The sequence below is a fragment of the Vigna angularis genome, chromosome 7 (assembly GCF_016808095.1).
Source record: "Vigna angularis cultivar LongXiaoDou No.4 chromosome 7, ASM1680809v1, whole genome shotgun sequence".
Lineage (NCBI taxonomy): Eukaryota > Viridiplantae > Streptophyta > Magnoliopsida > Fabales > Fabaceae > Vigna > Vigna angularis.
In genome coordinates this window covers 29,191,801-29,252,748 of record NC_068976.1, presented here as the reverse complement: position 1 = coordinate 29,252,748, position 60,948 = coordinate 29,191,801, and the positions used below count along the sequence as shown (strand labels likewise).

General features: G+C 29.6%; 2 protein-coding genes and 3 long non-coding RNA genes across 6 annotated transcripts; 3 read left to right on the top strand and 2 right to left on the bottom strand.

Annotated features, from left to right (window-relative positions):
• The first annotated feature begins 5,859 nt into the window (after nucleotides 1–5,859).
• Nucleotides 5,860–6,933, top strand: LOC128197931 (uncharacterized). The gene is made up of 2 exons (XR_008250674.1): nucleotides 5,860–6,069; nucleotides 6,443–6,933. It is a non-coding gene; the product is annotated as an uncharacterized LOC128197931 (long non-coding RNA).
• A 4,561-nt stretch (nucleotides 6,934–11,494) lies between these two features.
• LOC108337949 (uncharacterized) lies at nucleotides 11,495–14,250 on the bottom strand. Its single transcript, XR_001832977.2, has 3 exons — nucleotides 14,066–14,250; nucleotides 13,846–13,919; nucleotides 11,495–11,772 (listed from the first exon to the last, which is right to left on the bottom strand). It is a non-coding gene; the product is annotated as an uncharacterized LOC108337949 (long non-coding RNA).
• A 6,076-nt stretch (nucleotides 14,251–20,326) lies between these two features.
• LOC108337511 (laccase-3) lies at nucleotides 20,327–22,927 on the bottom strand. Its single transcript, XM_017574057.2, has 6 exons — nucleotides 22,765–22,927; nucleotides 22,506–22,657; nucleotides 22,096–22,340; nucleotides 21,819–21,947; nucleotides 20,768–21,724; nucleotides 20,327–20,610 (listed from the first exon to the last, which is right to left on the bottom strand). Exons 1-6 carry the CDS (start codon nucleotides 22,876–22,878, stop codon nucleotides 20,480–20,482), a joined length of 1,728 nt encoding a protein of 575 aa, XP_017429546.1. The 5' UTR covers nucleotides 22,879–22,927; the 3' UTR covers nucleotides 20,327–20,479.
• A 7,374-nt stretch (nucleotides 22,928–30,301) lies between these two features.
• LOC128197952 (uncharacterized) lies at nucleotides 30,302–32,613 on the top strand. The gene is made up of 3 exons (XR_008250709.1): nucleotides 30,302–30,439; nucleotides 30,587–30,664; nucleotides 32,399–32,613. It is a non-coding gene; the product is annotated as an uncharacterized LOC128197952 (long non-coding RNA).
• Nucleotides 32,614–43,815: 11,202 nt separating this feature from the next.
• LOC108338189 (sorting nexin 2B) lies at nucleotides 43,816–51,341 on the top strand. 2 transcript variants are annotated; one of them, XM_017574937.2, is made up of 5 exons: nucleotides 43,816–45,183; nucleotides 45,420–45,629; nucleotides 45,770–46,030; nucleotides 50,242–50,328; nucleotides 51,078–51,341. In XM_017574937.2, the coding sequence occupies exons 1-5, from the start codon at nucleotides 44,131–44,133 to the stop codon at nucleotides 51,156–51,158; spliced, it is 1,692 nt and encodes a 563-aa protein (XP_017430426.1). In that variant the 5' UTR covers nucleotides 43,816–44,130; the 3' UTR covers nucleotides 51,159–51,341. The 2 variants fall into 2 exon arrangements, with proteins under 2 accessions (XP_017430426.1, XP_017430425.1); XM_017574936.2 differs by having other exon boundaries at nucleotides 45,767–46,030.
• The last annotated feature ends 9,607 nt before the right edge of the window (nucleotides 51,342–60,948 follow it).

Here is a 60,948-nt window from a genome sequence, read left to right as displayed (position 1 = left end):
AAAATTAATGGACTAGATTCACACATGTTAAAGAAAACTTGTTTATGAATTAAAATAACTTATCTATAACCTATAAACTACATTAAAATAATATTAATATATTATATCATAATTGTTTTCCTAAATAAACATACAAATACATTAATATTTTTTATGGAAGGATAATTAATATTTTTTTATTAAAAATCATGTATTGATTAGTGTATTATATGACCATTCGGTCAACATTAGACCAAACGGTCCAAACAATCACGCATGTCATAAGAATAACCACATTTGTTATTTTAAGACCAAATGATTGTGACTTAGAGATCGAATGATCATCCAAAAAATAATTATATCTAACACTTATTAACTTACGACAAAGCATGATTATTATCAATTGAGTCACAATATTAGGTCGTTACTAATCTGAAACTCATTCTGAAATATTTAAATACATATTTAAAGTAAAAAGGTAGAAAATAACTTTTAATACTTATTAATTGCTAAAACAATCAAATTTGTATTGAATTTAGTATTGAAATATCTTTTGAAAATAATCTTCAAATTTGACCAAACAAACATAATCTTCCAGTTTGATTGAACAAACCATCAGGACAAACATTAAACTAAAGACAAAGAACTAAATATAAATATTAGAACATTCAAAACACTCGTTATAAATAATATATAACTTATAAATAAAATGTAAAATTAGTTATAAATAATAACTCTAAACATATGTAATCAAAGAAGTAAGATAAATTTAACGCGATGAGTATAATTAATTAAAAATAAGAGAAATAAAAAACATATTCATTAAATAACATATATTTATATTCTCCATTTAAAACAATATATTATACCACACAAATATAATAGCATATTACACTAAATTTATTACCAATAAATATAAATAATCTATCACCATAAATAATCTAAACTTTCCCCAATTAAGATAATTTAATCATCATTTCAAATTACAATTTGAAACAAAAGAAAACAATAAAAGAAATATAAAATTAGAAAATATTAAGTCAGAATGTCTCATTAGTACTAGGAACATGTGTTGATGCCGAAGAATCTTTAAAAGTATTTGAAAAATGATAAAATGAGTAGAATAAGATGAACATTATTTACTATTTAGTGCTCTGCTAGTCCCTACAAATCCATCGCTTTATCGCTAAACTCAGCCGAAATACCAACAATACAATTTCTTTTGTTGGGAAGTTTGTTGCACTACAAAACGAAATATTCGAAAAATGTTCTTAATTATGTTTCAGCTATTGACAGCAAAGTGGATCATCGCTCGTGGACCGATTTATTAGCTTACCAAAATTTGTCTCCGTCAAATTGAAGGATTAAAAAAAAAAGAATAGATAGACTTGTTTGTTATTTACAAATTAAAATATAAATTCATTTAAAAGAAAAATTTATTTATATTATGTTATTTAAAAATATAAAAATATAATAATATTATAATTTAAGTTATTATTAATTTCAAATTGAGTTTTAATTATTAGTTATAATAGAATAATTAAACATATAATTGTATTAATTCTTTTATTTGATTAGAGATATTAATTCAATTGAAAAGTTAGAAAATATTTTTTATAATTAAATATGTTATATGTATAGATAAATTTTATAAATTAAAAAATTAAAAAAATTTATAGATTAGTTCCACAATCTGTCAATCCATCTATTGATAAGACATGTCAATATTTTAAATCTATTTTAGTAGGCAAGACAATATGTTTCATCTCATTTTTGTGAGTCAATAATGAACTGGGTGAAGAACGGATTTATGAGTCAACCTGTTTTTTTATCCCTAAATTTATTCAATAAAATAATTTTTTATCCATAAAGACTAAGAATTCTCATAATTACAAATAGAAATTTACCAATAGAAATAAATTCATCGATAAAACCAAATTTTCCAAAGAATTGTATAATTTTAGTTAATGATAAAAATATCCATCGATAATGAATATGATGGTAACATCCATTGATAGATTATAATTTGTATTATTGACAATTTTTGTTGGTAATTTATAATTCTTATTATCAACATATTTGTTCTTCGATAAAGTTTGTTAATAAAATAACGCTAAATTTCTCGTTTTGGATTTTCACCAATTTGTATAAACTTTATTAGTAGAATTTATCGATAATTTATAATTCTTATTATTGAGTAATTTTTCTATTGATAAAAAGAGTATCATATTTCTTATATATTTTGATAATTTATTTTATAAATTAAGTGGAGATGAATGAAAAGAAGAAGGATAAGAGAAGAAAAAGAAAGAGGACTGGCACAATGACAGTGCAACAACGAAACAGTGATGGAGGTCACGACTATAATAATGATGGTCGTGGAGAAAGAACGAGACGAAGAGGAGGAGAGGAGAGAAAGAAGGTGATGAGATGAAAAAGAAGAAAACGAAAAAGAAATAGAATAAAAAGATAAAAATAAAAGAAAAAATAAAGAATAGAAAAAAGAAAAAGACTAAAATACAATATTTATCGACAAATTTTAACAAAATTAAAATCCGTCAATTATTATAAACGGATAATTATTGACAAATATTTTAAAAAAGGAAATTTTATAAAGATAAAACTTTTTAAATAATGAATCTTTTTGGTAGAAAATTTTATTTATACCGTTAATATTTTTGAAATAAAATAATTGAGTATCATTATTTAAAACACTTTATCGCATTTAACACTCGAATTTCTTTAGTCTTACCATGACTGGCACCAATGTACGATTTAATGCTTAAAATGATTGTGATTTTATCGAGAAATTAATATACAAGGAAAACATAGTTTGGTTGGAAGTAGAGAAATGAATGTTTATTTTGTAGGAAAGGAGCATTGGGGGAAGGGTTAAGGAAGATATTTTCAATTTTTTTTTTCAGGAATGAGAGTGCAATGGAGTATAACTTTTCTGTCTATATAGAATAGATAACAAAAAATATATCTCTTTTACTGTAAGAATGGAATTAGGTGACAAAAAGAATATGCAGGGACGAGAGACAATGCTGACAACCACCAAAAAAATGCCATTATGATTATGCTAGCACAACATGATATTGGGAGCATAATTCTATTTCTATGAGAAAGTAACCTTAAGATTACTATATAGTGACAGGATGTGAAAAATTGTTTTTTTTACTAATGTACATATCATCCTATAACATCTTTGTAATTATAAATTGTTGTTATACTAGAGTGCATATAGACTAACCTATTAATCTTCTTCAACACGACCCATAAAACATATAAATCTTATGTAAAGGTATCTTGTAATTTTATTTTGTAAAAAGATTAGAGTGTTCAATTTATCAAAATAAAGAATCTAAGAAAAAAATTCTATTTATTTGATCGAAATCATGATGATCTCTGGAAAAATTTATGATAACAAGAGTTATAAGAAAATTAAAAATATCTAATGAAAAGAAAACAATAATAATTTATTTTTCCCATATCACCTAGGTGTTATCCTATTGCAAATACTTTACATACAATTGTAGGGTTTTGTTTTATCCCTACTTTCGTGATCCTATGAACTGTTAATGCGCCTTGTCAGTTTTAATTGGACCCCTCAAAATTTGTCCACTAAAGATTTTGTATCATCTAATTGCTTTCAAGGTCCCTTCGCCCTCTCCAAAGTTTATTTTCAAGAAATTTCAATGGGATTTCTTCTGCCATCGTCCTATCATTCTTCTTCTGGATGAGCTCACACTAATAACAAAATCCCTACTTTTTCATCAAAACCATCATAATATTTTTCTAATGTACTGTTTAAAATTTCTCCCTCTCAACTCTCATAGTGGTTGAAATATAATTGTCAATATTTCACGAGTCAACATTTCTCTCTCTTTATGAACAAGTTGAATGGGAATACGTTAGTAGATAAGAGAATCAAAGTAAAAATTCAAATATTTAAATGGAAGATAAATTAAGAAGAAATTATGAGAAGAGATATATGAATAAAAATAACACAATGGATTCAGTCATATTTTTTTTTTCTCTTTCATCAAACGTAATGAGTTAATTTTATCCATCCTCACGTTAACATGGTGTTTGAATTTTTTTTATGGAAAATAAAGGAGAGTTTTAGTTTACTAATTTAGTATTTATAAAATAAATTTAAATATTATCACAGTATTGAACTTATTTATTTTAAAAGATGTAGCTAAAAGAGTTGTGATCAATGATGTTTCTTGGTGGAAACTAAAACAAAATGAATTGATGTGTATAAAGCCATTTTTTGGGTGAAATTGAGTATAAAGCCGTGATGCTAGCTGTTATTCTTTTTTTATCACAAGAATTGATTAGTATTGGAGAAAAACCTTGGTCTCATAATCAATTATTACGTATAAAACCTTTAATATAAAATTATTTTCAATGCTTGGAATTTGGTTACAATAAAGAAAAGATTGCCGGCCCCCTTTGGCTTTTCAAAACACAATAATGGTTCAAGAAGAATACGATGACAGAAACTTATTCTAGCTATCCAAAATACTAAAATTTCAATCAATAATCTTTTAATTTGGATAAGATATTATTAATAAAACCGTTAAATAACTAAAAAAAAATCTAATAACTCAATTTGTTTTAAAATTATTTAATTACTTTTAGGAAATCTCTTTTATCACGTGAATCTCTACATAAATACTTTTTCCTCAAATTAATCATTATAATTACTTTTGTATCGTCTTTCATTTTAACCGGACATGTTAGTCTTATTTTCATTAGAAATATTTTCAATACAGATACTTATCTGAGTCAATCACTAACACTATATACTCATGAGTCTTTCGAGAAAAAATTCATTAAAAAAAATATTAATAAAACATGAATCCAATTTATATAAAAATTAACATAACGTTATTCAATTCAAATATTAAGTAATGATTTTGTGAACTGATTTTTGGTTAAGGTGAAACTTAAAAATACTTGGAGTCCCATATATTACCACATCATATATAATAACAGATAATTTATTAGAAGATAGTTTAACTTATTATTAACTTATTGTGATGTCAATTCTCAATAAATGTTTAACACATCAAATTTAGATGATAATTAAAAGATAGAAAGTTGTATATTTAGTTATTCTCCAATGAGAAAGGCATTGCCGCCATAATAACAGTTTGTGACGTTTGGTGACTATATATATGAACCCAGTAACATGAGTTAGAGCTATTCTGACTACAACTATGGAAATATACATATATGGTTGGAGGTGATTGGTATAGAAGAATGTTGTAAAACGAAAGACGTCTGATAATAATGGTGGCATTCAATTCCTTATGCAGGTTATGATTGCATAGCAGTACTGGAAGATGAAAAATGGAAACCATGTTGGTGACTGTTAATGGAGATTATTAACTTATGATGATTACTTTTGAAGCAGTGCCCGTCCCAAAAGTAAAGCCACAGGAAATGTTGGCCTAGTGAGGGTATTCCCTTGACCGTTGATGTAACTTCAAAAGGCCCACTTATCTATCTATTTTATATTATATCATATCATATCATATCCCTCACCACATTTATCAGAACTTATAACATTTCATTTTCTGTAAATTTCAAACTCTACCATTTTAAATCTTATATAAACTTTTACAATTATTATTATTATAGTATTTTATGAGAGAGAGGTGTTAGTGCTTCCACATGACCCATATACAAACATGTGATAGGCATTGATCCAATTTGATGAACTTAGATTGCAGCTATGGAACAGACTATGGCTCTTTACCTTTCTAGTGTAGCCATGATTCAGAAGCAAATTCAAAAGAACCCTAAAAGTGATGCCAATAAATAAAATTGCTGGAGTGTGTTAGTAACCAAATGAAAATATTAGAAAATATTTTGGAAAAATGTGAGTGGCAACCCTGATTGTAAGGTAACTTGCCGGCAAAGTTACCCCTGCTGAGAAATTTAAGGTTCTGTGTTGCGGCTCTCTCTCTCTCTCTCTCTCTCTGGGTTTCAACTTTCAAGTCCACGCCATATCCCTAATCTGCGTTACCCTATTTCACCTTTTCACTACAAATATCGTAGTCGGCAGCGTACAAGGTAAGAAAACCTACCATCTAATATAATAATCATTTTCACTCTCACCAAATCTTTCTTTCTTTCTTTTTCCAAACCATTTTTTCTAACTAAAACAGTACTGCACTAACATATCAATTGCTACCAGATTATATATATATATATATATATATACATGCCTCTTTCTTTTTGAAAAAAAGAAAATAATTTCCAATTAAGTTTTCATCTGAATTCTAAATATTTTATCCTATAAATACTCTCATAACCCCTTCCATCTCCTTCCCCACCAAAGTCTAGCTACCTTCTCTTGCCTCTCTCTTCCTTTCTCTCTTTCAAATTTGCTTTTTTTCTTTAGTCTTCAGCATCAACTATGTGTATGCATGTTCTTCTTCTGCAGGGTTTGGCTCATGGAACATGGTTGCAGAAAGTATGGGAGAATCTGTAAAGCTCAGGAGGGATAGCACCTTCACACTGATGATGCTGTTTATGTTCATAGCAGCATATATTTGGCGCTATCTATTCTGAGCTTCATAGCTTCTTCTTCATACTGTAACACCACACTGAATGTGTTTTCCCTTCCCTTCTTTCTTTTCATATATCAGTTTATTCTGAAGCAGAAATTTCATATGACGATCGATGGAGTCTTGTTCAACCTAAGTTCAGTCTGCAAGTTAGACATGTATATATGATCACTACTTGTTGTAAGCATGTTGACAATGGTTTTCGCACGATCTGTGTCTAGTTAAACATGTTTTCTTCTTCTGTTGTTTGAACTATATTATTAAGTTTTGTGATTTTTGATCTTTTGAAAGTAGTTATTGCTGATCCATTTCGATCATCTACAGGCTCAGTCACGGAAGATAATATGATGAATAAATTTTCATAACATCTCAGAGATTCTTGTTCATGGTGTGGTGGCTAAGAATTTGGTGTTTCAGCGTTCTGGATAAGTATATAAATAGTTCTATGGTTTTCATTCAACAAAATTTTCTTTTTTATTTCACAAGAAAAATAAGACTATTTTACAGTTTATAAGTTAAATAAAGTTTTGTAGAGTGTGAGGTTCTGGTCTCCCTATTGTTTTTTTATTTTTTAAATATGTATATTAATTTCAAACTCTATTGCCATGAGTCAGGCAAAATATATTTTTCTAAATTAATACTCATAATTTTTAACTCAATCATCGTAAATTACCTTTGTTTTACTTTGTTTATATTCTTGATTTTTCTCAACCTCTTTTACTTTCTCTGAATTAAAGTTCAATAGTTTTTTTAAAGAAAAATTTAGTAATTAAAATATCCTAAATATATTCTTATATTTAAAATATTCATGTATTATGAATTTTAATTATGTAAGAAACAAATATTTATGTTATACAATTCACGGTCTAAAACACTACTGTATGTATATTTGTCAATATACATCTTATTTATTTTTTAAAAAAAATTAAGCTACATTTTGTAAATATTTAGGAAATACAGATTGTCAAAATAGTGCTTGAAAATATTTATAATATATGGTAAAATACAAGTAGGAATATACATCAACGCCTTGAACTGTCTGATTTATCCATTTATCTATTATATTATTTCTCACTTTATTAATAATTAAAGCATTTTACATTATAATATATGAATTTCCAAATCAATAGGTGAGAAATTTCAACATCAATTATTAATTAATTAATTTATAAAAAGTGAATTTTGCCGTCAATTAGAGTGTAATAACTTCTACAGAACGTATAATATTTTATATAGTTTGGTTAAAAAAACTAAAATCTTGTTTGGATTTGAGTTTGAATAATAATGCATCCAATCTAGCAGTCGCATGCTTCTGGTTGAAAAGTAGTGCAATATTTCCTTTCTAGAGGATTTTCAAATACACCATATAATCAATTAAGAAATAATCAAACAACTAGTTTTGTTACTTTTGTGAATGTAACACACATTAATTAGTGAAGTTTCTATCAATTCTCAATTATTTATACACACAGCCTATTCTTTCAACCCCATCACTTCACTTATTGAGTAATTTTCTAGCTAGCCTCTGTTGTCTACAATGACCTACATAAAGTTGGTGAAGGGTACTTTGAAAAAATTGAAAGCTGTTACTGCACCTAAAACCTTGACCTATCTATTGAACAATTATGTATTGTTGTCAATATTTGTTTTCTAAGAGAAATTGAGGTCTTATGTTTGGCTTTCATAACAATGAAAATGGTATGTACGGTGAAAAGAGGGTATCAATCTTTCTCCTTCTGTGGACTGGTCTGGCCAAAAGCAAAGCCCTAGTCTTTCAATCACAGTGTTTGAACCAGAAACTAAACATTTTGAGTTTACAATAGAAGCTAATGAGTTAGCTAGGGTTTCCACAGTCATAGACTTCAACTTTTGCAGGCTTTGTCTTCTAAATGGTGTGATAGTTTCTGTGGATGTTATTGGCGTGTAACTTATCTTGTGGCTTTCTTCATTGCTGTAATATAATTCACGTATCTTCATAATCTCCACCATTAAATTCCCATGAAAAGCAAAGTTGGTGTAAAAGAAGAAGAAACAGACACTTTTTACCATTTTGCTCTTTCTGATTCCATAATCAAGATCATTCATATCCTTGCCTTAAAATGTGGAGTAATGCTTAATTTTGTATCATGTACACGTATAGAAAAAGAATTATGATAACCCCTATAAGCTTTGAATTAGTTAGTTTTTGATTATCAGATAGAGAAGAGAACACACAATGATACATATGTGATCATCTTTCTCCAATTAACAATTTGAATCATTGCAGAAGACTATATATAGATGGTGTGCAATTTGAGCATCAAAATTATGCAGTCTTTAATTCCATTTTCCACCATTCCTTTCGTTTTCTAACAGCACCGATTTCCTTTTCCTAGACCCTTTACTCGAGTATCTATTTCCCATTACATAATATTCAATGATATTATCTGGTTAACGATAATGTGTGGTTGGGATGCAAATTCAGGAGCTGTTCTAAAGATTTAGAAGTTTGAATCAACTTTAGGGTACAAGAGGTGTCCCGTTGTACGGGGACAAAGCAACAAAGTTTCCAGCATTAGATCTTGAGCTTATTGTTATTATAGCATATCTAGTATAGAATATAAATAGATTCACACACATATATTCATATATATCTTCAATGCACTATTTGGTAATGGGGCTAAGCAGGATTGTCCACTGTACAATCAATCTATGAGAAATTTTTTCTCTCTTAAATGTTGTTAGTGGAAAAGTTTGTCATTCTACCTTGAAGTGAAGCTTAGTGGAAGTGATGAAGCAGAAAATATATAAAATGAAGGAACATGTTGTATAATTATGTGTGAATGATGTTGTTTTTGGACAGAGAAATTGATTTTGAAAAAGAATAACGATACTTTCACAACATTTTTTTGACAATATTTTTTTGACAATATTATTTTAGTACCATCTACGTTTCATTATGTAATTGGTTAATATTATTGTTCATAATTATTATATTGATTATGAAGTAATTTTACACCAATAATAAAATAATACATAAATAATCTTAACGGTTGACAAAATATCATTATATTTGAAAAAGGGTTTGGAGGGGCAATGGAATGATATTGGTATCTTGTAAGAAGAAGCAGCATGGATTAATTTGCCAAATGCGGTGTCAGTGGGAGTGGTGGCGAGTGGCAGACCAAAATGATTATATTGGCAAGAATGATAATCATTTCGAAAATATTTTCTTCTCTTCATTTTTTTAGTTTATGTTCTTCCAAATAAACTTTCAAAAGATACTTTCTTTTCGTTTAAATATCCTTTTAATTTTTAAATTTCTAAACAAATTTATAATTTGTCTTTTTTTTTTAATTTAATTTTGTGAAATTATTTTAATGTGTTAAAAGAAAGTTTAAGTCGATGTTTTAACTATTTATATAATTTGATAGATTTAAGATTAAGATTTAAGATTTAGAATGAAAATTTTTAACACGTAAAAGAAAAAATTGAGACAATTAGACTAAAACAGTGATAGATCTTCAACACATACCCAATTTTTATATAAATATATTAAAAAAATACATTAAAATTTTAAAAAATATTTTAAATTATACCTTAATTTATATAAATAAATAAAAAAGTAAAAGAATGTAAAATTTTTTAATATATTAATTGACATCTTAAGTTCACATTTAAACTATTTATATTAATATTTATATAATTTAATATGTTCAAATTCAAATATCAATTTAACACAAAAATAATTTTGATACTGATGAATTAAAAGTAGTTATATATGTTAGGATAAAACAAATTTATATAAATATATACAAATTTTTTAAAATGATAAATATATAAAATATATTAAATTATATATTAATTTATGTAAATCTAAAAAAAATGAAGGATCAAGATCTCTTCATGTTACCATTAAGATTTGTCATTGATTAAAAAAATTATATTATTTATTTTTAAAAGTAAAAATAAAAATATATTAAAATTTGGGATAATGAATAATTGTAATTTGGTGTTGAAATTTAAATAATAAAAAAGGAGTGCAGAAGAAAATGTGATGAAAGCATAAACACTGTTGGTCTTGGCAACTTTGCTTTTGGACAAACAGAAATGCAAAATACTTGGTCAGATTTTCTTTCAGTAAAATGGAACTCACGTGTGTTCTTGATTTGATTAAAGAAAAAGAAAAGAGTAATCATTCTGAAACCAGTACATCAGAAATAGTTTATTGTATCTTTTTTTATTGGGATAAAATCCAAAGTGTTTTTATTGCTTTATACAGAGCCATCCCTGCAATGTTTCATTGTTAATGGACAAGATTTTGATGTTCAAAATTGCAGTTGAACATTTTTTATATTGAACAGAGAAAATTCACAAGTAACGAAAATAAAAAATAAATGTAGGAAGTTTTTTAATTACTTTAATATGTTTTATTATGTAGATGTAGATTATAGAAATCACTTTTAATGATATCTACGTCAAAATAGCATAAACTCCCTTAATATTAAACAAATATTTAACTAAATTACTTACTTAAACACATAAATTTAATGAGAATATGACCTCTTTTTTTATAAAATATAAGTTTTTTTTCAATAAAACTAGTCAAGACTCTATTTATTTTTAACTAAATTGAATACATTGTATTTCCACTCATTCAACTAAATATATCTTTATTTTTTTAAATAGTTAAAAAATGAATTTTAAATTTATTTTAACTCTATAAAATAAGATCCATTTTTAAAATAAAATTTACATGTTTATATAAACATTTTAAATTGATATAATATTATATTTTGTATTTCTTTATATGAAATTATGTATCATATGACAATGTTATTATTAAAATTAGAAATTCTCCTAAACGAACTGGTCGCTGTGACATCCCAAAATATATAACAAGATATATATGTAACATGTATCGATTATAATAATAGAAAGCAGTTAAGAGTACACCATAAATAGGATTAAGGAGTACAGTTATCTAAGTCTGGCTGAGAAGTTTTAAGACTTAAGTACAAGTTCATAATTCTCCAAAATACATGATTGAATAAAGATTCAATGAGACCTAAAGAGTGTTTCCAAAATACAGATTATGATAACATGAAGGCTAGAAGTCTTTCAAAATAAAGAGCTGTTTAAAATAAGAGCTAGTAGAAATCCTAAGTACTAGGGGCTGGGTCTTCCTCAACTTCCAAAGCTTGCTCCAAAGGTACATCATCACCTACTGCTCACATCCAAAGGATTGGATGATCATCGCAAGGGAAAAGCAAACACATGCAACACATACAAATGCAAGGGTGAGCTAGGTCTCAAACAATCATACAATTCATTTTCAATCAATCTAGCATTTCCCAGAATATCCATACCCACATAAACACCTTAGTCACCATAAACATAAGCATTTATTTCATAAAACTCATCAAGACAAGCATCCTATCATGTTAAGACTCTAGACACGTCCGGACATAGAATGTATGTAGAGCTGGGGCGGGTTGTGCACTTGTGATGGCCTCTACTGCTTTGCAAAGCCATTGCCAAGGGGTTCCACCCGACCATACACAAGGTTAGTCCGTTACCGCGGAATAGACCTCCAGTGATAGCGTCTACCCTAGGACCTCCCACTACTCCCACCACACGCGTCAATCCTCTCTAAGTGAGAATGAAAGACCGTTGGAGTGTTAGGGATAACCCCCCATATGGAAGCCTCTTACATTCATTCAATACACTAACTGATCCCACCGAGAGATCTAAATTTCCGATTCAATCCGACCATTTTAAATCTCATGATATTCCTTTTGGATCAACAATGTACATCATAAACCACTTATAACCATACACTTTCAACCAATTTGGATCACATGAAAATGCATTCATAAATTGTAACTGAAATATTTAAATAACATAGCTTACTGGAATGAGGGGAAACATAACAGAAAACATCACCACTTAAATGGACGAACACTATTTGGACGAACGCCAAAATCCCTTGGGTATTTGGACGAACATCATAAACCATTGGACGGACACTGTTTGAACGAGCGTTCAACGATCAAACCTCATGAAGACCGAACGTTCACGATCACTAACAAATATCAAGACCGAACGCCTAAGATTCAAACCTAAGAATACAAACTTAAGGCTGAACGCTCACAATCGCAACTAAACCAAGGCCGAACGCCACCAATATGAACTCTCGCTACTACCTATGGACGCTCGCTACTAATTCAACCTCTGACCGAACGCTAATTAAACCATCAACTGACCGAACACTACTAAACCAGCGAATGAACGAACGCTATTAACCAACACCTGAGCGATCGTTACTAAACCATAACTTGAGCGATCGTTATTTAAACCAATGACCGAACGCTATTAATATCATCCCCTAAAACCGAACGTTCTCCAGACAAGGACGAACGCTAAATGCCTAAGCCAAAGCATGATTATGACCGAACGCTACTACCAAGAACGAACGTTAACCAAACCAACATTTGACCGAACGCCACTCAGCACATGGCATGACCAATCGTCCAAATCCGTCATGGACGAACGGTCAGTTTTCGCATTCTGCAGAATTCTGCAGAATGGTAGCAGAACCTCCCTTGACCATTTCTAACCACTTTTCTCAACTTCTTAGACTCTTAATTCTCGTTTTAGACTTAATTAAACTTATCCAAATGATTCTAAGCATTTCTACTACCATTTTTAAGTGATTAAAGTTCACTTTCAGCTCCAAAACACTAACTTCAACAACTTAGGGACCCAAATTTGATTCTACTACTTGGAACATGTTTTCGACCACTTTTATGTTTCTAACAAGTCAAAATGGACTTGTCTAGGCTGCCCAAACAGTCCAGGAACACTGCAGCCCTCATTTACTCAAAATCCCTACCTCACTTCCTCTAAACTAGCCCAAATTGATCATAAAGACACTTGATTTCCTTTCTAACAGCACTACCACCGAATTTTCATGTCAACACAGATCCAACATACACAATTCCATCACTCCAAAGCATTCCAAACAGTTTATAGCCATCCATCACCAAATTCACATAATACACACTTCCATACAGTAAAGCAAGAGTAGAACTAGCTCCCCTTACATCAAAGGGTTCCAATTATAGCAATCAGTTCATCAAACACTCCACAAGCCATCAATCACAGTTTCATAATTTCAACACATAACACCCAATATTTCTTAATCGTAACAGAAAATTCCAAACAACATGCCAATCAAATTATCATACATATAGAGCATATAATATTAAATCAAATAAACATAACCAGCTCCCCTTACCTTAAAGTTGAGCAGTCTAGCACACAACACAACTTTCAACAGTATCCTACCCCGGGAAGAACTTAAGCAGTGCCCTACAACCATCACATTGGTGATGAGAACAACCCTTAGAGCTCAAACTTGACAAGAATTGAAAAAAGGACAGTTCTAATTGCACAAAAGCAGTAGAACCATAAGCCCTAAATTTCGAAAATAGCGGAGAAAAGAGGAAGCCACTTACCGGTTGAAGAACGTAAAATCAATCGGATGATTTTGAAGCTCTCTACGAGACGGTCGCTAGGGTACCACCTAACAGAACATGCAATGGCTAAATCAGTATGGAGGCTAGAGAGAAGGCAGAAACGAATTTGGAAAAAGGGGGTTTTAGAGAGAGAAAGGAGAGTTGGCAAATCAACTTTAGCCTTTTCTTTTTAGGAGAGCCCCCTTACCAAGGTCATGAGCCCAAATTGCTAAAGGTCTGACTGCCACAATTAAAGCCTAATAACCTGAGTTCAAATTTTTAGATCCTTACAGTCGCACTTTCAGAAATCCAGACAAAAATTTAACAATCATTCCAGCAAAATATTAAATAAATCCTTGTTTTAGTCTCTATAAAATAAAAATTAGCAACTGTTTTCGTTTCTTTTAGTTATGCAATATTCAGTGATATTATGAATCAGGAAAACACTATTCTGCTAAAAAATATTAAAATAAACTTATTTTAAAGTAGAATCAAGAGATACATGATAATTTTACTGACAACTTTTTATAATTTCAAGAATTAAATTGAAGACAAATAAAAGTTGTTAGCAAAAGTGGTTTCTACGCATGAGTCTCTCAAGAAAGATGTGGGTCCAATTATGTTCCTGGGTATATTCACTTAAAGATTAGGCTTTATCTGAAAAATAGATCAATAATGAAAAGGAGACTATATATCTTTATTATAAAGGATTGAATTTGAAAGTTATTCTTTGGATTTGAAAATATCTTGGGAATACATTGCCTTGGATTAAATTTGTCCACCAGTTCAGTTTTTAATTAAGAATTAAAATAAAATATTATTTAAAATATTATTTTTTATCATATTATTTACAAAATTTAAATATATAATAATATTGTAACAGCCAAAGAAAATAATTTATTTTCTGGTTGTAACAATATGTTTAACAAATAATAAATATTTTTAGGATATAACATCATTCTGATACCACTATAAGAAATAGATTTTAAGTCTAACTCAATCCCATAAAACGTGATATTATCTCTAATTGATATGAAACTTTCAACAGCATAAAAAAATATATAATATAGTTCTATCACAATATTTAACTTTTTCAAAATACATTAAAAGTACTATAATTCTTCAAAATATGAGGAATGTATTATATCACACTATAAAACTATTTACATAACTCTAAATGATATGCAAAACATAGCCCTCAACCTATTGACTAACATTACCACCACCTGTATTTCTATATGCTCATGTCACAAAAGCTATCATTACAAAAAAGAGAGAATAACAAATAAAACCATAATAAGCTAATAACTTATCATTTCATATATAATTATCACATAAAGAGCAATTATAATCAACCAAACAAATCACAAATTCAACTATCATAAAGCATGTTCCCAATCATTCACAAGGATATGGCTAGACTTGATTATTTGAATTTATACATTTGCTCGAACTCTATAAGTTTTGCTTTGTCATGTAAAATGAAATTGTTAAGATATATGTAAATATATTTTGTTATTGTATTTTAGATAAGCGTATATTTAGTTTATAATTAGTTTCATAAATATATGCCTTATATTATTTGTTACCTAATTAGTTTCCTAAGATTATTGTATTTATTCCAAGTTAGTACATGAGATTAATTGAAGAAAATATTCTTTTATGAGTAAAAATCAACATAGACCGAATAACATTAACATTAGGTAGACGGGGCACCAACTCCCACGTCTTACTTTTAATAAGAGCATCATATTCATCATCCATGATTATTTTCCAATTGGAAGCTGCAACTGAGTTACGAGGTAATGGAGACCGAGTAACTGAAGTGACTAAGCCATATTTATCAACATATTTCTCGTTTGGCTTAAAAATGTCCATTTGGCTTATTGTGACCATACGGGGTGGTTGAATTGGAATATGAGGGGAAAGTATTGTTTGGTCCGCTGGTGTGGAGATAGGAAAAAAGGATAGACTAAGGGAAGGAGAGGTGGTAACAGTGTCTGGGCTCACGTGATCTAGGCCAATAGGGGTAGGTTTGTGTTTCAGTAGTGGTAATGTTACGTTTTCAGTAGTGGTACCTGGTAGTCTATCTCATGATAAAGTAAGTTACTTATCCATAACTTCAAGACCAATTATAAGAACTTTTTTCCCTCTTCACCACCTAGACTCCTTCCTCTACATGATTTAATGAGTTTATTAGAGTCTAAGGATTGCTTCCAAAGAGTGTCCTTAGTCAATGCATAACACTAATAACAATAAAAGATGTGTGTACCTCTCCCTAAAGAACACAATATCATACAAACATGATTTTCACCCACTTCTCATAATTCCATTCATTTCCTTCACCTTATACTTATAACCACATCTCAATTTCACTATAATGCAATTTATTATCAATAATTATCCCAAATTAACACAAACATTTCAATTTTTCTCATAAAACCATCATGTAGAACCTATTACTAGTGTTAGATAGGGCATTGGAGCTCTCTAGAACTGAAATTCTAGAATGGCATCGAGTGATGCTTAATGGCGCCCAAGGATGGCTTCTAATGGAGCCACTACCAAAGGAATCATTCAATGGCCATAATGTGGCACCCAGCTATAGATATCTGGTGTGTAGTGTCATCTTAGAAAAATGGAGAAATTTGATATTTGGCTTGTGCAATTGGCTTAACTCAATTTTTTTCTATTTTTTTTCTTACCTAGTCTAGTTCATTCAAAAGATTTTTTAAAGATCAAATTGCTCAAACCAGATACCTATTTCTCACATTTCTTTCCCAATAAAAACCACTCACATAGTCTACATTTAAATTCAAATTTACCATTTCACAAATACATAAATGTAGACATATAAAATTCCTAAACAATCACAATTATTCTTTCATACAAAAATCAATTCAAATTCATAGCATAAATAAACTAAAATTAGCTTCCCTAACCTCAATTGTTATTCCTAAAGCTTCTCAACCCTTCTTCACAGCTTGCACCCACAACGATAAACCTATTTTATGAACACATATGATCAAATTAATGATGGAAGTACTATATTGGAATTACCCACACACAAAGAAATTATTTGAGTAAAATTGGACTACATGCAAACCCAACATTACCCCTAAAAACCAGAAAATACATATTTGACTCTAGAAAAATGAGTAGAAAGAAAACTTACTCAACTTGTGATCTTGATTGGGTACATGAATTCTATGGAGCAGCATGCTCTTATAAAAAAAATAAACTCTAAGTGAGATATAAAGAAAGGATGAAGAGATTTTGAAAAAATTGTTTCTAGAAAAATAATCAGTTAAACATTTAGCCTATTTATACTTTAGCCTCTTAATCAATAAAGCTTAGTTCTATTATCTTTTTATTTTAACTTCTATACTCAGACTTTATATTTTTTTTTGTTTCACAGTAATTTATTTTATTAAAATATTAATTAGTCAATTACTTACATATTAATTCTCATCTATTCATATTTGTTTATTAATAAATACTTTTAATTATTAATATTTTTTGAATTCAAAATAGAGAAAAAAGTATTAAAACCTCTATCCAATTTATTTAATTTTATAATTCATTTCATTCCACAAATTTTCAATTTTTTTCGTTGACACCATATATTCTTTTATCCATAAAAGGAAAATATAAATAAAAGAATATTCGAGGTACTTTAATGCACACTCGTATAGACTATATAAGGAAAGAAAAAAAGACAAGGACTAATGAAGTGATCTCTAATATTTTCGTCCTTAAGTTAGTGATGTTTCACTAAGGATATCCTATAAATTCTCTCTTCCAAACTACCACTATTAGTGTTTCCTGTATGGAATAATTGATTGACCATATTTGGTTATGCAATTTGATGTCACAAAACACATATGCCTCTATATAATTTTCTCTTCAACAACATAAATTTTTATATTCTAGATTTTTCAGTTTGGAATGTATATTTTACCTTCTATACTATACAACTTGTGTAATTGTTTTTTATATTTCAGTCAATATTTTATTTTAAAATATACAATCTAAAATAAAATATTAAATTTAAATTATGTAATCTAAAATAGAAATATATTTTAGATAATATAATGTAAAACATAAATGTATTTTGAATTATATAATCCGAAATACATATATAATAGGTCATATAATTTAAAATGTAATTTGTTTCATTTTGAATGTAAAATATACAATAAAAAGTATATAAAATTATATTTTGAATTCTAGAATTTAAAACGTAAAAATTCATGATGGAGGTTGAAATTATGAAAGTACAAAAAAGGAGATGCCTTAAACATATATCATCCTAAGGTTGAAACTAGTAGAAGTTTTAAGTATGACCGTTTCTTCCTACACCCGATAACTTTTTTCCTGCACCTATATAATTTGATTTTTCCATGTTATATTTTTTGGATTTTTAATTCAGAAGTAATTTGACTTTTAATTGTATAATTTAAAAATTAAAAATAATTTTCAAATTGTACATATCAAAATAAACTTTTTCTTGAAAAAAGAGATATGAATTATACAAATTAAAAATAAACAAATGACTTCTGAATTATATAATCTAAAAGTCAAATAACTTCTAGAATGTATAATTCAAAAGTTATTTCTTTTAGAAAAAAAAAACCTTCTAAATTACATAATTTGGAAGTCATGTTCTGCTTCCAATTCTACAATCTAAATTTTTTCTCTCTTTTTTTCTTTCTTTTGGTTTTTGTAATTCAAAAGTCGTTTTTTAGATTATGCAAGCCCGAAGTTATTTTTTACTTTTTATGGCATAAGTTAGAAATCTCCTGAAGTCAAAAAATAACTTATGAATTATGTAATCTAGAAAAAGGAAAATGAGAAAAAAAAAATTATGGAGATGTAAGAAGAAAGTTATATGGAAGTACAAGAAAATATACTTTTCAACATTCCTGAATATTTGCCCAACAAAGAGATTAGTCTTTGATTATATTACTATTATCCCATCTACATCTTTCGCTCAATTATTGCTTCCAACACCCCCACAATTACTAATTACATCCTTAAAATAAGATGAAAAGACTCAATCACTCTTTACCACTGCACCACACTACCATTGCCACTGTCTCCACCACACTACCATTATCATCATTGCTGCAAAGAAGAAGAAGAATGAGAAAACGCTGCAAGAGAAGAAGAGAGAAAATGTGAAAAATAAATAAATTAGAAAGCTCTTTCAAGAATGTATTTTATGTGTTCATATAAGCTTTTTTTTTTCGAAATACATTTCATAAGGATGTTCTGGAAAACAAATTCTGAAATACATTATATCTGTTCCAAAAAGTATATTCCAAAAATTTCATTTCAGAAAAAAAAAAACTCTGAAATACATTTCATCTCTTCTAAAACGTTCTATTTCAGAAATTGTATTTCCAAATGTTATATCGAAAATTCCCGAAAATTTTTTCCCGAAAGTTTCTAAAATATATAATCAAAAGTATGGTTATTTTAAAAAATTTAGTGGTGCACGAAGAAATTGTGAGGGTGAAGTAAAAGCCCCTTATTCATTCGGAGTTTTTTACAATTATTGTTGTATGTTATACTCATTCAATTTTATTATCTATGTGTGTCTATGGCAGCTTATAAAATTATGACTCTACTCTTAGTTAATAACTACATTCATAATACTTCCTTTTACTTAGTTATTTTCTAAAAGATAAATTATGATCTTTAACTTTCAAAAACATCTTCTAAAATCTATTCATTTCAGAAGAATAATATAACTTTTTAATAATAATTAAAACTTTAATAACAATATTTGGATATAAAAGATTTATGATATAATAATACCCATCATATAAATAGCTCGTGATTAATTCTCGAAATTTATATATTTTCTGAATAATACGTAAAGTAATTTAAATTGACAATTTGAACAATAGAATAAAATCATGTCAGATTAAGAATTTCATAGATATATTTAAAAGAACGTATAAGTAAAGATAACAACTATGTGCGTTTAGATATTACACTTTTAAAATAAAAATTCATCTTTATTTTTATACTCATTAAAAAATTGTGAAATTTGTATAGTTATTGAAAGCATTTGGAGGAGGGTATAATTAATACGCATTTTACAAGGGAACTTGATGCCAAATGTGGAAATGTTGTGCCATGAATGAATGAAATGTTGTAAAAGAAAAAGTGCAGGTTTTGATATAATAGTAATGACAAGAGATAACATGTTAAGCTATTTTTTGTTCTAAAAGTGGAAGCACTTGCACCCAATGAAGAAAAACACAAACATAGCTGCTCAATTCAGCATGGTCCAATTCTGGGCCTTGAAACACCACAGAACAAATACTGTCTAAAGAGACATGATGAAACAACAATGCATTAATTGAAGAACATAAAAATTGTCACTAATGATGTTTTCTTGATCTAACACTGAGGAAGGTCTGGTGGTGGAGGAATCACTGACTGCGATGGACCAACTCCATTTTCTACCAAAAGTGCAGTTGCCAGACCCCAATTCAGATGTGAGTCTATGTGACAATGCAAGAACCAAATTCCTGATTTGTAACAAGGAAAAAAAACGAATAACTTGTTAGTTTGCAGTTCACATTAGATGTCTGATAATGAAGGTTTGTATAGATATGTGTGTAAGTTTGTCCATAGTGCTGAAAGATTGAGAACGTTTATAGGAGTAGATATGTTGTTGTTAATTACCTGGATTATCAGCCACAAAACGAATGGCCACCCATCCTCCTGGTGGTGTTCCAATGGTGTTCCTCACAGGTGGGTCTACGAGGTTAAACCTTGCAGGATCTGTTGCTGGGTTGAAGTTGCCAAAGCCTGAACCAACTACAAAGAAGTGGAATCCATGAACATGCATAGGATGGTCCTCTGTTGTTACTATGCTTGTGTCCTGCAGAACAATTTGCAGATGTGAACCATACTTCACCTTGAAGAGCTTAGTTCCTCTTGCAGGGGTCCATAGCCCCCGCGGTACATTGCCGGTGTAGTTGAATTGCAGAGGAGGAACTGGAGGAAAGTCTGTGGTGAAAACACCAGGAATTCCTTGATAGTAGGCTTGCATAAGGGATGTGGTGGTTGGAAGAACAAAGGAATTGTTGTTTATGCTTGCTGTGAAGCGAGTTCCATTTGGTCCTTGGCACCTTGGACTATTAGGATTTGTGCAGTTGATTAACCCCAACCCAACAACGAAATATAGGCTAACATCAACTCTTGTAAAGACATTGATCTTGGAAAGGCCTCTGATCCCTGCTGTGTATGCAGTTGCAGTGGCTGTGTCATTGAAAGCTGGTAAAACTGGCAGTATTGGTCTTGGAACCTGTCCGTTTCCTTTGCCGCAGCTAGCAGATTTGTATTCGAGGATTGCAGTGGTGGTGGTGTTGTCAAATGCAGCATTCATGGCTGTTTGATATGCACGTGCAGCCATGTAGTATCTTCCAGGTGTTTGATCGGCAGTGACAAGGACATTGATTGTCTGGCCAGGACCTATCATCAGGACATTGGTGGTGAAAGGCTTGGTGTAAGCAGCATCAGTAGCAACCACAGTCATCCTGTGGTTGGCAATTGCGAAGAACAGTTCTTGATTGAGTGCACTGTTGATGATTCTCAAGAGAATTGTCTCACCAGCATCTACTGGTACACGTACAGTTTCTGCATTGCATATTTGTTATATATTTTAGCCATGTGTAAATCATAAGAGAATAGAAATCTGCATGGAAGCCATGGCTCTGTAATAATTCCAAACCTTGACTTGAACATCTGTAGAGATCTCCTGGTTGACCATTAATTGTGTATGCAACAGATACATTTGGAGGTGCTCCTGTGAATTGTGCCTGCCTTAAGAGAGCCATCGGATCCCTGTCAAACCATTCCCCTGTGCATTATCATGATACAATTGCCATTGTTTCAGAGAAATGAACATTTCAGCATCGTTTGCAGTGGAAGAAACGTTTTATTATGGTTCAGAGGTAAATTATAGAACAGAACTGAAAAGAATAAATGATGGTTTTAAATATAAGTACCAAGAAGGAGGGGAAATTCTTTCTTAGGCATGGAGAATGGATAAGGAGAACCCAATTTTGGATATATGATGAAAGCTCCATAGACGGTGGCTCTTAGGAAAGCAGTGTGAGCATGCCACCATAGTGTCCCCTCTTGATTTTGGATTGTAAAACGGTATGTGTAACTCCCCCCTGGTTGAATGGGACACTGAGTCACATAACTAGGACCATCTGCCCATGGATTTCTCAACATCCTTAACCCATGCCTGATGCAAAGCATACATAAGATTGTCAGCATGAAGCATTTCAATTTTCATGATTGTATCATTAGCATAATGGATTAAGAGGTTACTTCCAAAAGATAAATTGTTATGACAGAAGGGTAAAACAAAAAAATGTCTTATGTGGGGATGAATGATGATGCTATTTACCAATGGATGGAGATGTTATATGGTCCAGCATTTACTACTTTGATTGCAATAGAATCTCCATCTCTTGCTTCCACAGTTGGGCCAGGAAACTGCCCATTCACAGTGAGTACATTGTGGGTTCTGCACAGCCTCTTCACTGGCGCAGTTTGAATCTATTTCAATCAAACGTTGAAGTTAGTACAACTAAGAAATGGTGCATGACTTAAGTGAAAACTGAGCAAATACTGTGTGATCATTACATTGAATAGAAAACACTTACAACAAACTCATGGTAGTGATTCTCTGTAGCTGAAGCAAGGGAAGCAATGACAGAAAGTAGGCCAAGTAAGAACCAAGAGTAACATTGCTTGGCAGGGAGGTGGATAGTCTTCATTGGTGCCAAATAATTTGTCAAATGTAGTTACTTGAGTTGTGACATTTGGTCTAAGGTGCAGCTATTTATAGAATGATTAAACCTTTATTGTAACTTTGAAATAGAACTGTTTTGGCCTTTATTTAATGAGTTAACAGTGTACTAAATAATTTAGGATTGTTAGTCTAACCACAGAGGATTTGGTGCACCCACTAGCGCAATCAACTGTGGAACAAATGCTAGATTCTTCTGTGGTTTAGATATATCACTTATAATATACTGCATGGCACATTGTGTACTATAATACATCTGAAATAACATATCACCTTGTCAAGATAACTGCTAATCATTACCCAGCTCAAACTAAACTTGTCTGAGAACAATGAAAGGAATGAAATTTAATCAGAAAGAAGTAAAAGCTAAAATATTTTCCTTGTCTGAGAAGTTAGGAATGAGACCACAATCATGAATGTAACTAAAACTATGCTAAACTGTAATGTAGAGATTATATTAGCAGGATCATGTTTTCAAAGAAAGGAATACACTCTAAAATCAGTGATGCTTGAGAAATTCCAATTGGTAAATTGGTCCTTTTCATGCACTGTTAATAAAGCAGGTTAAATTCGTACCCAAAAGGAAAAGGTCTGTGAAATCAGATAGTCTGTTGAACAATTCAAACGTAAACATGGTCCACACAACCATGCATTTTCCTAAGTTTATTTGTGATGTTCTCACACTGAAACATATGAGTACCTTACATGACAGAAAAGAAAATAAAAAATACTGAGCAGTTAAGGTCGGGTTGAATTTTGGTTTGGTTCGGTAGTGCAAAGAGTAGTTGTTCAGTGTTTAGTTGACTACCAAAGTTATTAGCTGAAACAGTGTTTTTTCATTAGCTTTCTGAGCAATATGATAGTGGCATTCGTTAGTCCAAAGAAAAAAAGGATTTAACATGTTCACTCACTATTCATTATATAACCTGAACAGAAGTGTCAAATGGACTGAATGAAAGTAACTAAGGGAACATTAATTGTATAAACTGCATAATCATCAATCATAGTACAAATTTATATAATAAGAACACCACTTTTACACAAGCTGTGTAACAGTATTATATTAAATGAAGCAGGTTTGATACGTTTACTTTGGATATTTCATTAGCAAAGGGTACCTGCAATGTCGTTAGTGCATTGATTGGCCACCCTATTTTCATGTATTAGGTAGGCTGCCACCTGACTTTGGAACGATTCCATCAATTGTTAATTTGTTAAGTTGTAACCATAACCATTTTCGGAGTACCACGTGTTAATAAAACCATGTATTAGCTTTGTTTTTGTTGAATTGCAGCAACATAAGACTAATGTCAACTCCTGAATTTCAAAAGCTCAATCGATAAGGTTCTTGCAATTAATATTCATGTTCCTGTTGAATATAAGAGATAAGGACCAATCACAAGATTGGATGCTGCAAATCTGATGGCTTTTACTCCAAAGGGTCAAGTGGATAAATCAAACATCCATCAAAATGAAACGAACCTGGATCCTTTGAAAAGGAAGTGTGGGAGGAGCAGTTTGTCATATAAAATCCACATTCCTTGAATAAAGTTTCCAATATAGATTACTTTAACATATAAATTATATGATCTAGAATGTAATGCTACAACCCTTAACCAAATCTGAGTGCTGAAATGCAAAATTATTTTTTTTAAATCTAACACAATCCTACATAACTAAAGATTCACGTCTATTTATATTTTAAACTGGTGTTATTTTTAGTTAATGGAAATACATGTAATGTAGTGAGAAAGAAAATGGCATTGAACATGATAATTTGTATTAATCATGTAAATACAAGTAGTAATGTACAGTGAAGATTTTATAATTATAGTAATTAGACAAATATTTTTCTAAATAGAATGCTAATGAATAATTATTAAGTATAATTTGAGATCTCGGAATGATTTATTTTTTATTTGCTTGAAGTTTATGTTACGAGAGATAGTTGACTTAGAGTTTTGCAGGTGTTGGTAGAGAATGTGTTATTTATGTGAGGATAGTATTGGGTGTTTAAATAGTGAAGAACCTCCACATATCAGAATTCAAGTGGGTAAGACTAGTTGTAAAAAAAATAATTAAGGTAAGCAATCAACGCATAGAAATCGAGATTAACGCAAGCAAACCATAATCATTGACAAAAATCCAGACCTTGAACTCATTTAAACATGTAAACAAATAGGTAGACTCATGAGGTAACATTTTCTATTGGATGCTTACTTATTACACTTACACTTCGTTAGACTGACTAGTTTATGACTTAAGCATAATTGACTAATTTCACTATATATATATATATATATATATATATATAAGTAAACACTTCATTTTCTCCTCAATATCTATCTAATACTAATAAACTAACAATTTTATTTTAAATTATAAAATAATTTTGGATGAATCAAATAAAACAGTAAAAGAATTATTTTTTAAAATTTAATTAAATTTTAAGTTTTTCATAATTTTTTGTATTTTATTGAGTCTCTTTTTTTTTTATATCGAATACTCAAATTTATTTATATTTTTCAATTATATATTTACAGTTTAATTTTTTTATTAATTGAGTGATTTGAGTGTTATCTCATCCATTGAGTGATTTGAGTGTTATCTCATCCATAATCAAGTCATGTCATAGTTATTTTATCTGTCATCTTGTTTTCTCATCTTTTAAAAAAGTGTTCAAAAGGTGATGTTTTGTGTTTAATAATACAATAATGCATGTCATAAAAACCTCATTTTTTACACACGTGAAAATAAAAGAGGAATATGACCATACAAGATAATAATGATATCATCCACTAACAAAAAAATTAAACTACAAATATTCAATTGAAAAATATAAAAAATTTTAATATCCAAAAGACAAAGAAAATAATAAAAATTTAATTAAAAATATTTAAATTAATGAGAAAATTAAAACCTAATTAAGGTCTTATTCACTTGACGAAGTTTGGAGGAGATGATTTGAAGAAGAGTAATTGAATGGATTTGAGAGTAAATTTTTTATTGTTTATTTGAGTGGATTTGGACGTGAAAACATGAATTGGAATCGATTATAAAATCTTTGGATTCAAATACCTAAATTTAAACGTGGTATTTCCTCAAACTATGAGGGTAAAGATGAGATTTCAAAGAAAATAATCTCAAATCTTTGCCTCTTTGCGGGTGACTAAAAAAGTGCATAACGCACAAAATCCACTCAAATTATTCCTCTCAAATCAGTCCAAACGAACATAACGCGTCCTGCAAATTTGCACTCTTATTCTCTCGTGAATAGTAAAATCAACTAAAGCTAAAGTGAACATGGTGCATAATTTCTTTTGAAAAGCTAATTGATATGTTATTTAAGATATTATAATTATAATACACTTTTTTTAATTTGTAAAACATATACAAGTCTTTTACGATCGTTTTCTTTTGTTGAATGAATGGATACATCTAATAATATAGAGACGTTTGCCTTCATTTTCATGTGAAAAAGTTGTACACGAGAGTTATTTCAAGATTCATTCATATTCTTCATTTTTCATTCCTTCTCTTTCTATTTTTTTATTATCTCTCTCAATAAATAAATTTTAATGAACAAAAAATTCAAGTTCTAAAAATTTAAAAACTTAATGTTAAAAATTATTCAAATCACGACCTTTGTAATAATTTACTAGCTTTTAGGTTTTCATTATTATTCATTTTGACACTTATATTATCCTCCTAAGACGATGGAATTCAATTCTTAATTATCAAATCGTTTTCACAAATACTTTTCTTTTCGTTCTAACCACATTGAAATGTAAAATGTAGATTCTTTTACTTAGCAAGACTTTAAAACCTAAGTCAGTAAATAGGTTATAGCTCACAATTTAATTATTAGTTGGTAATGTTCACTCAATTTACAAAAATATATTCTTTAGTAATTATTGTCGGTTAATTTTTGTTAATAATTATTGATAATCAATATTCATAATTAAATATTAATGATAATAATTTTATTGACGAATTTTTAAAGTTGATAATTCATTCAAAAAATCATAATTACACGAATTTTTGCTGTTTCCAACAAAAGTGTGTCATCGGTAAATCTAATTTTTTGTAGTGTTGCTCTTTTGTATATATTTTAATTTATATATCAATTTATTATAGAAGTTGGGTACGTAGTGGTTACAATGCAATATAATATTTATTTTGTTTGTTATCTACTAAAAAGTTATCTTAACTAAACTTATAACTTTTAATTAAATAGTAAACACTTAATTAAGCAAATCATTAATGTTACACTTAGAATTTTAATTAGTTATTAAGTATAATTGTATTCTCATAAGAAAGTAATAATAGAGGAAGTGAATCATTGAAAAGTAAACATTTGTATATTGTTTGATTTCTTAGTGGGATCGAAGTTGCACACTAAATTTCAGTCAACTCTAAATAACCTCATTCAAGTTGTCTTGTAATCCAAGTCTACTTCTTTACTCATTTATATTGTGTGGGAGTTATCTATAAAACATAGCTTAAGTTAATTTAGTAGATGACTATTCAATAATTAGAATTAATTTTTGACGGTGCAATAAATGCATTCCAAGAGTTTTTAATTAACATCGGCCTAATCACAATTTAAGAATTGATAAATATATTTTATTTGTAAACATACTTAATTTGTGTTTAATCAATATTAAGGGATTTATCAATCGATCAATGAATTTTATCAATGATTGTCCAAAGTTTTAAAACTATTTATGAACAAAGATTGATCGCCTAGTCAACTGCAGACCAAACCGTTATATAATACATTGTCAATTACTATAAATTTATCAGTTAACTAAGAAAGTAAGTATAATTAATGGATGGTATCTCTTATAATTTGATAATTAGTTAGGTTTAAACGTTTTGACATTTTCTTAAATTGTGTTTATAGTTAGTATAACCTGAAAAACGAAGTTAGGAATGCAACAAAAATGCTCTTGTAGCTGGGAGGTATATATATTAAATAAGATTGTTGAATTTTTACTAATAAACTCCCAAAAGCTGAAAGAAAACATCATGGACGAGTATTTATCCTAATTTATTCTTTGCTATTACTATTAATAACCAAATTGTTTTACCATATAATTTATTATATTTAAAGGTAATTGTTTACTTTGTGCAGACAACATTCTCAGTAAAGTACTAATAGAAGAAAATTATAAATGATAAAATAAATTAAATTCTTCTTATATAAACATAATAAGTTATAACTAATTTATACTCAACTACTTTATAGAAATTCTCCTATTTAATTTCTTTAAATGCGTACTTTAACTACCACAAACAGCTTGTGAAAGAATGTTTTCTTAAGTTCATGTTGAAAATTTATCCAATAGGATTTTAATGCACTTCTAAAAGTATGTCAAGATATTTAATTAGCATTAAATTAGCTATTTATATATTTTGTTTTAAATTTGGTGGAGTAAGTAATCAGGTTAGACCATTTTTATAATTCTTGTAGTTCTACAATTCCAATTAAGTTATAGAGTTACAGAATATTGAAATTTGTAGACATTAATAGTACGTTTGAAAAAATGTAGTTATGTTTATAAAAAAATTAAATATTTTATGATAAAGTATTATGTTTGGAAAAAAATTCAAAATAAATATAAGTAATATAATTCAACAAGATTAATTAAATTATTTAAAATTATAAAACTTATATTTATGTAAAAGGTAAGAAATTGAAATATTTTGTATTTTCAATTTTTTTTAATTTGTTTCTTGACTTGTTTTGGTTGGAGTTTCTTTAGTTTGATAAACATTAAAATATTGTTGTGAATACTATTTTTGGATGTCAACTAATATTTTTTTTTATTAACGTTGATGAGATAATTTTTATTTACATTTTTAAGGTTTTTCTTTATTGTAATCCATTATTATTTCTCGCTTTCCAGGCCAATTTCTGATAGATTAATTTTTGAACAAAATGAATTACATTTTTTATTACTATTTATTTTGCTTATTTTTGTATTGTAATGATTTTTTTTATCTTGATGGTAATGTAATTATTTGTCAATAATTTATTAGAATTACTTTTTTGAATATCGAAAACTTGGTCAACATTAAACTGATATTTTTCTTTTCATGATAAATTTTTAAAGTCAGTAAAAAATACTCTAACAATAATATCGTAAAAATAACACTATTATAAAAGTCTAAATAATTATGACCAACATTAACTGAAAATAATATTAGGTGACATCAATCCTAATATTTTTGCCAATGTTATAATTGAAAAAATATTTTCAAAAGACCAAAAAAAATCAAGATTGAATAAAAAAATATCAGTTTGATTAGAGAAATTCAAATTTAATATATTTGAATGGTTGGTAAATTGTCTTGTCAAATTTTCTATCAAACGAAATGAAATTTTTTTTATTAATAAATGTTATGATATATTTCGTTGTCTCAGTTTCACAAAGATTACAAGCTAAGATTAATAACAGTTTAGATATATATATATATATATATATATATATATATATATATATATATATATATATATATATATATATATATATATATATATATATATATATATATTTTAACTTTTCAAGATATTTTCTAAATATAAAATCGTAATAAGATTTTTATCTTTCAAAATAAATAAAACTTAATATAATGAGTTAATTCTAATGACCGGATTTGAGATTAGAAAAATAAGAATAAAGTATCGTCATAAAAAAAAATTCTAATAACAATTTTCTTAAGAAATAATGTGAAAGAAAGTGTAATTACTTGGATAGTTCTAATGATATATTTAAAAGTCATAAATTAAATAACCCAATATACATAATCATTTGATTATGGTATACCCACAATAACGACTAATTCTAACTTTTTGTTATATGTAAGAATTAAACACATGTAGAGAACTTATGATACCATATTATATATTTTGTTTAACCAACCAAAACCACTAAATTTTAACCCAAAACCTCTAAATTGTGTTTGTGTTATAAGTGTATATTTGTCGCAAACTTTTCATCTAAAAGCTATGTATAAAATTAAGATAAAAGTAAGAGCTTAAAACATGTAAATGATTTGTTAAAACATCTAAAGTTAAATATTGTTTGATAATTACAAAAATTGAGTAACATTTAAGAACAGTTACCGTGTTCAATAAAAATGTAAATTTATAAAATTTATAGAATATTTTAACAACAACAAAGTATTAACATACAATTATATAATTTAAAAATAAAAAATATGAATTTTATTATTATTATTATTATTGTAAGAGCTTGAAAATGTAAGGCTATTGGGCCCAGCAGCCTGGCCCAAGAAGCTAAGGACACTAGGACCTTAGAAGAGGCCTTATTTTCCAGCTCTGAGTTCTTCATCCAGTTACTCTTTCTCTCTCTAAACTCAGCTCCATTTTCTTCTTCTTGCTCTGACTTCTCTCTACTTTTCCACCACTTCCCACCGTTGAAATTTCAAATAGGTAGTGTGCTTTCGTTCACGGAGTTGAGAGCTTCCCATTCATCCGTTTAAAATTCTGCTTTGGACGGGTAAGTTATCTTTCTCTGTTCCTCCCTTTCCTTTGAACCTAGGACATGCAATTTTCTAGTTGCATGAAATCAATGGATTTCCTCTCTAGATTCTCTACCCATTCTAACTCTAAGAGATGTCTCTGTACCCAATTTGACATTTTGTAGATCCTGTTGAACTTGCTTCTGTGCAAGAGTACTGTTTTGGGGTTTCCTCTAAAGAGTGTTGTGCTTGTAACCACTAAGGTAAGGGGAGCTAGTCATATATTGTTTGGACGGTATTATGTGTGTGTTTGAATAAATTGTGATTTATTTTACGGTTATGTTATGTTTTTGGTGATGAGCATGTTGGTTTGTATTATTGGATGTGTAACAGTAGCATAATCATGGTGTACTGAATGTTTTTGACTTGGATGAGTTGTTGGTTGTACTGGGTTTCGGGTTTGGGGTAAGAATTATGATAAAATAGTCAATATGGATAGTTACAGGTACTGTTTTAGATTACTGTGAAGGGAAGTGTAGTATTGGAATTGGGCAAATTGAGTCTAGAACCCCATAGGACAGTTTGTATAACTTAAATAAATTAACTGGGAATTTCTAAGAGTACTTTGTTGGTAGGATAGAGGAACCTTAAAAACCTGAGTTGGCACATCCCTGATCATAGAGCAACCCTAGTCTGATCCAGTCAGTTGTGACTAGTCATATGTGCTGGCGTCGAAGGTGAGTTTGATGCGTTCAGACATTAGGTCCTTCTCCAATGACCAATTGGGCAGTTTGGGCTAGCATAGGCGAGTCAATTAGAACTGGTCCGAGTCCTAAAACTAGAATAAAACATGTTAAAAATATCAGAATTGGATTTAGGTCCCTAAGTTGTTGAAATTGGTGTTTTAGAGTTAAAATTGAACTCTAATCACTTTAAAATGGTAGTAGGAATGTTTAGAATCATTTAGATAAGTTTAATTAAGGATAAAACAAGAATTAAGGGTGTTAGAAGTTAGTAAAAAGGTTAGAAATGGTCATGTTGGGTTCTGGTAGCAATTATGCAGAGTTATGCAGAACGATGCAGTTGACCGTTCGGTCTTAGTGGGTGGTATTGGTAGTGTTCGGTATTAGCGAGTGGTCTTGGTAGCGTTCGGTCTTAGTGGGTGGTATTGGTAGCGTTCGGTCTTTGTGGTGGTCTTGATAGCGTTTGGTCTTTCTTAGTGGTCGACCCCAAATAATGTTCAACCAAGGTTCTAAGTGTTCGGCCAAGGCCCTAAGCGTTCGGCCAAGGCCCTAAGCGTTCGGCCAAGGTTTTAGTGTTCGGCCAAGGTTCTAAGTGTTCGACCAAGGCCCTAAGCGTTCGGCCAAGGTTTTAGTGTTCGGCCAAGGCTCCAGGTGTTCGGCCAAGGCCTTAAGCGTTCGACCAAAGTTTTAGTGTTCGGCCAAGGCTCTAGGTGTTCATCCAAGACTCTAAGCGTTCGACCAAGGTTTAAGTGTTCGGCCAAGGCTTTAGGTGTTCGTCCCATACTCTAAGTGTTCGGCCAAGGTTCTAATGTTCGACCAAGGCTCTAGGTGTTCGGCCAAGGCTTACAGCGTTCGGTTCAAACTCATTTGCTCTTGTTTTGGTTGTAATTAAGTGTGCGGAATGATTGAAATGTATAGTATGATCGTGGGAATGTTGTTATACTGAAAGTATGTGAATGTATGAGACATGTTTGGTGGTTGAATGTAACAAGTATGGTGGATGGACGTAATCCACCACGAGCGCATAACCCGCCATAGCTCGGCAGTCATTCTAAGTCCGGACGAGTCAAGTCTAGTTTATGACATGTTCCTTTGTATGATTTAACTTGTTTGGCTTAAAGTATTTATTTGATTAATTGTTTACTCTAATATAGTATGCTTGCTTGTAAAACTAGCTCACCCTTGCTTGTGTGTTCGTGCTTTGTTTGGGTATGCTTTCTTTTGCAATGATCATCCAAAATTGGATGTGAGCAGATGAAGAGGAGGTGTCTATGGAGCAAGCGCTGGAAGACGGTGATGCTGCAGCTTAGTATGTCTAGGATCTTGATTAGTAGTATTATTCTGATGATAATTCACAGTGGTCCTTTATGTTTAAGAGACCAACTCTGATTTTATTTTGGATGACTGTAACCAATATAGTCTGTTATATGTCTCTAACTGTTTTCCAATATTATAACTGAATGACGTCTTTATTATATATGCATGTCGTATATTTCGGGGATGTCACAATTATTCTCATTATTTATTTAATTTGATTAGTTATTTTAAAATTGAATAAATAATATAATATTCATAAAATAAATTTAAATATTAGATAGGAGTGATAAAAATGTTAAGTTCTTTTCATTAAGTTGCTCAACTTTTTTGTTTTTCAAATTGGACTTACCTTAAATATCGGATCAACCAATAACAATAAAAATAAATAACATGTCAATAACATCACATTGCGTTGAATATCCTTTTGTTGAGTTGAGTTTTCAATTATATGTATAAAATATTTATATTAGTGCAGTTAATTTTTTTCTCCCTTAATCTAAGTAGTGAGGTCAATAAATAATGTTAATTTTCGTAGTTTGAAAAAAAAAACCTACGTAGCATATTAGTAAAATTATGATTTCTAATTCGATTAGAATTAAATTTTGATAGTAGATTCATAACATATGGGACATTCATATGGTGCATCATTGAGATCATCAATTTGAGGTATTTTGTTGGTTGGAGAAAGAAGCTTCATAAGGTTGATCTATTTACAAATATAAAAATAATCATTTATGTCTAATAGTAAAATAATCTGCATAAAAAAATATAATGGTAATTTTATAAATAAGTGGAGACAATTTATTTGAAACTCTTTATCGATAAATAAATAATTTACTTGACATACTATAGAGTTAGTTTGATGCAAATGACATTGTTCTTTAGTTGAACCTTGTAACACCGAGATCGTATCTTATATTGGTATAATAATATAAATGAAAATTCTTTTACCGATGAGAGGTTGTGAGGATCCGAGTATTATTTTCTTTGTCTTTTAACGAATAGAAGGATGTCTCACCCATAGGATTTTGGTTTGTGTTGAGTACAATACGCGGTGGGTAAGCCTTACCAAAGTTATTATTCATAAGTTATTAAGGAGAAGGAATATTACTAGATATTGTCCATTAGCTGCGTGTGAAGGACAATAATTGAAACGGGTTCAATAGCTACATGTGAAGGACTAATGTCCATTCATTAGCTGCGTGTGAATGACAAGAATTGAGATGAGTCCAATAACTGCATGTGAAGGACTAATATCTATTAGCTACGTGTGAAAGACTAGTATCCATTAGCTGCGTGTGAAGGACTAATATTCATTAGATGCGTGTGAAGGAAAAACATTAAGATAGGTCCAATAGTTGTGTGTGAAGAACTAGTGTCCATTAGCTATGTGTGAAGGACCAGAACCAAGATGGGTCCAATAGTTGTGTGTGAAGGACCAATGTCCAATAATTGTGTGTGAAGGACAAGAACCGATAACTCTGATAGTTGCGTGTGAAGGACGGGAACTGAGTCGTGTCCGAAACTGCATGTAGATTGATTCGATAATCATGGTTTTGCTTGGTAAGTATGGAAATTATGAATGTTTTGCATTTGAAAATGGAGTGACAAATGGGTTAGGTTGACCAATACAAATATAATCCGAGTAGATTATGAATAAGATAATGATGCTTTATTGACACTTAGTACTATTGAAAATAACTTGAATTGGATATTGAGTTGTGAATATGAATGTGACTTGTGATTTTTATTTGTGGTCAACTCACACCTACTTGTTTGTGTTGTGCGATGATCGTACAATATATATGTTGTACGGGAATAGATGAGATTTCAGGAGAGACTAGAGATGTTTAGTGCAAGGAGATGTTTTGAAAATTTATTTGGAATTTTGGAGATGTATTTGAATAATGTTACTTTTGTAATGTAATTTTAAACAATATTCAGGTTTGGATTTTGGGATAAACTGCTATGATTTAAGTTTAATGTATGTATGGTATTAGACGATAATTTATTAGATGAATGTATGTTTTGAAAAAAAAAAAATCAATGTGATACTCCTAGAATGAGTGTTACATGTACCTAATATAGTCCAAAGTAAATTGTCAATTTTATGTCATATATTATGTAGTATGATGTAAATTTATGTTTAGTATTTTTCATTTGACATAAATTTAGGTCCTACATGAACATGAACACCAAACTTAAAACAAACATAAAAAAAAATTAAAATAACAAACATAAAAGGTCATCACTGTATTATAAATTCTATTATTTTATTTCTTTTTTAAATTTGAAAACGTTATTATTTCGATGTATTAAGTGATTATAGACAACTTATTTGTCTATTTGATTTAACTTTTTTGTATTCATATATTATATTAAAACTTGATTGACTTACAACGTTTTATTAGATTTTTTTACATTAAAAATATTAATGTTCTTTTTAAGTATTGTTGCCATCTTTTATAATGGTTACTGTTATAAGTTTGAAAAAATTTATTTACATGACATACTTTGGTTCCTTTAGTTATTATGTTGTTGATTTCATGAACTTTTTCTAACCAATATAATAAACTTGATCTTTAGAAGGAAAACTGAAAGGAATATATTATTTGCTAATTAACTCTGATTTTAGTAAAGACTCCACTATTGTTATATTTGTGGGTTTTGAATCAACTATAAATAAGAAAATTCCACATTTAATAGAAAAATAAATTAATGTATGAATTCATTTTATATCTATAAAAAAAAGTCAAGTTAATCATCTAATTTTTTTAATTTCGATTTGGTCTATGTAAAATTGATGCAATTAAATTCTTTTCATTAGTATCCTACAAACTATTTTAGGGATAATATCACATGTTAATTTATTTATTTTTAATTTTATTTATTTTTAGAATTTTTTATGTGTGACTTCAAAGTTGTGCATGTGATATAGTGAATCACATTTTTTAATTTAGTTCCTATATTTATTTTTTTAATTCAATTTAATACTATTTTTTTTTGTTAAATGCAACAATTTTGTCTTTTCTTAAATTTGGATCTAATTTATATTTTTATGTAAATCAAATGATGCTATCTTTATTAAAGTTGACAATTTTAGTAAATATTTATAAAAATATTTTTATTCATTTAAATAAATTACTTTTAAACAAACTTTTATTAAAGTTAAATTAATCATTTTATCAATTTTAATTAAAATATGTAAGATAATATTTACCTTAATAGTAACAATTTTATTACTAGTAGTAATAAATTTCTTTGTGAATGGAAAATATAATAAGTTTATGTAAAAATAAAATGTGGAAAGCTAAATAAAAAATTTTGGTAGCTTAATTGGTAGGAAAAATCAAGTGAGAAATCTTGAGAAATAGAGAAGAAAGAGTTAGGAAGAAATTTTTAGTTGCAAGAAGAGTAGAGGTTCTGGAGGGTTTTCGGGGAAACGAATTCTGAGCAAGAGATTAAGTCTGGAATAGAGATAGGGGAGCTAACATTTCTAAGCTTTTATATTTTGATTTATTATTGTTTTATTACTATTCATGTCTTGAAATTCTGTGTGAATACTGTTAATGAAAAACATAGGTGCTTGTTATATATCTATCTATATTGAATTTCTGTGTTAATATTATATGTTGTTATTTTGAATCTGTAAATAAGAAATTTGTTAAAACTAGTTGAGGAATACTTTGGCTAAGGAAAGACTTGGTACTTAAGTTGTCCATTGTGACGCACCTCTCTTTCCTGGAAGTCTACTCGACAAGTTTTTAACTTAATTCTTGTTGAATAGATTATGTACTGTTAAATTATTGTGCAATATATCTCGTTGGAATGAAAATTTCTGATGAATTCATGTTATTGTGGTAGATATGGAATTATGAATTATAATTGTGATGGTAGGATAGAGGAATCTTAAAAACCGGAGTTGGTACATCCCTGATCATAGAGCAGCCCTAGTCAAATCCAGTAAGTTGTGACTAGTCATATGTACTGGCGTTTATGGTGAGTTTGATTCGTCAAACATTTGATTCTTCTCCGGTGACCATTTATGGTGATATTTTAGTATTGTTAATTTATTTTGTGATATATTCATTTTGTATGATTTCTGTGATGATTGGATTTTATTATATTGGATTTGAATTTATGCATCTGAACATGATATGAGTATTATGGGGAGATTTTGTAATGGTATAATGTGAGTTGAGGAATATGAGCATGGTATGAGTCTCGTGGAGAGATTCAGTAATGATATGGTATTTGTGTATATGTTGATGTTGAGGGTCCTGTAGTTGGAGGTTATCCTGATACTCTAATAATCATTCAGTCTCAAGTAGAGAAGGATGAATTATGTGGTGAGAGGGGCAGGAGGTCCTGGTCTATGTGCCGGTTTTGGCCATAGTGTTGAGGACTAACCTTGTGGATGGTATGGAGTATTTTGGAAGTGTATTTGTAAGAGGAAGTAGAAGGCATCACAAGTGCATAACCTCCCGTGACCGCTCATCAACATATCATCGGGATGAGTGTCTATTGGGTATTGTGGAATGAGTGTCTATTGGGTATTGTGGAATGAGTGTCTATTGAGTATTGTGGAACGAATGTCTATTAAGTATTGTGGGATGAGTGTTTATTAGGTATTGTGGGATGAGTATCTATTAGTAATTGTGGTATTGTGAGATGAGTATCTATGATGTGATTGTTGTATGATGGTATGAGGGTGTTTGACATAATTATTATATGAGGTTTGTTGAGTGTATCAAAGTAATGGATGAGTATCTATGATGCGATTGTTGTATGATGGTATGAGGGTGTCTGACATAATTATTATATGAGGTTTGTTGAGTGTATCAAAGTAATTATGCATGCTATATAAATGATTGGTTGCATGTTAGCTCACCCTACTTGTTTGTGTTTATGTATGTGCGATGATCGTATAATTCGTTATACGGGAGCAGATGGAGGAATATCGTCTGATTCGGTGCCAATGAAGAAAGAGATAGAAGAATAAATTAGAAGAATTCGAGTTATATTTATGAGTTTATAGTTGAAATCTGAGTTTAAAACATATATATAAAAATTGAATATCAAAAAAAAATTTATATACCCAAACTTTGCAAAATTTTCTATCGAATTTTTTACTACATAGAGACAATCAGTGAAAAAAGACGAAAAAAATCTAGTACTAAATTTTTACACTGATTGTGAAATTTCATTGCTTTGTTAGAAGAAGGATAGCTATACTGATTCGGTATACTCAAAAGACACCGTTGGTACAAAATGGACGATCTAACAAGGATTATATTTCAGTAAATTTCGCCTTATTGATCTTGTCTTTTATGGACTCGACCCCCCCTTTTTGACTGTACAAGAATATGTGGAGTTCAAGATGTCTGGAAGCACAGGAGAACGTTCTTTTGCTGATATTATTACCAGTATCCGATACTGGATTATTCATAGCATTACTATACCCTCCCTATTCATTGCAGGTTGGTTATTTTTCAGTACAGGTCTAGCTTATGATGTATTTGGAAGTCCCCGCCCAAACGAGTATTTTACAGAGAACTGACAAGGAATTCCATTAATAACTGGCCGTTTTGATCCTTTGGAACAACTTGATGAATTTAGTAGATCTTTTTAGGAGGCTCCAATGACGACTTGTTTGTGTTTGTGTATGTGCAATGATCGTATAATTCGTTATACGGGAGCAGATGGAGGAATGTCGTCTGATTCGGTGCCAATGAAGAAAGAGATAGAAGAATAAATTAGAAAAATTCGAGTTATATTTATGAGTTTATAGTTGAAATCTGAGTTTAAAACATATATATATATATATATATATATATATATATATATATATATATATATATATATATATATATATCAACTATGAATTATCAAGTGTGAGATTAAGGGATGTTACCTTAAATGTAATGCTATAATATATCAATTATGAATTATCAAGGGTGAGATTATGAGATTTTACAAAATAGTTCAAATATATAAAATGTATTAAATTTACTAATATAGATAACAATTACATATGTGTTTACTTATATAATTATTTATTAAACAAGTTTAGATAAAAAAAAATTATTTTAATTAATAAAAATATTTATAAAAATTTTAGAGTTAGTTTAAATATGATTCCAAAAATATTAAATAAAAATTTTAACTTAAAATTTATACAAAAAATAAATTTGTTTCAATTTAAAGAAAAACATCACTACTCCATTTTAAAAAGAATTAGAAATAAATTAAGTGAAGAAAATAAATATAAAAACTAAATTAAGATTTTATCATATAACAATTAATATATGACAACAAAATTTTTTAAAAATAGAAATAAAAAAATTTAAAAGATTTTAAAAAAAATTCAAAAAATTACAAATTGACACATAATCTTCAATACTGTTTTTACAGTATTAACATAAATAATTTAATTATATCAATTTTTTCATAAATTAAAACTAATGAAATTGAAATACCAACTCAATACTTTTAGACGAAATTTAAAATAAAAGAGTAATTAAACCTTATTTAAATAAAGTTGCTTGTGATTCATACAATATAAATGGTCAACGTGGTGTATTCTGTAATATAATCAATGTGAATTTTTGTTCAAGCACGAGGGTTGGATCACGATTAACTGACAAATAACAATGAATTATAAAGGAGATTGAGTAATACAAAGTTGATGTAATTAAATAGATAAAAATCTAAAAATTAATAAAGATATGTCACCATCATTTAATGAAACTCAACACTCAATAAAGTGAGAAAAGAAAAAAGAAAATAAAGATAAACAATGTTACCAGATTCATGGTGAGGAAAATAAGAGATATTTGCAAATGAATAATGAATCATCGAAGAAAATAGGTGTCTTTAGAGAAAATATCACAAAAAAAGAAAGAAAAAGAAATAGGATAGGAGCTACAAGAACAAGATAATCAGATAAGGAAAGTAAAAGAATTTAGTAAAGTGACAATCAAAGAAGTATGAAGAACATTTATTCAATCACTGTCAGGAGAGAACTGCATTGAATTGTTGTTTTATTGGATCATTCCGTAATGTCAATATTTTACAATATTTTAACAAAAAATATTGACAATTGACTAATTTATATTATATAAATAACCTTCATTTTATAAATCAATTTTATAAAATTAAAATTAAATTAAAATTTAAAACTTAATTTATTTTTTATAAAAATATTTAGATGAAATGACTAAATACACCGCGTTCTATAAGATTTTTAAAAAATTTTAACTCATTAAATCCATACTCTAAAATCATAGTTTAATTTTAATCTTTTATATCTTAATCTTTGTTTCGATAATCTAGTTTTCATACTCTTATTTGTAATTTGTCTTTATTTAAATTCTCACAATTTATATTTTCAGTTTTGAGATCTAAACAATTTTCAATGATTTTTTTTTTGCAAAATTAAAGAGTTTGAGTGTTGTTAATATTCTTATTAATTTATATACCAACTTTCGTGAATATAATTATTGGTGAATTTTTTTTTTTAAAAAACACAACATATTTCTTAATTAATATTCTACATTAATTATTAATCAATGTTACATTGCCATCAGGTAAAATATTCAAATAAATAATGTAAAAGTATGGTATTAGGATCAAAAGCCTATAAAAAGGAACCTCATCACATGTAACTAAATACACATTCAGATAAAATTAAACTTGCTTAATATTAAGAAATTGCATAACCAAACATACAGTTAAAATTATTTAAGAAAACAAAAATTACAAACTCTGATAACTATAGGATTAAATTTAAAACAAATATTTCACTACGAAGTTTATATTAAATTTACATGTTTTGAACATATAATTAATAGTATTTAAAAAAAAAATGAAATCTACTTCAGAATAAGTTTATAAAATTTTATGTAGCCTCCTCTTTTGTTTAAGAGATAGTTGTTTTCAACGAATTGGCCGATTCTATCATAAAATTAGCAACACAAAACTAACTCACTATGTTAAAAAAATCTTTTTATATTGTTAAAAAAAGACTTTTTATACCTATTTTTGAGTAGATATAGATGCAGGAGGTATAGAAAGTTTTCATCCTTTTACATTGATTATTTCTGTAACAGGTATAAAAGTTTTATATTTACACCTGATATACTGCTATCAAGTATAAAAAAGTTGTATCTCTTATTAAAAAAACTCACTTTTTTATATTTGTTGGTAACAGAACAGGTATAAAAGAAACTAACTTTTATACCTGATGATGTTATAACTGATGTGAAAAAATAAAACTTTTTATACTTAATGTGGCTTTAACCGGTGTAAATAGTGATGCTTTTTTAAATATTTGATTTGTATGTGTTACTATCCATATCCAGACCTGTAAAAAATTCAATCCCAAATTTACCTAATAATATTGTTTCTATTAACACATCAAAATGTAATATTTACCTAACAAAGTTCCTAAATATATTTACCTAATATACTTACTTAACATAGTTACACATAAAATAATTCCTAAACTCAAAATATAACATTGAAACATCTAATCATTTACAAATGGTTAAAAAAATACAGTCCACTGCTCCCGAACATCGTATATGACATGTTGCTCCATTGGAGACGTGTCATCAAATATCTACACAATGAATAGTTTGAGTCAAGTTATAATATTATTGGTTTAAGATCTTAGTTATAAAATGTTCACGTTACCAAATTCCATGAGTCAACGACATTTGCGGATATAATTTTCTGCATGTGCCTCATGACATAATATCTGCACTCAAAGCTTCCCGGTTGACGTGAGCACTACAAGTTAAATTTATAAAGTATCATAAAATTTATAATTGTATTTATAGTTTGAAATATTAACTACTTACAGTTGATGCAATGAAGTGCAACTTCTTTCTAGAGACAATATGTGTTTCCTATAACCTTGAATATGCCTCAACCACTCTATAACACTTTATAAAGTTAAATGTACATTAAAATAAGTCCTAAGGAACTTAGTAAAATTAGTTATGCATACACAACAAATAAATTATTAAAAAACTTACGATATTAGTGTACTTTTAATTACCAAAGTGCGAGATTTTTTGTGCAATGAATACAAGAGAACTACAAGAAACTGTTGAGGAAGAATTAGTAACAATGTCAATGACCCCTGCAGATTCAAACAATAATAGTGTTAAATAACATTTATATAAATAGAATTTTATTAATAAAAATTATATACTTACTGTTGCAAATAAGGTGCTAAGTACACTTATTTTTTTCCGTTTACAAAAGCCAGGTACTTTTGGACCTCTTCACCTTTATTCCCAACTCCTTAAATGGCAATAGGGTCAATAAAACCATAAATGTGATCATTCTTCCTACAATTAATTTAAGTGTTGTTAATTATTGGTGAAAAAATTAATTTTTTTTTGTATAAGAAAAAAGACAACATATTGTCTTAATTTTAGAATGTGACATATTTAAAAATGGTTATACTTTATAATTGATGTAGAGACATATATTCTACATTAATTATTAATCAATGTTACATTGCCATCAAGTAAAATATTTAAATAATTAATGTAAAGATATGGTGATGGAAGACCATCAAGGAATCACATTGGACCTCTTACTAGAGCCATGACAAGGAAGATTCAAGAAGAAGAAGGATCACCTAACATTTTACTTCTATGGAATGTTACTTATAAAAATCCTTCTTTTCTTAACTAAAGCACTTATACTTTGTTTTGTAGGGACTAATAAAGCTTGGAGACCATGATTGAGCCAAGAAGTTAAATCAATAAAGCAAAGCAAAGGAGCCAAAAGGGGAAGTGCTTGCGGAATGGAAATGCACAAACATTTTTCACCCGAGAGAAGACCAATCCACGTGACTTTGCTGACTTGGAATGAAGCATGCACCTTGCTGGCTGAGCTGGAATGAGGCATGGACCTTGCTAGATCAAAATGGACGTGTCTCCTATGCTAAATAATTTGAATTTAGGAGAGAATTAAATCAGAAATTAGGCTCCTCTTCACCTATAAATAAGAGGGCCTCTTCTTTGTATTTTCTCACTTTTGAGCTTAATGATATGCTGCAGAATTTGCTTTCCAATTTTTGTGCTCTTAAGTCACCTTTGATTTACTTCTTCTTTCCTCAAGCTTCCTTCCTCTGTAGGAAGACCCTCTGAGTTGTGAGGTTTCACCCATACACCTCTTCTCCATTAAAACACTTCAAACCACTACACTGTTTCATCAATCCGCTGCACCTTCAGTCAGTCACTGTTGGTTTCTTCTGGTCTGGAGCTTCTGCCTGCTTGTTTCCAGCTGGGACTAGTCTCCATCATAGGTGTTAGGATCAAAACCTATAAAAAAGAACCTCACAAGTAAATACACATTCAGGGAAAATTAAAATGGCTTAATACAGTTAAAATTCCTTAAGAAAACAAAATTACAAACTCTGATAACTATAGGATGAAAGTAAATTTAAAACAAACATTTCACTGCGAAGTTTATATTAAATTTACATGTCTTGAACCTACTTCAGAATAAGTTTATAAAATTTTCTGTAGCCTCATCTTTTGTTTAATAGATTGTTGTTTTCAACTACCGATTCTATCATAAAATTAGCAACACAAACTTTTCCCCACCCAAAATAAAGAGCAAACTATAACAACTTTTCAACCACAAAAAGAAAATTGAAATTTATTTCAAAATTTTTAGTTTTTTTTTAAAAACAACTTTTAGATTGCTCAATCATGATTCATGATGAATGATTCAAACTTAATTGAAAAATATTGACAATTTAAAGTATAAATCTGTTATATATTGTAAGCTTCAAATAACAAACAGAATTATAACAATTTAAATTATAATTTTTATTTAATTTCAATAAATAAATTTTATCATTATACAGCAAAAATATAAACAAACACGAGAAGTTCATCATCGGATTGCATTGTGTCATAGGTTCTGACATCAGATTAATTTATCTTTACAACTCACTCTTTCTCTTTGGATTTTTCTGCTATAACAACCTCTTTCCAGTTACTTGACTTACGTGTCATACATACATTGGTTGTCTTCACGTCGATACCCCTTGTTAAGAAAAAAAACATATAAAATTGTCAATATTAAATAAAATTAATAATTCTGTTTTGCTGCTTTAAATTTAACTGTAGATGGAAAGTATGTTAATGGAATGACGTTAACATACAAATACTTGAAAAATAATAAAATATCAAACTTTTTAGTGAAATTTTTTCGCTCAAATAATAACAACTTCAGATATAATTTACTAATCTATTATTAATTTAATATTTCCTAATTGAAAAACTATTTTAAACAGTAACGATAATATAATTTGTTGGTGGGTTTTTACGGAGTTCGGTGTGGGACGTAAAATATACCTGCCATCGATTTCAATTTTCAGGTACAGTTGTGACTCTCAATCTCAGTTTTGTCACTCTTATGGTCCCTGCATGGTCTTCTTCAACCTCACCATTCCAAATCATCACCTCCCAGCGCACATTAGCCAGCACCTCACACTCCCACACACTCTCTCTGACACTATCGAATCCCTAATGTCAATCTCAAATTCAACCTCTCTCTAATCTAAGCTCTTCACGCCTTCTTCATCGGGCTTGCTTCGTCGATTCACTGCAAGCTCCGCTGCGATTCTCATTACCACAATGATGGGCTCCGAGAACCACACCGTCGATGACCACCCTCTATCGGCGCCGCCAGACCAAATGGAAAACCTCGCACTACACGACCGCGACCACGACGCCGGAAAATCCACCTTCTCCTCTGCTTACCGCAGCGCCTTCACCACTTTCTCGGAATCGAACCACCACCCGCTCTCGCCACCTATTGTCTCCACCCCGGCAGACTCCGATCCCCTCCTCTCCCCGCCGCAGTACTTTTCAAACCCTAACTCCCCCGACCCTTCCTCTTACATCGACCCTCCTTCTTACGCCGAAGCAGTTTTCACGTCCTTTGATGGCGAAACAAATGGCGTCGACACTCCGTCGCCGTCACTCTCCCTCTCCGTCTCTCGATCTCCGTCTTCGAGCTCTGAGTATTTGAATATAACCGTTTCGAACCCAATCAAGGAGCAGGAAACCTCTAATTCGATTGTTCCGGGAAGCAACAGTTACGTGACTTATTTGATCACCACGACGACGAACATTCCCGAATTCGGCGCCTCAGGCGCCGAATTCGGTGTCCGGCGAAGGTTCCGTGACGTTGTCACCCTTTCGGATCGGTTGGCGGAGGCGTACCGCGGGTTTTTCATTCCGCCGCGGCCGGATAAGAGCGTGGTGGAGAGCCAGGTGATGCAGAAGCAGGAGTTCGTGGAACAGCGAAGGGTGGCGCTGGAGAAGTACCTGCGGCGGTTGGCGGCTCATCCGGTGATCAGGAAGAGCGACGAGTTGAGGGTGTTTTTGCAGGTACAGGGGAGGCTTCCACTGCCGTCGACGACCGATGTAGCGTCTAGGGTGCTCGATGGCGCGGCGAAGCTTCCAAAGCAGTTGTTGGGGGAGAGCGTCATTGCGCCGCATGAGGTTGTGCAGCCTGCGAGAGGAGGCAGGGATTTGATGAGGCTGTTCAAGGAGTTGAGACAGTCCGTAGCCAATGATTGGGGAGGTTCAAGGCCTCCGGTTGTGGAAGAGGATAAGGAGTTTCTTGAAAAAAAGGAAAAAATTACCGAGCTTGAGCTGCAGATTAATGGTGCATCTCAACAGGTGTTATTTGGGTTTTATGTTTTCTTTAAATAAATTGGTTTTAATTTTAGATCATTAGGCTGTGTGTTTATATGTTTAACTTGTGTTACATCCTTTCACTGAGTTTATGACTAAAGGTTTTTGTATGGTGAGCCCAAAATCCTTCATGTTGAGGTCAATGTCAGACAGTTTTTCGAACCTTCTGTGTGATTATTGGTTACTGTGAATTTTCCAATCACGTGCCAATTTTGATGCAGGCTGAGTCACTTGTCAAGGCACAGCAAGATATGGGAGAGACAATGGGTGAATTAGGGCTGGCATTTATTAAATTAACAAAATTTGAAAATGAAGAGGCTATCTTGAACACTCAGAGGGTACGGGCTGCTGACATGAAAGGTTTAGCAACAGCTGCTGTCAAGGCTAGCAGACTATTTCGAGAATTAAATGCTCAGACTGTGAAGCATTTGGTATATGCACAGTTATTTTAATCCTTCAAAAATACGTTTTCCATCGAGTTGTCTATTTTCTGTAAGAATTTGTATCACTCTTCCTAAATGAAGGGCAACCCACTAAATATTTTGATGATTTTCTAATTTATGCATAGCAGGATACACTTCATGAGTACCTTGGATTAATGTTGGCTGTTCATAGTGCATTCTCAGAGCGTTCAAGTGCACTATTGACGGTGCAGACTCTCCTATCCGAGTTGTCTGCTTTGCAGTCAAGAGCCGAAAAACTAGAAGCAGCCTCATCTAAAATTTTTGGGGCTGACAAATCAAGGGTTCGTAAGTTGGAGGAGCTACAAGAAACTATAAGAGTGACTGAAGATGCCAAGAATGTTGCAACCAGAGAATATGAGCGCATCAAGGTATCATTTGTCTTTAAATAGCTATATGCTTTGATGGTAGTTTATGTTCCAAAATGGTATATTCTTCAGACATATATGATCCATCAGATTTGTGTTTTGTTCAACTAGTAGTTCTATGTCCATCAAAGTTGAATTTTTAATATTGATTTTCATCAATTTGTTTTTCTCTTTATCTTAAATGATTTTGTATTTGGCCATCTGCTATTCTTTACTATTATTTCTTAATTGCTGGGGAATAGAGGCTCGGATCTTTTTATTTGTAGATTGAGCTCCTCTTATATTAAATTCAATCCACAACGAAACATTTTCTAAGCGTCAAGCTGTTATGGTCATTAGGTTATTAGTTTTATTGCTTGTGGTTTTGGTTTTCTACTGGTAGTATTGAAAGTTGGCATAACTGTTAGTGAGATAAATCCTCCTTGAGAAGAGTCTCTTTTCTATTGTTTTAGCTCGTCACACTTGGTTGTACAGCCTCCTCAGTTTGTAAGTTAGCATCTGTTCTCATAAATTCTGAGTGTTGTTAAAAAACTGTTACAGTGCAGTGCCATAATAGTATGGCGAGTTGGTTTTGGCAGCCATCTGCTGTAAGCTGCCCATCATTTCTGCTAGTGGTATGTGGTGCCCATTGCTGAAAACCATTTTTTTTTTCAAATGACATTTGGGCTTTGGTTTTCCCATTTTCAGACCAGAAGGTCTAATAACCCTAAATCCTATCTGCTCAACCCTCAAACTACTGTCAAAGCTTGAGAAAACCCTAGTGAACTACTCTGGCAACCTACACTCTGACAACGTTTCCAGCGACACATTAAATTTGTTTTTTCTCCCCACACTTAAGAGAACCCTAGAGAAACCTTTTCCTTTCCCACATCTATTTTGTTAATTGTGCTGGCAAACCAACTACTCCGGCAACTTTTCCGTTGCACATTAAATTGGCTTTTTTATTTCACTTTTTCTTCCTACTTTTTCTTGTTTCCTTTTTATTCATTCTTCTTCCTGTCATTTCTACTCCCCCCTCTTTTCCTTTTCAAACTTTATTCATAGCTGTGCTCTGTTTTTTTTACATGTCTCCACTAGAGTTTTTTTCTCTCTATCCATACTGTTTTTTACATTCAATGACTTTTTTTTTTCCCGAACAGAAGGAAGGGGCTTCAGTTTAAAAGATTGCATGATTTTGTATGCCATAATCAAGCACTTCATTAAAGATACAACCTTAGGGATGAAATTGGGGTTATAGTTGAAGAATATGGAGAAGATAGTGGTGAGGAGAAAGAATTAGAAGAAGGATTGCCAACTATTAATTTTGAAATGTCAGAAGAAGAGGAAGCAGGATAACGAGGATAATTATTATGTTGGGTTAGGAGGGGGGATGAGGATTAGTTTTGTAGTGTGTCATTGCCCTATTGTAGTGTGTCATTGTGTGTTTAGTATTGCCCTATTGTTATGTAATGACAATAATCAGGTTCAGACTATGATGCATGTTATGAATTTTTATAGTTTTATGTTGTTTTTAATATATTTGTCAGTTTTTCAGTTTCTATATGTGTGTGTGTATTGTCTGCCATGGCTTCTGCCCTTAGCTGCTATGCCATCTGCCATATATGTATACGGTGGATTTTTGGCTCACTACCATAGGCTGTTGTTCACTTCCAAAGAATTTATGGTAGATGTGCATGGTGCTGTTATACATCTATCTATGATCTTTGAAGAATTTTCTGGTGAACTCTGTTTTTCCTTTGTTTCTATTTCAAACAATGTCCATCCTAGGTTTGCATTTTGTCTTGACTGGAGGTGATTTGAGTATCTTCAAATGATACTTGTCCTATATTTTCAGTTTTCTCTGAATTATCATCAACGAATTTGCCTTTCTTCTATCTATATTACTGCTTATTCTGTTGGACTTTTCATACTTCTTCCCGTGCTTCTGATGTTTTTGTGAATTTGGTGTATTGTGATAGGTGAATGTCCAAAATCTTATAGTTTTTATTCAATGCTTTGTTTCATCTCTTCAATGTTTTTTTTCCATGGGCTCACATTCTTCCAAATAAAATTTTGCTTCTATTTTTTTTTGGTTACTGAATTGCCGTTCTGCCTTTTTTTGGCATTTTAGTTATTGTTGTGTCTTTATTCATCTTATTTGCTTTCTGTTCATGTTTGCATAGCCTGTATGGTGTAACACAGGAAAGTTCTAGAAAGGGAGGGGCTTTGAATAGAGTTTTAAATCTTTTTGCAAAACAATGTTTAATTTCCTTTTCAGGAGTTAGATGGTCTTTACCCGTAGTTAAACACTTGAGTTTATAAAACAACTTTTAGGAAACCTTTGAAAAACGAAAGCAATAAGGCACATTTGTTTTTATACTGGTTCGCTCCAAACTGAGCTATGTCTAGTTCTTCCTTAAATACCTTTAAAAGGTTCCACTATTTACAAAGGATTACAATGAGTTTAACCACTCCTGGTGTACAACTAACCCACCTGTATCAACTAGTTTAACTGACAAGATGGTCTAACTCCATTGAGTTAACCTTACAAGTGTTTTACTCCACTTTTGAATAAAAACAACAAAGTGTTTTGCAAATTACAAGAGCATAATATGTAACTCTCTTAGAGAGGATTTGAAATCAATACAATAAGATTCTAAAAACTTGTAAAGAACTTTCTTTTTCAAAGAACAAGTCAAAGAGACAGAGCTTAAAGAGAGAGACAACATGAGCATATTCAATAACAATGATTCTTCTTGTCTTCTCTTCATGTAGTCTTCTTTATATAGACTTTGTCAAAAAAGATCTATTACTTAGAGCTTTGACTTTCTTCTAGATGTGTAGCCGTTATAGTACTAGGTTAGAAGCTAAGTTGCGTCTTAGTAGAGCAACTATGTTGTGTGTATGAAAAGGACAGACAAAAAGCATGAAGGAAACATTCCCGAATATCTTCCTATCTCTTAACGCTATTCTGATTCTGAGCAAGTTTTTGAATAAAGGTAGTGATCTGCACAGAAAAATAGACCACTACACAACAGACAAAGAAGTACTAGAACGTATATGCTTTAAAGTGTTAGACAATCCTAAGCATTTAGGTATAATATGTGTACTATCATTTAGGCGTTGTTTGTTTGAGTAACTTACATCGTTTTAATATATAGCATTTAACGCTATTTACTTTTATCCTAGACGGTTTAAACTTTTGTTAGACGCTATTGTTAATAGACACACGGTTAGAGTCCTTTATACCATTTTAGGATATTTAAGTTATAGCGTTTAACACTCTTTATCTTAGACAATTAAAACAATTAGACGCAATTTTGTTTAGACCTTCTTTTAAACTTCAAAACAAGGTTTGCTTAGATGATCTTGTCTTAACATTTGACATTGAATTAAAAGGATGTTTGAGGCTTTGAAGTAGTTTTTATGTGATTTAGTTTGTCAAAGATACAGTGTGATGATTATGGACATTGGTAAGATGGCTTTTGTTACAAGTTAAATCATGATGCAGCGGGTTAAGATATTCAGAGTAGTAGGTTATTATCAATGCTCTACTGTTAGAGAGAGTTTGGGCTTCTACTAATAGTGTTGCTACATGACATAATTAGTATAAATAATAGTTTTGATTTGGGTGCTGCAACGTATAACACTTGTCAATCATGTGTTGTGTTTATTTGGCTGCCTTTCTTTTCCCTTTTGTCTTACCATTTACATGAAATTCTTAATACTAATCATGTAACTTTTATCTATTCACTTCTTATGTGAGTACAAAAATATTTAAAATCCTGTGATTAGGAATCACAATTAGTACCCTGTTGAATACGAAAAACTTTAACTCTGGGTTTTGTACATGGCTTTTATGTTGTGTATGCTACTTGCAAATGCTTATGTTTGCGCTGCTTATATAGTGATCTGCCTATAACGTTGCTTTCATTAAGAGGATGATCCTTTCTCTCGCATTTATTTTACTTGTTCCTCATCATCTAACGTTTCGTTAGCATATATAGTATGCTATCTAGTTTGGTCCTGCTGAAAGTATCTTGTTTATAATTGCTGTTTAGATATACCATATCGAAGTTAAAACATTGCTTTAAATGTTGGGTTGTACTGGTTGTCTAATTTCCTTTTAACATTTTTTATGTTTTATTTTATTTTTATTTTTATTTCTACATGATGAATTTATTCAGTTCTTTGTCTGCGTATCTGGGTAATGGATGATTATGATGCCAATGCAGGAAAACAATAGGAGTGAACTTGAAAGGATTGATAAAGAGAGGCAGGTTGACTTCTTAAACATGTTGAAAGGTTTTGTAGTTAATCAGGTATGACATGTGTTTTCTTAAATTCCTCCATAAGCAGGAACTGTATTTTCCTTTCACGATTTACGCACTATACGTCTATTTAAGACACTTCCTATTTTGCTGAGTGTTTCTTCCTACATAAATTGGTGTTATGGTTGTTTTTGGTTGACATATGTGCCCCATGTAATGTTGGTGGAGTAACAAATTAGATAATTGATAAATGATGCAAGTTTCTGAACACGTTTAAAAGAACTAATGAATTAGTTTAGGGGATGCTATGGTTACAACGGGTGGGAAGCAAGATCAGATATTAAAAGGAGAGAACGGATTATCTTGTTTTGACTAAGAGTTTAATGAGATGAAGAAAAAGTAGTGCGATGACTTCATATCTATCAAGAAAATCTGCCGTAGTATAACATTTAATAAAAGAAAAAGAAAATTATAATAGAAGTAGTATATATTCAGATAGGGAATTAGAAAGCAAAGTAATGAACAATAATTTTTTAAGGACAAAATAGTTGACATTTGGTTGGAGAAAACTTGTGTCTTATGTCATCTCTGTGAGATGTTAAAACTGTGACAGCATGCTTGAGAAGCTATAGACAAGATTCTAGTGGTCTACTTCCCTATGCTTTTAAGAACAGTTTGAGTGGTTTCAGAAATGTTCTTATGAATTGAGAATTAAAAATTGTAATTTGAGTTAGACTATGTTATTTGTTGGTTCTATCTTTAATCTTTGCTCCCAATTAATCCTCATTGTGAATTAACAGGTGGGGTATAATGAGAAAATAGCAAATGAGTGGACAAAAGTTGTTGAAGATAGCCGTGGATATGTGGATGAAAGCACTTGATCTGTGGCTGTAAATTAAAATCTTTATTTATTCATTGATGTGCCACTCTCCGGAAATATGTCTGTAGTCATGACAATAAATTAACGGAAGCGCTTTGTGGGGTTTCTTAGGCTTTTTCTCACACTTGTACCTCAAACAACATTTCTTATACATCATTAAAAGCATACTTGCTGTTGTACATTACTTGCAATTTTTTTTCGTTTTGTTCTCCATTGCTTGCATAATCTTTTCCCAGTGCTTCTGTTAACATATACTTCCTGCACACACGGAACTTCATTTGTTTTCTATGTGTGTTGCTTTGCCAGTTAGGCCATTTTTTTGGGATGTTTAGAAGAGCAATTTAGTGTTGAGGATTATCTAAAATATTTGCCGTATAAACCAAAAAGATGTTCCAAATATCCGAGTTACTAGGCGTATCAGTTTTAGCATTTCAAATTTAGGTGTTCAAGTATCAGTAAATTATAGAATTCAACAAGATTTTGATAACTTCAAAATTGAAATATCATAATTTTTTATGCATTTTTGACACTATTTTATAATATTATTTTGGTCCAAATAATTCTTAAATTGACATTATTAGTATGTAATTCTTCTAATGATATGTTGACATATGATACACTTAATATCATATGTCCACGTTAATTTAAAAATACCATTCTAATTGATTGATTCAAATCAATTTATTTATTAAACGTTAGGTATTAAAAATAGACTCGTCAATTTGACCCTTTTAATATGGTTTGATCTTGACCCATATGAGTTGGGGTCAGAAAAGTCCACAGGACCAAAAAATCCCTCATAGAAAAAGCCCATAAGACCAAAATATCTATAAAAGTCTTGTGGGTTAGGACCAATCCATGAACTTTTTTTTTAGAATATTTTTATTTTAAATACAAAAAAAAGTGTAATTAATTCTAATTTGTTGTAAGTCTAAGTGTTATAATTTCTAAAAATGATTCAATTATATTTGATAGACCAAAATTACCTAATTATCTTTTTTATTATATAAAATAAATATTTATTTTTCGTACTTAAAATTCTATAAATAATCTTATTTCAATATATAAACTATATATTGAATTTAAATTATGATATAATATTTCTTTTTTTTTAAAAGTTCTAATTTTCGACAACAATTCCATTTTTTCACATACATGCTTCACACCTATAATAATATAAATTTTTTCCGTCAAAAATTAAACAAATAATTAATTTGGCCCAAAATACAAACAATAAAAAGATAACGTAAGAAAACATAAATTTAAAGAAAACTCATGTTGAAAGACAAAGGAATAGAAAACTCCAATAATTTAAGTGACCACTAATTAAATTCTTTCAATTTATTTTATACTTTGCAAAAAAAAAAAATTGTCATAAGAATTATCTTATATCATTAGCAAAGCAAATAAAAAAAAAGCATTTGTACAAGCAAAGACTAGAAATCATCAAATTCATATTAGAAATCTTTATTTAAATTACAACTTATCATTTACTATAAAAAATATATTTATAGAAAATAATTATATCTATCATCCAACTCATATTGAAATGAATATAAATAATTTTTATTAATTTTATAAATAATTTTTTGTTATAAATAATTATTTTAATTTATCAAAATAGTAAGTTTTAGAAATAATTAAATAAATAATAACATTTAATTTACAAAATATTACCATTAGAACGAAATTAATAAGATAATTGTTTTAATTAAAATATATATTTAATAAGATAATAACGTTTAAGCTAATTTTAATTTATGAAAAACAATTATTTTTACTTCTCTATTTTATAGGTATTTATATATATATATATATATATATATATATATATATATATATATATATATATATATATATATATATATATATATATATATATATATATAAGAGTTCACATTAGTTAAAGAACACACCACCAATAGAACAGGTTGTATGAGTAGTTTAGAAATAAATAAAAATGTAAGAATAAATTGAAAATTATTAATGAAAAACTGATAGATATTAAAGGAATTGTTTATAATTAATTAACATATTTCTATACTTGACTTCCTGTTTATAAGATTAAAATGTAAATTTCCAATATTAATTTTTTATATGAACAAGTTTAATTTAAATAAAACCTCATTTTTTATCTTTCTAATGCAATTATTTGACCAATTTGATTCATAAATATTTAATATATATAATATATATAATATAATATATATGAGAGAGAGCAAAATTATAATAAATTATGTATATTTAAATTATATTGTTTCTAAAATTTAATTAAAGTTTTGCCGTGGGGCTAAACCCACTTTAACCCTGACTTTAACCCACTTGAAAGGAGATTTTGGAGGTTGAAAGGAGATTTTGGAGGTTGAAGCTTTTTTTTAATCTCTATTTGAGAAGTTTCTTAAAATAAGGTTTTTTCAATAATGGATTGGACTGGCCTTGGGGCCTTGGGACCATGGGTTAAATTGACATTAAAAATATTGAATCTTTTTAAGATACCAAACTGGAAACTTTTTGAAAATATCAATTTGAAGTTTGTTTGGAGTATTATTTTATAGGTACCAAAAACTTATTTAGTTCCAAGTTTTTTTAAGATACCAAACTGGAAACTGGAGTATTATTTTTTAAGATCCAAGATGTCTAAATAAATAAGAAGGTACCTTATCCAATATAATGCCCATGATCTATATGATAAAAAATGTCCACTATGAGATAACAAATATATCCATGCCTGTGACCACATGGATTCGGTGATACCAGGAAGCAGGTATATTATCATTATTATTATCTATATTTATACTCGATTCCATTTAAAATTACAATTTTATTTTCAATATTGATTAGGTTATATTTTGCTCACTTAGGTTTTCTATATTTTTATTCCTTTTGATTTTCTCTTCATCCAGATTTTCTTTCCCACCATACCATATTGTTACTGTAAATAGTTTGCCGGCAAGTCACACACCATTTACGCTATCATTTTCCAGGTGCTACTCTTTTAGTTCTAATCATAAATTTTTCTTTCTTTTTTGTTTACAAAAACTATTATTTTATTTTTGTTTTTTCATTTACCTTTAACTTACTTCTACTACTACCATTTTGTACTGCTATTTTCACTTAAATCCTTTTCCATTTTTACGACATGTTTTACAATTTATCTTCTCTTGCTATGTTGTATTTGGTTTATTTAGTTTTAGGTGAGATAGAAAATTAGTGTCTACTTTAATTTAATTTTGTGAGCACCCTTACCTTAGAAGTTGTACATATAATACATTTTAGGTTTTGCAAATTGAGTTGCGGAGCATACAGTAATTAAAACTAAAACCTAAAATATAAACCTATATGGCTAAATATTTTATATTTTGAGGTAGAGAGTGTCAAATCTTACATCTGAAATACGTTGCTCAAATTGCTGCAACTTCTTCACCTTTCTATATAGATGCTCAATTATAATAATAACCATTTGACTATTATGCTCAATTATAATAATTTTTTTCCCAATATTATGAATACCTTTTTCATAATATTTTGTCATCCATATTTAAAAGTAATTTTTACTAATATCTAAATATGTAGTTATTGAAGCCTATGCAAATGCCTTCTTAATTTTGTCTGATTTAATATATAGAATGCCTACTCAGGATGGACAACCAGAACCAATGGGAGAATTAAATCATAGAAGTCAAAATGATGTTTCTATATATCCAATTCCAAGTGAAACAAAAAGTTCAACTTCAATAGTTCATTCAAAAATTCATTTTAGATGTTTGAAATCACTTTAAGACACAACAAAATAGATGGAAAATAAAAAATTATATGTAATTATTGTGATAAAAGTCTCTTAGTCAACAAATCAAGGTATGTTACATTTGTAAAACTATTTCACAACTTGCAAGCTTAAAAAAAAAAGACGAGACATCAAACAAACATTTTTAAAAACTCAGAAAGTAGATAGTGAAATTGTAGTTGTTAGCAACTAGGTGTTTAATCAACAAATAACTGACATTATCTCTCTAAGATGATAATCCTAAATGAGTATCTAGTGTCAATAGTTGATGACATAGATTTTAAAGAACTTTGTATTGTCGTACAACCTCTATTATATTAGGAAGGATTATAATGAAGAAAAATAGAGAATAAAATTAATTTTGTTAAAAATTTAGAGTTGAGTTACAACTAATATGTGGATTTCTAGTAATCAAAATAAAGGCTAGCTAATTATAATAACTTATTTTATTGATGATTCATGGATGATACAAAGTCGACTTGTGAGGTAATAACACTATAATGAGAAGTTTATAAAGACAAGTGCTAAATTGAGTATTCCATTTACTAGAAAATTAGGCATTGATTGTAAAACTCGAAGGAATTCTACATTTTTAATGTTTCAAGAAGCCATACAATACAAAAATTTATTTGATCGATTGTCATTATGAGAGAGTCAATATAAAGATTTACCTAGTGCTTGTCAAATGAATTATGAAATTTGTTAAAATTTGAAACTATTTTATGATGTGACACTCTTGTTTTGAGGTACTTCATATCCAACTGCCAACATTTTCTTTATTATTTATCAAATGAGTATATCTATGGTTTTAAACTTTGACAAGTAATGATGTGTGATTTGAGGGGTGATGGCTATAGGTATTGTGTTAGACCCGTGGTATAAAATTGAATTGATGGATTATTTTTTTTACTAAGATATATAAAGACATATTTGAATGTGAATTTGAAAAGATGAAGGTTATTTGTAAGGATTTGTGAGAGAGTATGAAATAAACATGAAAGTAAGAAGTTAGTTTCTTCACCCCACTAACAAAATAATCAAACAAGTCAATTTTATATTAGGGGTTTAACACAATAATTAAAGCCATCACCCACTAATCACACTCTAATACTTGTCAAATTTTAAAACCATAGATGTAGTTATTTAATGAATAATAGAAATGGAAAAGTTAAGTCATTCCATCAAAGCCAACTTAATTTGACATACCTTTGAAAATAAAATGTTGGTAGTTGGATATAAGACACAACACTAGTGCAAAATCAGCGTATAACGTCACACGTTCAACGTCCAACCAATGAATAGCCAACGTTAAAAATGATCGGTGACATTTTTGTAAATAAATGCAATTATTAGACGTCGTTTAGAATTATAATTCGACGTTAATTTGTTATATTGGGTAAATTTTGCGAAAATGTTTGGCACGAAGGTGAAGATGTATTTACGTATGATGTCGAATTCCCTAGAATTGGATGTCAAAAGGATATAAAACGTCGAATTCCCCAACACTAGACATTAAAATGTTAGTGAGTTCAATAAAAATTTGAGCAGGAAATTGAAAATTCATTCACTTTATCTTAGCGCGCGATACCCTATTATCTGTTCAAACTTTTCTGAAACGAAGTTTGACGACCATCACATGTAATCTTTCTTTCATTTGTTACAAATGCATGTTAATTAACTATTTTATGTATGCTTTTTGTTTGTTTTAACCAATTATTTTTGTGTTCTTGTCCTTCATAGGCGCATTCTGTTTTCTCTCTCACTGGTGACAACACTTTATTCCGACGAACCCACCTTTTGAAGGTTAGTTTTCATTTTCGTTTTGAAGAACTTATTTGTTGAACTTGTTTGTTGTTTTTTTTTGTTGAATTTGTTTGTTATTGTTGTTTGGTTGAACCTTTTTTTTGTTGTCGTTTGATTGAACTTGTTTATTGTTTGTTAACGTTGTTTGTTGTTGATACTACATTACAGGTTCATAGTTCATACTTTATAAAATACCAAAAACTGAAATTTGTTGTTTGTTTGCTTTTCAAGTCTCGTAGAGTGGTAAAAACATATCACAATTACTTAAAAAAACAAAAAAAATTGATTAACGTCGAATATTGACAAAATTCGATGTTAATTTGCTTTATTGTGAATGTCGAATTGTTCTATGTTCGACGTCAATTTAACGTCTTCAGATATGACGTCGACCTCAAATTTGACGTGGAAAGCCAAAAAATACCGACGTTATATGGTGTTTTTGTACTAATATAAGAAGAGTGTCACATCATAAAATATTTCCAAATTTTGACAAATTTAATTTATCATTTACCAATCATATGCATGTGTACTAGCCAAAACTTTATATTGACTCCTCTATTGCGATAATTGATTAAACACATCTTTGTATTGTATGACTACCTGATACATTAAAGTTATAGAATTCCATGTAGTTTTGTAATCAATAACTAATTTTCTAATAAATGAAATACTCAAGTGAACATATGTCTCTACAAATTTCTCTTCTCTTTTAGGTGTCGTTGTCCACAAATTAACACCTTTTCTATATAGATTCGAATCCATTAAACATTGAACTAACACTTCAACAATAACATGACTAGTGTGAGGAGCAGACACCGATATAAACCTAAGTTTCAAAGACAAATTTTAATAATTTAGTCAAGAAGAACAAAATTAATATAAATATTATAATTAAAATAGTAGTATGGTGTTATTACCTAACAAATAAACTTTTTAACCTCCATAAATCATAAACAAAGTAGTATGTTGATAGATGACTATCTCCTTATTTAATACAAGAAGAACATGAGGAGAAAACTTTGCACTACAAAAGACATGAAGACATGAATATTATGGCTTATAACATAATTATATAATAGTTTTAGGCAATTAAAAACATTTTTAATTTTCTTTTAATTTTTAAAATAGTTTGTAACTGTCACTAGGCGAAATGATTCGTTGGGCAAAGTCTCCAAGTCTATTTTTGAATTTTCAGGTTATTTTTCGGCCCGATGTCTTTGGATATTTTTTTAGGGTTTCTTAGTTGGCTTATACATTTGTGCCCATATATAGGGAAACCAAATACATATGTTGGGTGATCATTATATGAAAATTGATTTTTCATTGAGAGAGAATTGTCTTTGTTCTTAGATTAGAACTCTGGTTCTAGTTCTGGTCATAGATTAAATTCTTTGTGGTGAAATCTTCTTTGACTTATCAATCTGTTAAATTATTGCATCTCCAACTCTAGTTCTTATCTAATATGGAAATCTTTGTGGCAAATCTTCATTAACTTATTAATTTGCTAGATTGTGGTATATTCATCTTTGTCTTATTTTGCGTTCTTCTTTAATTTGGTTTTATTTGTGTCTCTTGAGGTTTCAAATTCGAAAGCGATCGTACTCTTTCTTAGATAAGATTGTATTATCTTGTATTTAGAGTAATGTTTGATTTTTCATTGAGAGATGATTGTCTTCGTTCTTGGATTAAAACTCTGGTTCTGATCATAGATTGAATTCTTTGTGACGAATCTTCTTTGATTTATCAATATATATGTTAAATTATGGCGTCTCCAAACTCTAGATATTATCAAATATGGAAATCTTTATGGTAAATCTTCATTAACTTATCAATCTTTTAGATTGTGATATATCCATGTCTTTCTTATTTCATGTTCTTTTCTAATTTTGTTTGTTTGTGTCTTTTGAGGATTCAAATTCAAAAGTGATCGTACTCTTTATCTAATTTATTTTTGTTTGTGTCTCTCGAGGATTCAAATTCTAAAGCGTTTGTACTCTTTCCTAGATAGGATCATATTATATGGTATTTAGAACAAGGTTCTCATTTGAATTTCCTCTTTTATCTTAAGTTTTTTGTCATAAAAAGAAAACCCAACTTTTTTAACATTTGTGTTTTGTGCATTATTTTGAATCTTTGTTCAATTCATTGCTCTTAAAATTTTTTATTGATTAAAACCACTAAGGTTTTATCCAATTCTATTGGGTTTTTAATTTTTCGTGTTCTTCATTTATATTATCCGTGAAAATTATCTTTTTTTTTTTGTTTTTCTATTAATTGTAGTTCTAATTAATTGTTTACTTTAGTTTTGCATGAGTTTGGTTTTTAAAGGACAATCTGTTTAGTTTTCTTTGTTTGTATGTTGAATTGTAAAATACAAAAGAAAATAAAGAATAGTGTATCTAAGTCAAAAGAAAACAAATATAAAATTGAAACAAAAAAGGAAAAACTAAGGATCCAATAGTAAAAAAAAAAATTAAAGAGTTCAACACAATTTTTTGCTGCAATTTTTGTGTGTGGATTATAGATTTATTAAATTGCAATAAGTCTTTTTCTTAAAGTCTATATGCATTGTCTCATTTGACTATTTTTGATAGTCCTATTATTTTCTAATTTTATTGTTGTGTCTTTTAAAAGTCCTTGAAAGTTTGTTTAGAGTTTTTTTATTTTCTTTGATCTATTAAGTCAATATTTAGATCTCACAACGTTTTTTTACATGTTTGTTGACTCTTTACTTAAGCTACTAGAGTTCTTTGCCAAACGTTAAAGGAAATTTGAGTGGAAAAAAGTAAATTTGTACTTTTTGTACTTTAAAAAAGAGAGTCTACAAGTGTGATATGCGAGTGAATTTTTTAGTGAAACACTTAAAATAATGGTGAGGTTTTAAATATATTTAATTGTTATTTTGTTTTACTAACCTTTCTTGCATAATCTAACAATATTGAACAATGTAACATATTCTAGGAGTGGTTTTACATATGGTTTAAGATATCCATCTCCTTACAAGGATCATTTGGTTAATGAATTTGAAAGTACCAAGAAAGTGGCATGAAGAGATACACCTAGTGTTTATGTGACCTTGGTGGAGGATGTCAATAAAATTGTGTCACGTACAATACATCTAAAGGGAAAAATATGTAAGCTTAGAAGAAAGCACAAAAATAGTAGTAAATAATTGCCAAGAGCCAAAATAAGTACTCTAAAATGTTCCAAATGTGAAGGCTATGGTTATGAAACTCATTAATGTCCTAATTAGAATGCAACTCCCGTGACCAGTGAAGATCTCAAGAATTACATGCCATGCTTGAGAAAGGAGGAAGAAAAAACATTGCAAAAATTAGATGTCTTGAAAAGCAAAAACTAAATAGAATATAAGAGAAGGAAACAAAATAAATAAGAGAAAAAGAAGACAAAGAAGAGAGAAGAGAGAAGAGAAAGAAAATAGAAGAAGAGAAAGAAAGGAGAAGAAGAGAAAGAAAATATAAAAAAAGAAGAGAAAAAAGAGAGTAGAGGAAGTAACAGAAACACGTTACAGTTTAGCATATTCACGACTCAATCAGAAATTTTCACCAAAAAAAACTCAATATTTGATAAGAAACATTATTCTAAAAGTTAATTTTTTAGTTATTTGACACTTTTAATTTGTTTATATTTATTTTACTGTACGTGTGCATAAAAAATATTTTATGTTTTATTTATTTATTTTATTTTATATTTTCTTTTTCATTTATATTTATTTTGCTGTATATGAATTTTTTTTTTATTTTTTAACCATTATTTTATTTTTTTTAAATTTTTTTTATTTATATTTATTTTGTTGTCATATGTTCATAAAATTTATTTTATTTTTAAATTAATTTTTTATTTATATTTATTTTGCTACCACAAATGCATGAATTATTTTGTTAATAAATTATTTATTATCTATTATGTAAAAATTAAACTAATATCTATTTTCTTTTATAATAAAAGAAAATACTAAGAAAGTAACCTTGTATCCATGTTTATTCTCTTGTGTCTCATTTAAAAATAATAATAATAATTTTATCTTAAAAAATTTCAACAATAAAACATATTTATATTAAGTTATAATAGATATATTTTTATTATTAAATATTCTTCATATTTAAGTATGTAAAATTTAAACTAATATTACCTAATAAATAATTACACTAATCACGTCTGCATAAAATTCCGTATAAATATT

Excerpts from the sequence above, each read along its gene's own strand:
- LOC108337511 (XM_017574057.2), bottom strand. The coding sequence starts at position 22,878 with ATGAAGACTATCCACCTCCCTGCCAAGCAATGTTACTCTTGGTTCTTA. Across the intron at positions 21,725-21,818 it reads CTACAGATGTTCAAGTCAAG|AAACTGTACGTGTACCAGTA; the intron begins GTTTGGAATTAT and ends TATGCAATGCAG. Across the intron at positions 20,611-20,767 it reads TTTTGTGGCTGATAATCCAG|GAATTTGGTTCTTGCATTGT; the intron begins GTAATTAACAAC and ends GTTACAAATCAG.
- LOC108338189 (XM_017574936.2), top strand. The coding sequence starts at position 44,131 with ATGATGGGCTCCGAGAACCACACCGTCGATGACCACCCTCTATCGGCG. Across the intron at positions 45,630-45,766 it reads CTCAGACTGTGAAGCATTTG|CAGGATACACTTCATGAGTA; the intron begins GTATATGCACAG and ends ATTTATGCATAG. Across the intron at positions 46,031-50,241 it reads GAGAATATGAGCGCATCAAG|GAAAACAATAGGAGTGAACT; the intron begins GTATCATTTGTC and ends ATGCCAATGCAG.